The sequence below is a fragment of the Palaemon carinicauda genome, chromosome 4 (genome assembly GCF_036898095.1).
Source record: "Palaemon carinicauda isolate YSFRI2023 chromosome 4, ASM3689809v2, whole genome shotgun sequence".
NCBI lineage: Eukaryota > Metazoa > Arthropoda > Malacostraca > Decapoda > Palaemonidae > Palaemon > Palaemon carinicauda.
This window is the reverse complement of record NC_090728.1, coordinates 54,211,653-54,283,741: the sequence shown is the minus strand read 5'-3', so window position 1 is coordinate 54,283,741 and position 72,089 is coordinate 54,211,653. Positions and strand designations below refer to the sequence as shown.

The 72,089-nt window shown below is 39.9% G+C and overlaps 1 protein-coding gene across 1 annotated transcript; it reads left to right on the top strand.

Moving 5' to 3' along the window:
• The first annotated feature begins 16,052 nt into the window (after nucleotides 1-16,052).
• Nucleotides 16,053-40,775, top strand: LOC137639957 (cyclin-dependent kinase 9-like). Its single transcript, XM_068372277.1, has 10 exons — nucleotides 16,053-16,237; nucleotides 20,728-20,809; nucleotides 22,488-22,578; nucleotides 25,982-26,017; nucleotides 26,622-26,740; nucleotides 27,288-27,451; nucleotides 36,371-36,509; nucleotides 36,955-37,125; nucleotides 39,487-39,624; nucleotides 40,059-40,775. Exons 1-10 carry the CDS (start codon nucleotides 16,134-16,136, stop codon nucleotides 40,167-40,169), a joined length of 1,155 nt encoding a protein of 384 aa, XP_068228378.1. The 5' UTR covers nucleotides 16,053-16,133; the 3' UTR covers nucleotides 40,170-40,775.
• Nucleotides 40,776-72,089: the final 31,314 nt, after the last annotated feature.

Below are 72,089 nucleotides of genomic sequence, written 5' to 3'. Positions count from 1 at the left end.
ATTATTCCTTATTTCTCAGATTGTTTATTTATTTCATTATTTCCTCTCCTCACTGGGCTACTTTTCCCTGTTGGAGATCTTGGGGTTATAGCATCTTGCTTTTCCAACTAGGGTTGTAGCTTAACTAATAATAATAATAATGATAATAATAATATATTCTCACAGATATGCAGCCGTTGAAAGAAAATGTAAAGACATTCATCCCAACGAACATACACATCGTAAGAGCATATATGTGTAGAGTGAATATGAGTTTTAAAGTTGGTATACCCGATATTATTATTATTACTTGCTAAGCTACAGCCCTAGTTGAAAGAGCAGGAGGGTGTAAGCCCAGGGGCTCCAATAGGGAAAATAGCCCAGTGAGGAAAGGAAACAAGGAAAATTTAAATTTTTAAGAAGAGTAACATCAAAATAAATATCTCCTATATAAACTATAAAGAACTTCAACAAAACAAGAAGAGAAACAATACAGAACAGCATGCCCGAGTGTACCCTCAAGCAAGAGAACTCTAACCCAAGACAGTGGAACACCATGGTACTGAGGCTATGACACTACCCAAGACTAGAGAACAATGGTTTGATTTTGGAGTTTCCTTCTCCGAGAAGAGCTGCTGACCATAGTTAAAGAGTCTCTTTTACCCTTAACAAGATTAAAGTGACCGCTGAACAATTACAGTGCAGTAACCCCTTGGGAGAAGAAGAATTGTTTGGTAATCTCAAGTGTTGTCAGGTGTATGAGGACAAGGCGAGAATAAATAAAGAATAAGCCAGACTATTCGCTGTATGTGTGTATGCAAAGGGAAAATGAACCGTAACCAGAGAGAAGGATTCAATGTAGTACTGTCTGGCCAGTCAAAAGACCCTTTAACTCTCTAGCGGTAGTATCTCAACGGGTGGCTGGTGCCCTGGCCAACCTATTACCTCGACATTTATCATCATTCCTCGTTTATTTTCGCAATAACCATTCCACCCTCTCGTTTCATTTCTTCATTTACGACTCAAAAAAACGAAGATAAACCCAAAATAATTATGTTCAATTGTGATAATTTCAAAGAGATAGACTATGGAAATAACTTCATCTCGTCTTCGAGATTGGTCTATAACATTTGATGAATTATCCCCGAATGCAGATTGCAAAGCAACACTTGAAATTACATTATTGTAAGCGCATTTTGTGTAAAGGTCCATCTTTCAACCAATAATGTAAGCTATATAAAGTCTTGGAAAAAACATTTGAGAATCTTACTAGACTCATCATCATTTTCAATTTGTTTAGGAATAAATTTGAAATATGACAAATTAACCAACAAGTTCCAGTTTATTTATATCAAGGACCTCAAAGCAAAGTTTATAATATTGGTTAACCTATTTAATAATAATAATAATAATAATAATAATAATAATAATAATAATAATACTTAATTATTCACCATGAGGTGGGCTGCATTATTTTGACATCATTCAATTCCTATCGTAAATCACGTTAAAGAGTAAGGAATGATAATCTAGGCTACTATCCACATGACGTTCTCTGACACCTTTTTGCACCGTATCACCTGAATTTACCCAACTCACCAAGTGATAGCAGCAAATTAGCACACGTCTATGTTCGCCCCGTTGCATCCAAAGATCAGTTAAATCTTTATAAACGGTAAAGGGGTGTACTTTGGAGTTAAACGTTTTGTCGAGTTCCTGTTTTTAAGCGAGTTTCTGACGATTCTGACCAACTCAATTAGGTATTTACAATTTTGTATATTGGAGTCCCCTTTGCTACAGTAACAATTAATAACCACAACAGAAAACAGCAAGCTTTGTATGAACTGGAAAACTAGTGAAATAAAGCAATGCATGCTAACCTACCCTACCTAACCTAACCGGAAGGATGCAGGCCGTTCTTATTCCAACACCTTGAATAAACTGATAATTTCTGGAAAAAAAAAAAAAGAGACTGTCCAGTACCTTCCCTCAATGGTCAACAATATGAATATCAACACAATATGACAATATAATCAATCTTAGATAGCTCTATGAATTATATTTTCAGTAGGTGTGTGTGTGTGTGAGTGTGTGTTAAGATTGTCTTACATAAAGTAAGGCAATCTTGAATAAACTGATAATTTCTGAAAGAAAAAAAAATGTCCAGTAGGCTACCTTCCTCTCAACGGTCAACATTATAAATATCAACACAAAATGACAATATAATCAATCTTAGATAACTCTAGGAATAATATTTTCATTAGCTGACTTGAATTTACTAAGCCCATTGTATAGACTGTAATATCCCCGGCTCTACACATTTACGGAACAAGCTGCTATCTCTGAAGCATAATGTCTAGGATCGTAAACTGTTTACGAAATGGGTTTCGTGAAGCATGTTGTTCGACTAAATGCATATAAGTATTGTCCTTGAATAAAAAAGTGTCTTTTTACCAGATACTATTTAAATAAGCATGACTACATGAGCATCACTTGGTGCTATCATTGACTCCGCTGTATATATATATATATATATATATATATATATATATATATATATATATATATATATATATATATATATATATATATATATATATAAAATTAAAACGATGTATTAGACACGGTACATTTTCAAAGATATTTTTGCATCTTTCTGTTAAAGTTTCAAAAAAAAAAAAAAAATAAAACGACGACGTATTTGACACGGTACATTTTCAAAGATATTTTTGCATCTTTCTGTTAACGTTTCAAAAAAAAAAAAAAAAAAAAAAAAAAAAAACATTAAAACGACGTATTTGACACCGCACATTTTCAAAGATATTTTTGCATCTTTCTGTTAAAGTTTAAAAAAAAAAAAAAGTAAAGTTTGGCACCTTTAAGCAGTAAGGATGACCTACCAAATTCGTTTGAAACCAACAATCATGTAGATTTGATTCATATAATAAAATCATGATTAACCATTGCTATTTATATCTTAAAATTTAACATTTGTATTATACCTTTCAATACTGCTATAAAAAAAAACTGTCAGTATTAGTATAGGCAAACCCCACAACATAGACTAGGCCTACACTGCATGCCAAATTTACTTAAATCTAACAATTCTCTTATGGACATGAAAATATAATGTTCTAATATATAAACCTATGGATGAAGTAACATTAAATTAGGTCAGTACATTTTTCCCGTAATATTATCAAACTACGCGGATTTAATGTATGGTTATATATATAGATATATATATATATATATATATATATATATATATATATATATATATATATACACATATATATATATACACACATATATATATATATATATATATATATATATATATATATATATAAACCAAATGTGTAATGTAGTTTCAAAACAGCTACGTATCATCAGTGCTGTTATTTTGTTTGACGAAAAGTTAGGCCTAGAATAAAAATCTGCCATCTGCTCTCCTAGGATGTCGAGCACCGGCCGGCAGACAACTCATTCTGAATTTCAACTAAACGTTGTCCTAAAAACGTTCATACTCAGCAAGAAAAACATTTCCCAGTAAACCGTGGAAAAACAATCATAATGGAAATATTCATCACTGACCTTTAATGTAGGACGGTTTTTGGAAGGAAATTTGCACTGGCAAGGAAATCTACTTGATGAGGTCAGAGGACGGGCTGGGTTGTACCTCGGAGGATTTGGAGAACACTTGTCAACACAACGGCTTTGAGGCGACTGGCAGCAGTTGGCAGCCAGTACAGCGAGATCTGGTCCAGCTCGTCTTCTCCAGGAGGAAGGATGGCGCCTGGCACTGCATAACCTGGCTTGACATAATCGTTTTCTCTCTTATTTAGATGTTGAAATATATCGTTGTTACTTCTTAGCTTTTTGTTAATCCTTAGCTTCGTGTTTCTTCCGAATAAAACACTCCTCGTAACATATAAATTAGGGGATCATGCGTTGGAAACAAGATGTAACGTTAATTGGCAACACTGTTTCCAGTTTGGTATAACCGTTTCCCCTCCTATTCAAATGTTACAAATATCGTTGTTATTTCCCAGCTCTTATTGGAATTCTTAACTTCGTGTTTCTTTGGAATAAAACACTCCTCGTACCATATAAATTGGGGGATCATGCGTTGGAAACAAGATGTAACGTTACTTGGCAACACTGTTTCCAGTTTGGTATGATCGTTTCCCCTCCTATTAAAATGTTACAAATATCGTTGTTATTTCCTAGCTTTTTTTTGGAATTCTTAGCTTCGTGTTTCTACGGAGTAAAACACTCATTTTATATTAAAATGGGGGATCATAAGTTGGAAACAAGGTGTTACGTTGTATGGCAACACTGTTTCCAGCCCGTCATCCGCATCGGTCGGATTTTATTCAGTCTGGTTCCAACCCACGCCCACTTTACGCTACTCCAGTCCCTTTACCACCAGCCACGCCCACTTGCGGTGCCGGCTGTTATGTCATGCATAGAGAGATAGCCAAATATTAAAGAGCTATTTCATGTCAAAGACGTGCCGGATATTCTATCGTTGTTCGCACATGAAACTGATTATGAATACATGTAAACTAAATTCCTTATTTTAAAATGCATTTTCCCTGGAATTCGTTAATATTTGCGTCTATAAAATTCAAACAGCTTACACAGTATAACAGCGGCATTACTAACTTAAAATGTATTTACATTTATTGGTATCTCTGTGAAAAGAGGCAGTAAAACTCGAAAGGTATAGTGTAGCACATCTAGGCCTATGTATTGAAAAAAAAAATATGAGCTTTCGTCCTAAAGTTTATAGAGACGAAGAACTATTTATCTTAAAGCTCCAAACCATATGTTCAGTAGCCTACTACTAAACACGTTCCATTATGCATTAATATAATCTACATGAAACATGACAAAATAGTTTTCTAGTAAGGAAAACTAGTAGGCCTACACATTTCTACAATATGTAGTATATTATTTAATATAAAGTAAAAAAATAAAAAAAATAAAACGAGAGGGATAAATATTCTTATAAAAAAATCTTGTATATAGTTGAGTCACTTGACACAAACTATTAAGAATAAATTGAGGAATATGTTGCATAGCATACACAGCGGACTGACTAAACCATCGCTACTGCAGACAGCATCGCCTATAATATTGCTACAGAGTTCAATGATGCCTGGGTAACTTCAGCATGAGTTCCTCCATCTGCTTTGTTTATAATGTTATCATATGTTTATAATATATCTTGAAAAGCCTGATCTGGTAACCTAACATGCGGGCTATCTCGACGCTAGTCACCTTATTGATCTTTTGATTTAGGCCTTTTGGCAGCCCGGTTTATGGCCATATGAACCAAAAAGGGGAATAATCACAATTTCTTTATTTTACTTGTATATGAGAAATGCGTTTGGTTATTTTAACAAATGTTCGACCAAGAGTATCCTCCACATTTGAAAGTTTCAACATAACCCTTAAAATTCCCTTCCAGAGGAGTTTCCATGTTCGAGGACTTCCTGCCAAGGGGACACCATGACTAGAAGGTATTTTTATTACACCCTGGCGTTACGTTATCTTTCACTACCACGCAATAAACGATTTTATGTCCCGGTCATACACATGAGTAAAAAGCAATTACGGGAGGGGAGAGGGATCTTGCCGGATGGTAATTATATCGTGTAAACATTACTCACCACGTGGTTGAGAGGAACTCCTTGCTATACGTTGTAACCGGAAGGGGGATTCTCTCTCTCTCTCTCTCTCTCTCTCTCTCTCTCTCTCTCTCTCTCTCTCTCTCTCTCTCTCTCTCTCTCTCTCTCTCTGAAAAGTTTCAATATTCCTTTTCCTTCCTTCAATTTTTCATGGTTCTATAAGCCTACAATTTCATAAATATTTTATATATTGCATAGGCGTAGACATGAGTGCAATGACGATAAGGAAAATCATTTAACTTTCATTTTTTTTTTTTTAAAATACATTGACTTTATCTTCCTACACACACACACACACACACACTTTATTTTTGTGTACTCCAAACATTTTAATGACTAGCATTTGCATAAAGAATTGCTAATACATTAATTTGTTATTGGATTTCATTGTAGGATATTTATTGCAACCATATTTATAATGCAACAGTTAATTTTATTTTTATGATTTTCATAAATTAATGGCTTCCATATACTGTATCAAAATATATAGTGACCCTTATGTGCTCTCTTCCTCAAGTTCCTCTCTCCCTTTCTCTGCCTAGATCAGATGATGTTTCCTTCCTAGAATCGCTCATCATAAGTCTACGGACATACGTTGTCCCATTTTATTTGATCCTGATCGTGACTACATTGCCCTAGGCCTAGGGCCTAGATCCTATAGCAATAATCCTTTCTTGTTTGCGCATATGTATTATGTATGATGTAGCATATATTTGACCACTAATTTCTGTAGGATACATTTTACACTAAAACACTTTTATTCTGCCATCTATTCTTACTGGAAGCTCATTCTTTACAATTAGTGTACGTGCCCCGTCAAAAATGACAGCTAAACATATAGACAGACATGCACACACACACGCACGCACACACACACACACACACACACAGATTCAACCCTTCCCCCTTTCCTAACTACAACCCCTCTCACCGGAGTATGACTACATCCACTCACCCTACCCGAGAGATGGGGAGAGAACGAGTAGTTATACATCTGGCAATGCCACTTAGCATGGCTGGAAGTAATATATATATATATATATATATATATATATATATATATATATATATATATATATATATATATATATATATATATATATATATATATATATATATATATACTTACTCTTTATTATATTGGGGAGTTTTTTCCGTAATATAAATCATTTAATGGGTAAATAAACAAATAACATGCATCAGAAATGGGTAAGCTAACCAAATAACTTAAAACCAGGTTCACAGACAGTTGCTTATCGGTGAACTGAATGATAATGATTTTTACTGATTAAATACAAAATACATTAATTCAATCATGTATAGATTGATATAAAAAAGATATTCATAAAATAAGAGATGAACAATTATGATGAAAAACTTTTACATTTTTACATGTCATTTCGGTAAAGAAAAAAAAATCTACAGTTAATCATATATGGTGAAGTAAGAGATGATGAATGGAGAAGTATTGATTTAAAAGCTCAAGATAGAGACAACTGGCGAAAGCTAACCGAGATCCTTTGCGTCAATGGGTGTAGGAGGAAATTATGAATTATTATTATTATTATTAAATGCTAAGCCACAACCCTAGTTGGAAAAGCAGGATGCTATAAGCCCAGGGGCCCCGACAGGGAAAATAGCCCAGTGAGGAAAGGAAACAAGGAAAAATAAAATATTTATAGAACAGTAACAACCTTAAAATTAATATTTCCTATATAAACAATAAAAACTTTAACAAAGCAAGAGGAAAAGAAACCAGATAAAACAGTGTGCCCGAGTGTATTTGAATTAGAAATTCACTATAAATTGATAATGAAAACATCATAAATTCACTATAATTTGATAATGACAAACCTCATTGTAAAACAGTCGCCTCCGTTAGACTTATCTTAACATGAAGTGGACTTTTTATTCAAAAGAATAAATTTTTTTGAAAAGGGAAGAATCGAATTACGAACTAGAGCTGCTTAAGTTAAATCCTGCATCATGGCATCGCTGTCCCTATTTCTAGCGACGCCACAAGAAAATCAATTGCTAAACCTGTCAAAAATTAGACCAACGCAACGTGATGCACTGGTGTTTCGATCAACATAACAACGTCAACAGAACCATCAGATGTTATATCACGCATCAAATTGGGGTTATAATAAGATAATGGTTCCTAAATCGTGTAACACATATTAATAATGCATGATGGAGCAAAATGGTTAGTAGGTCTAAGTCCATGGCGGCATGCGGGTGAGATATTAGAAAGTCACTGTCGAGGTGAAAAGTCAATGAACGAAGGTGCGTGACGTGTCTCAGTGTCAGTTATATTTCTGTCGTCATTTTCGTCACTTGAAGGTCCATTGACATGATATAAATGGTCACTTGAAGGTCCAGTGACATGATATAACTGGTCACTTGGAGGTCCAGTGACATGATATAACTGGTCACTTGGAGGTCCAGTGACATGATATAACTGGTCACTTGAAGGTCCAGTGACATGATATAACTGGTCACTTGGAGGTCCAGTGACATGATATAACTGGTCACTTGGAGGTCCAGTGACATGATATAACTGGTCACTTGGAGGTCCAGTGACATGATATAACTGGTCACTTGGAGGTCCAGTGACATGATATAACTGGTCACTTGGAGGTCCAGTGACATGATATAACTGGTCACTTGAAGGTCCAGTGACATGATATAACTGGTCACTTGGAGGTCCAGTGACATGATATAACTGGTCACTTGGAGGTCCAGTGACATGATATAACTGGTCACTTGAAGGTCCAGTGACATGATATAACTGGTCACTTGGAGGTCCAGTGACATGATATAACTGGTCACTTGAAGGTCCAGTGACATGATATAACTGGTCACTTGAAGGTCCAGTGACATGATATAACTGGTCACTTGAAGGTCCAGTGACATGATATAACTGGTCACTTGGAGGTCCAGTGACATGATATAACTGGTCACTTGAAGGTCCAGTGACATGATATAACTGGTCACTTGGAGGTCCAGTGACATGATATAACTGGTCATTTGAAGGTCCAGTGACATGATATAACTGGTCACTTGGAGGTCCAGTGACATGATATAAATGGTTACGGCGTTTTCGTGATTTGTCAGAGAACTGGGACGTTAAAGCCATTTGAAAAAAAGGCTTTATAATTAATCTTGGCATAGATGGGGAGAGAGAGAGAGAGAGAGAGAGAGAGAGAGAGAGAGAGAGAGAGAGAGAGAGAGAGAGAGAGAGAGGTTTCCCTTTATTCTAAATGTGGCAAATAGATACAAATATATTTAGATGGTAATAAAAGTAAAGAATTTTCATTTATTATAAAAATAGTCTACCCATGCACACACAAAAATTGCATAGCATTTTCTGTAACTAAAAACATGTGGCAAAGCAGAGTAATACCAAATTATGACATTAGCTGTTTTATGAAAATAGATAAAATAACCTTAGATGTTTTTTTCCCAACACAAGTTTCCTCACATTTAAGTACAGAAATATTGCCTGATCAGATAAGTTTTTGAGTAGCGTGTGAAATATCTAACATGAGGTATGCAGATGACATAGTGCTTTTAGCAGAAACTAAGGAGGAACTTCAGAGAGTGTTGAGAATGGTGGAGGAGCAGTGCAGTAGGTATGAATTAGTGATAAATAGAGAGAAAACCAAAGGTATGAAAATTGGACGCCAGAGAGAGGCCTTAGAAATACAGCTATCAGAGGGAGAAGTGGAACAAGTGAATGAGTTTAAATATTTGGGAGTGTTTTTCACTGCAGATGGAAAGATGGAAAGAGCAATTCAAGACCGAATCTCAAGTGGCCAGAAAGCATTTGGAAGGCTAAGAAGAATCTGGAAAGATAGAAATATATCCATTAGGTTGAAAATTAGGCTATTAAGAGCAATAGTAATCCCCACAGTGATATACGGTGCTGAATGCTGGATACTGAAGAAGAGAGAAGAGAAAAAGTTATTAGCCTTTGAAATGAAATGTCTGAGAAGAATCTGTGGTGTAAGATGGGAGGACAGAATTACGAACGAGAGAGTGAGAGAAATGGCTGGTGTTGAGGACACAATTCTGATTAGAGTGGAAGACATTCAGAGGAGATGGTTTGGGCATGTACAGAGGATGGAACAGGACAGATGGCCAAAGATAGTGCTTCATGGTCAAGTGGCCGGAAATAGACCAAGAGGACGACCAAGAGATACATGGGTGAAAACCTTCAAGAAAGCAAATAGAGGCGAGACATTTCAGCAGCTGGCACAGATGGCATTGGATAGGAGTCTCTGGAGAGAATGGCGATATCAGATGCAGGACCCAACCCGGAGAATTCCGGACGGGATTTAGTGAGTGAGTGAGTGAGTGAGGTTTGGGTGAATATTTCACTTGTACCGCACGTGTTTCATACACTGATATTAGAAAAAAAACCGTTTAAGCTTGTATTGCATGTTTTATATTGTTGTATTTTTTGTGCCATGTTGCCCTCAACTGTTTGTATATAAGCTCGTTACTACTATTATTATTATCATTATTATTATTATTATTACCTGCTAAGCTACAATCTTAGTTGGAAAAGCAGGATGCTATAAGCCCAAGGGCCCCATCAGGGAAAATAGCCCAGTGAGGAAAGGAGACAAGGAAAAATTAAATATTTTAAGAACAGTAAAAATATTAAAATAAATATTTTCTATATAAACTATAATAAATAACAAAATAAAAATGAAGAGAAATAAGATAGAATAGTGTGCCCGAGTGTACCCTCAAGTAAGAGAACTCTAACCCAAGACAGTGGAAGACTATGGTACAGAGGCTATGGCACTATTGTTGAATAAAGTCATTTACATTGAAAAATAATAGCATTATAGTGTATGAGCGTGTATGTAACATTGCCTGAACAAAACAACCCGTTGAGATACTACCGCTAGAGAGTTATGGGGTCATTTGACTAGCCAGACAGTACTACCTTGGATCCTTCTCTATGGTTACGGTTCACTTTCCCTTTGCCTACATATACACCGAATAGTCTGGCCTATTCTTTACAGATTCTCCTCTCTCCTCATACACCTGACAACACTGAAATTACCAAACAATTCTTCTTCACTCAAGAGGTTAACTACTGCACCGTAATTGTCCAGTGGCTATTATCCTCTTGGTAAGGGTAGAATTGAATTGAATTGAATATGGGATTTAGGCATTAAGCCAAGCACTGGGTTGGTAAGGGTAGAAGAGACTCTTTAGCTATGGTAAGCAACTCTTCTAGAAGGACGCTCCAAAATCAAACCAGTGTTCTCTGGTCTTGGGTAGTGCCATGGCCTCTGTACTATGGTCTTTCACTTTCTTGAGTTAGAGTTCTCTTGTTTGAGAGTACACTCGGGCATACTATTCTATCTAATTTCTCTTCCTCATGTTTTGTTAAAGTTTTTATAGTTTACATAGGAGATATTTATTTTAATATTATTCTTAAAATATTCATTTTTTCCTTGTTTCCTTTCCTTACTGGTCTATTTTCCCTGTTGGAGCCCATGGGCTTATAGCATTCTGCTTTTCCAACTAGGGTTGTTGCTTAGCAATTAATAATAATAATAATAATAATAATAATAATAATAATGATAAACAGTTTTATTGGACGAATGAGATGGGCTTATAGCATTCTGCTTTTCCAACTAAGGTTGTTGCTTAGCAATTAATAATAATAATAATAATAATAATGATAATGATAATAATAATAATAATAATAATAAACAGTTTTATTGGACGAATGAGATGGGCTTATAGCATTCTGCTTTTCCAACTAAGGTTGTTGCTTAGCAATTAATAATAATAATAATAATAATAATAATAATAATAATGATAATAATAATAATAATAATAATAATAATAATAAACAGTTTTATTGGACGAATGAGATGGGCTTATAACATTCTGCTTTTCCAACTGGGGCTGTAGCTTAGCATATAATAATAATAATAATAATAATAATAATAATAATAATAATAATAATAAACAGTTTTATTGGACGAATGAGATGGGCTTATAACATTCTGCTTTTCCAACTAGGGCTGTAGCTTAGCATATAATAATAATAATAATAATAATAATAATAAACAGTTTTATTGGACGAATGAGATGGGCTTATAGCATTCTGCTTTTCCAACTAGGGTTGGTGCTTAGCAATTAATAACAACAACAACAACAACAACAACAACAATAATAATAATAATAATAAACAGTTTTATTGGACGAATGAGATGGGCTTATAGCATTCTGCTTTTCAAACTAGAGTTGTTGCTTAGCAATTAATAATAATAATAATAATAATAATAATAATAATAATGATAATAATAACAATAATAATGATAATAATAATAATAATAATGAAGGAGAGACGACATAGAAACGGGTGCTAAGATCTAACTCATGCGATACTGCAGTATGGATCTTGAGCCAGCGGTAGCACATTCTGTGTCAGATTGTGATATGTCTGGCATATCCAAGCGAAGCGAAGCCATTGGGCGAAAACTATTTTTAAACAAATTGTAATATAATTTTTCCGCAAGCTGTTTAAATATTTTATACTTCCTTTCTTTACAGTCGAGTAATAATTCAATATTACTGTATTGAATAAATCTGGATTATTTTCATGGCATAATTTCTTCTTGACAACTGCAAGGTTACGTGAACTTTTCTGAACTAAAACACTGCACTCATACAAACTTCTTAATTTATTATTAGTGAAGGCTTATTAAATTCTCTATGAATTACAATGAAACTCGAATTTATTGTTTAGTTAAATTCCTTTTCCGTCCTTTTCATCTTAAGTAAAGCGAATTAATACTTTCAAAATTATTGAATTAGGATAATATCGTCAAACTAATTTTGTAAATAAAAATTATTGATAAATCAGCTCTGATACCTAAAATAACTCTCTCTCTCTCTCTCTCTCTCTCTCTCTCTCTCTCTCTCTCTCTCTCTCTCTCTCTCTCTCTCTCTCTCTCTCTCTCTCGTAGTTTGTACATCGCTTTTGCTATGAGAAACAAAACACAATCACCTAATAATTGACATATTTTCGTCATTATCATCCTAAAAAATAAGGTCAAGAAATTCCCACAAGAAAATTCAAACAATATATATGTTCTACAGACGAAAGTTCATTTGCTGAATTATTGTACATTTATATCAACGTCATGTATAAACACTTTATGATTTTCATAACTTTATTAGAGGAATCAAAGTTGTCTAAAGGGCGATAATTAAAAGTCCGAAAGTAATGCAGCTTTGGACTGACTGTAGGATGCTAAGGACCTGCAGTGTCATTTACGGTATTATTATTATTACTTGCTAAGCTACAACCCTAATTGGAAAAGCAGGATGCTATAAGCCCAGGGGCTCCAACAGGGAAAAATAGCCCAGTGAGGAAAGGAAACAAAGAAAAATAAATTATTTTAAGAGGAGCAACAAGATTGAAATAAATATTCAAGTAGAAGTTGTTCACAGCAATTTGTATGCGCCTGATTTGGCAGGACATTTCGAGACCGAGAAACGAATTTTGAGCAAACCTAGTCAATATATTCGTTAGGTAACTTTCTCGAGATCATTATTGGCGAGAGAAATTGGTTCAGGTTGAAAAAAAATTATGGAAACCATTTCAATTCTGTTAATTTCTCACGCAAAAAAAAAAAAATAAATAAAGAAGTTTAGATAAATAATATTTCAGTCAATTTATACCTTTTAATTTACAATTTATGCTCACCCGTTCTTGACACATAATGCTAACATGCACAAAAACGCTCTCACACACGCACACTTTGTACGAATCCTAATTTTAGATAAATTTTCAAAAAATAAAACAGAGACAAAGAATGAAGATAGAAGGAAGGAGAATAACATGACAAACAGACTAATATCCCGTATATGGTGTAGGCCTAGGTGGAAGAGCGACTATTTTATTTGAGAAATTATCTCAAGTTATTTTGGTTTTATTTCCATTTGTAGATATTTTTTTATGGATGGAGTAACATAAAAAAAAGTCTATTATATATTTTGGACGTCCGTTTCTGATTACTTGACGAGTTATTGCACATATATTAAACTCTATTCTAGCTTTAATAGGCACCAGTGTAATTCAATTAGTATGAATAATTATTTCTCGGAGTGGGACACCTTTGTTTATTATGTTTTGTAATTTATGTTGCACTTGGGGTACATTGCAATAGATGGAGTTACAGTAATCAATCATAGTAATAACAGTTAATCACAGAATATTCATCCAGATAGCCAGCGTTTCTTACTACATTATATTATTTACTTGAACATCGAGACATTTACAGTAAAGTGACACTCCTACATCATGAAGTTACTAGACATCGGGACCAGGTTGTTATTAATACCTATATGGTTGTCACTCAGTTTCCTGAGTTGTTTTTCTTTCCAACCACCATAAACTGTTTTATTTTCGTTTAATTTTAGTTGTTTAACTGTCATCCAAAGTTTAAAGTTTCAACGTTATCATCAATGGCATTTACGAAGCAAAATTGCGTATCATCAGCAAATAGTTTAAATTGAACTTCATTTCTCTGATGTACCTTTGATAGACCGATAGTAGGCCTATAGATACAGAATAAGATTGGGCTTAGAACATTTCCCCGGGGCACCCCTCTGGTTATTGGTTCATATGATGACTGAGTTTCCAATTCGTACACTTGTCAACCAAGTAATTTTTTGATACTCTAAAGCTTGTTCTTCAATACCAATAGCCCGTAAAGTATTAAGTAGCAGTTCACGCACAACTGTATCAAAAGCAGTACTAAGATCGAGTAATATCATGATACCTCATTTGTTCTTATTCATCATTTCAAATGATCAATTACAACTGGCCATATATTGTAGCTGTCTCCGTAAAGTATAAAGTATCTGGCAAAGCTCCTATTTCATCTAAGTGGCCAATTAGCTGTTCAAGAATTACATATTCTAGCACTTTTGAAATAAATCATAGATTTAAAATATGTCTGTATGAACTTCAATTCCTGATACTCTAGAATAGGCCTACTTCTCAGAACCGATGTAACTGTAGCCACTTTCTCAGAACTAGGAAGTTTACGTCCATCAATACTAAAAAAGTTTTTTTTTTTTTTTAACGCAAATTACTTCGGCTATTGGCATTGGATCAATGGCGCAAATGTATGTTTTTATGCAAATTACTTTGGCTATTAACATAAGATCAATGGCACAATGTATGTTTTTATAATATACTTTCTTACACACATGAACGTGATTATGAACATCAATGTTTGAAACATTGTTTTGTTTGCGATTAATTTAGATGTCACTGACGCAATCCCACAGTTTCTTATCAAATTGAGATTTCCTTCCAATGTCTCTGTATTGGATAATAATAATGGACTGAATTTATTTAATGAAAACTCGTGAATGTCACAGAAAGACAGGAAATGAATCAGATGGGAAAGTTGTTCGAAATTGGGAAGAATTTATTAAAGTTCACCTAATTGATATTCTACTTTATCCTGCAGTACAATATATACTATCACGTGCTCATTTTATACTGACCGCTAATCCTCATATGTTTTAATTGAATTATGTAGAAATTTTTTTTTTTCTTATATCGAATATGTGGCCTTTCTATTTCACCATATACCTGCAACAATCGAGTAAATAAGTTAATCAAGCTCTATTTATTTTCTCTTCACATCGAATTAATTAAAATTGTCATTTTTTTAATATGATGAAGTTAAAGTACTTGCAAATAAGGCTTGCAAAGGAAATAAAATTGAAAATTATTCAACCGCGTAATTTACAAAGGATTGAGAAATCTCCTCATTGCGCTTATGTTGAGTCATATGTTACTATCTTAAAACTGGCGGTGACTTCGTTTATAGGAAAAATTCGTGAAAATATAATTTTGACCATCAATATAATTAACTAGATAATAGTAAATAATTGCTACATTTATAAAATACAATAGATGTGTTCTAACTATTAAATATATTATTACTATTAAAAAAAATAAAATGTTGAAGTCCAAGTCGTACATACGAACGCAGTGTTCGTATGAACGATTTTGACTTTAATATTTTATTTTTATATATACAATTATATAGGCATTATTAAACCTTTATTTTAAAAAAAATAGAATAGCAGTATTCTAATTGTTAAATATATTATTGATATAAAAAACATAAAATGTTAAAGTCAAAGTCGTACATACGAACGCATCATAGACCCAGCTGTTTAAATATAATTATATAGACAATAGAAAATATTTTTTCACATTTATAAATTACAAAAGCAGTATTTTAATTGTTAAATATATCATTGTTATTGAAAAAAATATAATATCGAAGTCAAAGTCGTTCATACAAACGCATCGTAGACCCAGCTGTTTACATGTGTGTGTTGAGCCTGTGAAGTAGAACAGAAAAAAAAAGAGAAATTCGGAAGAACATGAACAGGACTCCACAAACTCACCATGAAGAACTCGATTTTCGTTTCTGCGATGATGTCATCAAATACGAAAAACTCGCTAAAATTGGCCAAGGAACATTTGGGTAATATTGACGTAAACTTTGACCTCTGAAAACGACATCTTTTTCCATGAAGTGACCTTTTTGCCTATGACTCATGTGTTGAAAGTGTTTCTGATAAAGGATATATTAACACTGACTCGGTTTTACTTGCTTTTATGCCTTTTTATAATGAAAAAATAAACAGTTTTGGTATAAAATTGGTTTTAGAACATTGCATAGGCCAAGCTGGTAGCGTAGGGTTGTAATTAAGAGTATAGGCGTAGGGTTGTAATTAAGAGTATAAGTGTAGGGTTGTAATCAAGAGTATAAGGGTAGGGCTGTAATTAAAGAGTATAAGCTTAGGGCTGTAATTAAGAGTATAAGCTTAGGGTTGCAATTAAGAGTATAAGCTTAGGGCTGTAATTAAGAGTATAAGCATAGGGCTGTAATTAAGAATATAAGCATAGGGCTGTAATTAAGAATATAAGCGTAGGGTTGTAATTGAGAGTATAAGCTTTAGGGTGGTAAGTAAGAGTATAAGCGTAGGGTTGTAATTGAGAGTATAAGCTTTAGGGCTGTAATTAAGAGTATAAACGTAGGTTGTATTTAAGAGTATAAGCGAGGCTTGTAATTAAGAGTATACGAAGTCTTAGATAACACAGAGTATATGCAATCATAATCGCTCCCTCGGCTAACTAATCCGTTATTCCAGATTGGACAATAAAATTTAGGAATCTGGAGTAAAATAGCACAAAACACTGTCTTTTTACTACCAAAAGCATCAGAAACCTCCAAAACACCCATAATTACATCATGTTGCGTTTTTTTTTTTAAGCCGGAAAAACTACTGTTTTAGCAATTTTTTTTTACGCCGAAAAAGCTATTGTTTTAGCGTTTTTTTTTAAGCCTTAAAAACTATTGTTTTTGCATTTTTTAAGCCAAAAAATCTATTGTTTTACCGGGTTTTTTTAAGCCGAAAATACTATTGTTTTACTGTAAAAATTTACCCAAAATTATTGCATTATATTCAGCAATGCTCCAAGATTTAGATGGAGTGTTTGTATGATAGCGGCCACCTGTATATATGAGGATAGTCAACTAAGAATACGGCAGTGTAAGGGTAGTCGCAAGTGGGCATTATCCCCCTCCCCGTTAGGTAAGGACACTGCTTGTAGGTTAGGTTAGTTGGTGAGAAGATTTTGGTTAGTTGGTGTATATCTTCAATGCACGTGGGAAGAACTGGCCGCTGATATACAAAGGCTCCATTTTGATAATTCAGGTTGTATGCTGAAGCCTTTCCTACGTTGACGAAACAAAATATTGCGTCCTAATATTTTAGCGTTTTGGAGAAGTCTGCATTACCATTTTATTCTAATTTAGTACCAATTTATATATATGTATATATACAAATATATATTATGTAAACAGTACAGTGTATATATATATATATATATATATATATATATATATATATATATATATATATATATATAATTATATATATTCATTTATATTGTATGGGTACGTGTGTAGATCGTCGGGTTACGAGGTCTGCTGCTCGAATAGAAAACAAGACTCTTTCCTATCGTCGGCACCCATATTTTATTGTATACATGACTATAATGGTTAATGAACTAATGCTAATTATTCACTTACTGGTCCTCTCTCCATCGTGGCATGCTACGCTCAATGAAACTTTATTTTATGCTCCTCTGTTCTAACAAGTGTTGCATGTTGCGCTATGCACGTTAACTGAGCGGGCAATTATTTAGCCACAGTAAAAATCTGTGACCCAACGTTTTATACACTACCTTCTGTATGTATATGAATCATATTTTTTCTCTACCTACCTTGCTTATTATGACCATTATTTTTTGGTGCAAACCCATCATTTTCCTTGTAGGGCTTTTGTACCTTCTAGTAATGGCGCAGTGGAATATGGAAAGTGTACTATTGGCGGTAATTCTATACAATAGCTCTGCCACTAATAATTTTGATATTTTTTTTTCTGATGAATCAGTGCTTTATCTAAAGCTGACCTTTTTGGGAACAGTATTTTTACCCTATTTGTTAACCTTTCCAATCTTGGGGGACCCCCAGTGGGAAAACCGGGGTTTTTGGTTGGGGGATGAATTAAAGAATTAGTTTTAACATATGCATAACGGCACATGTAGAATTAGCAATAAACAAGGCCACAAACTTAACTTAACAAACAACCTAACCTAACCTAGTAGCCATATCCATACCGGGGGGGGGGGGGGGGGGAGGGGGGGCTTTGTCCGTCCCTGCGACCCCTCCTTACGCAGCCATATTAAATATAAGACAGCCTAAAACCCTTTGTGTACTTACAGTACTTAAATTGGAGGGTAAAGGTGAGCTGCACCTTTCCGACTCAATACCCAATGCACAATAACCTCACAAATGAATGAGAACGAATCATTTATAGTTTTGTGAGAAATTCTTAATTAATTTTCAACAAATTTATAACTAAATATAACACCAATATAAATATACAAGTAACAAATTACCTTCTATATCTAAATGAGACTTTTTCAAACCAAGTTCCCTTAAAAATGGATAGGTAAAAACTACCCCTTTTTGCACTTTCTAAATGTTTTTCATTACAAGATGCCTTCTGTCACACCAAAATGCTTTTTTGTTAATATCAAGTTGGCACTTAGAACCACAGGTGGGGCAAATAGTGTCACTTTCACCTTTAATAACACCATAATCTTAGCTGTACTTTATTCTTTCGATGTTACCACAAAAATGCAAAACAAAATCTTTATAATTTAAATAACAATTGAGACATGAACTTGGGAGAAAATCCACATAAATTGATATCAAAGAAGATGGGAAATGAGAAACACCACCAGAAGTTGAAGGTTCGCACGCCTCCATGGCTCTCAAAAGAGTGAAATATTAGCGGTGGAAATTGTGTGAGAAGTGTCGAAAAGTGTTCAGTTTCCTAGTAAAACTGTCACCCGATTTGGTATTCAAGTCACGTGATTCTAATTTTGTTAAAATACTAGTCCCAAGTAAAATATTGATAATCATTATTGGTTAAAAACTATGACGTCTTGCTACGTAAAATACTGTCGATGATGTAATAATGACACAATCTATGTTTTTAACGTAAAAACAGGGCTCACTCTGAAGAGGAATTTAAGAGTTATGAAGTCGAGGGACTTAGTCAGGTGTGTCAAATTTAATTTTGATTTTTAAACCAATTCTAGACCTAGCGCTGCTTAGATTTATATATCAAACAAAACCTTTGACTTCCCCCTTTTCAGTTTAAGTACTTAAATTTGATAACTTTCTGGCGATAACTATGGCATAGAATTACCCTACTGGAGAATTACCGAGGGTAATTTCTGGGGAATTTTAGAAATAGGACCAGCATTTATCCAGAACAATTCTCGGCTACAACCATTTCCACTGCTGAGATTAGTTGTACTCCGGTTGAGAATACTGTATACTGTATACTGAAGGGTGTTCACGATGTTGATAGTATCACATTGCTTTCAGCAAAAATGAGAGACCCACAGGCTGAAGGACATCCTTGGTACAAATCATTTAAGGAGGGTTCTCTGGTTCTTAAGAAAGGATATCTGTTGGGATACCTTCTGATGATCTAGTTCATCCCTAGGGTTAAGGGTCTATTCCGTGTTACGAAGGTACACAAGAGTAAGGTCGCCTATGAGCTTAGGAAATTGACTGATGCTGAATTAGTGAAGGGTCACCTTATTTAGCTAAAAGCCTGTCTTGAGCCTCCAGCCTAAATTAGGAGGCACTTCCTCTTGTATCCAAAGGCTCCTGATCCAGTAACTAAGACTCAGGATAGTTCAGAACTTGTTGATACTTGTCCAACTCTCTGATATCTTGGATAGTTCTGACTCCAGTAGTGGTAGTAATTCATTTTGTGTGACTACTGCTGTTGCATCATATATTTTGTCCCGAGATCGTAACAAGTCCCCACAACAAAGGAAAAGTTGCACGCCTACGAGAAGTCTTACTCAGCCTAAATCCATCTTTAAGTCAGATAGGTCTTTTGAAAGATAATAGAGGGAACTGACGGATTAGTTATATCCACCTGAAGAAGATGGCGAGACCCTTGTATTAAAGCCAGAAATAGTTCGGGGTCGTATGGTCCTACAGCTCATCTACTCCACATGTCTTGACCATGAGCTGAGTGACTCAGCCTCTCAGAAGTATGAGCCCACCACCCAGCTATGAAATTGCTTGGTAACTGTACATGGTTGCCAGTTATGCAATTTTTTTCTTTCTGGTCATATAAAAAGACTATAGGAGTAAACTCATAGAGATTATTCAGGTTTGTATAGGTAGGAAAAATAAGTTATTAAAATTTGTAGTTCATAGGTGTTAAATGGTTTCGGGGTAAATCAAAGAAATTTATACAGTATAGCATGTGTTGCTGTCCTTGTTTTTTTTTTCTTTTTGCAGAAACTATGTTAGGTTATTCAGTGTTTGGTTTCAAGGTTTCTAATACGATATTTTTTTCTTGTTTACAGAGAAGTGTTTAAAGCAAGAGACAAGAGAACAGGGAGAGTTGTGGCACTTAAGAAAATTCTCATGGAGAACGAGAAGGAAGGGGTGAGTATGAATTGAGTAATATAGTACAGTATTCCTAAGTTTATACAACTAAGTTGTTTCATATAAAAGCAAGTTAAGTTTTTTCTTACACGAATACAAACCATCATCCTTTAATAGAATGAATTCGAGCTGGAACAGCCATTTAGATTTTTAACAAGGTAGTTATTGTTAGCTGACGCGTGGAGGGTAGGCCCCGCCCACTTACTAGGTAGAGTAACTTTCACTTTGACTCCGGGGGTGCAGTTCAGACGTACTGCTCCGCTGCCTCTCATCTGGCGGTTTTATTCTTTCGCTTTTTCTCTGATTGAATAAATAAACTGGCAGATCATCATGTTTGAGGGGTACTAATGAAAGAAACCAAAGATATGCTGTGTTTCCGGATAACTAATTGAGATAGTTTTCTGTGCTTTCTGCCATTATCCAACATATTTATTCTTGATGGGTGGCATGTCTGTTGCTGTTCTATCCCTCGTATTTGTGGCCTTGCAACGACGACACAATGTGAATGTCGGCGCACATAACTCTTGGTCTCATACCTAATGTAGAGCTCTTAACCAAGCGTCGGTACTTCACCCGAAAAAAAATACGTTCAAGCATAGCTGTGTGATTTGTGACTCTCCATGTGTATGTGAGGACGGTGCATACCAAGAGGAGTGCTACACTGAGTAGTAATACCAAGATCATACCTAGCACTGTGCGGTATGTTTACTTTCCTGTTAGAAGCACTTGTTCTGATAAGAGATCGAGCACTCATGCATCGTCCTGACAGATCCCGAGAGACGACACTATGACCACTATGGAAGACAACAGTCTGGAATAGGGGTCGTGGTGAATGAGCTCCTCCCTCATTTTAGCATTGCCCCACCCCTCTTTTCATGCATCCATGAAGAGCATCAATTCAGGAAAGGGCGCAGGAAGATCTACTCTTCTGAGAAGGTTTGAATCTAAGATCCACCAACTCACGTCTTTGTCAACGTATATGGTACATTTAATGGAAATGCAAATTAATTGTGAGAATTTTATCTCATTATTTCCTTATATTTTTCTTGATATTCATATTACTTCTCTCTTGGAGCCTGGCTTATATCGCCAATTGCCCCAAAACTAATGGTGTCATTTTACTGTACCTGCTTTTGTTTTCTCGTCAACTTAATTATATAGTTTGAAGGTTAATGTTAAGGCCTATGGGATTTGTGTGTATCAACTGTCCTTTGCTGAGAAGTGTCTTATTCCACATATTACTATTCAAGGGCAAGATTTCTGGAAATGAACATGATTTTAAACTACAATCTGAATTCTTTCTATACTTAACCTTCAAGTAGAATACTGGACTGCAGAATTTCTCCCTCTACCCACTTCGGTTAATTTGAGGCCTTAAGTTGGGTTTCAGGACTTCATTATTCTGAATCATAGTTTTGTATAGTAGTTGGTTTACACTGGGAAATCACTTTCCTTCACTCGTGTCTTGGTACATGGCAGTGTAATGATCCCATGAAGGTTTGGTGGGAGGAATGCCAGTGAGAATCAAACATTTTATAACTTTTTGTAATTTTATACAGAGTTCATCACATAGGCACTTAAAGATTAATATCTTTTTGCTTTGTAAAGGCAAGTATTGAAATTAAAAAATTTAGTTTAAAATTCCTGTTTCTCCTAATTCTGAATTTTTTTTTTTCAGTTTCCCATCACAGCGCTGCGAGAGATAAGAATCCTTAAATTGTTGAAACATGACAATGTTGTGAGTCTACTGGAAATAAGTCGAACTAAAGGTAAGCTGGTTATTATAGGTGAATTTTATGAATCTCGGAAGTATTTGGGCATCAGTAGTTTTCAGTATTTTATATATGTAAAGATTATTAAAAGGACAAAAGGCACATCAAGACGAAAGGTGGCCCTTGAAACTGTGGACATGTAATTTGTTATTTCTAGAATATTCTGAAATAATGAAAGAAAAGATTAGACTTGCAAAGCAAGCCAAGAAAAGACATTACTTGTGATTACCAATTAGCAAAGGTAGAGAACCAATTTGTTTGTGTGGAGAGATTGAGGGAAGCTCATCATGAAAGGGTGTTGATCCCTTAACTATGGATGGAGCTAGTATCGGGTTTTTATAGTTTATTTATAACATATTTGTTTTTTATGTTGTTAATAGTTTATATATGACATGTCTGTTTTGACGTTGTTACTTATTTTAGAATGATTTATTGTTAATTTGTTCTCTTCATTTATTTATTTCCTTATTTCCTTTCCTCACTGGGCTAATTTTTCCCTGTTGGAGCCCCTGGACTTATAGCATCTTGGTTTTCCAACTAGGGTTGTAGCTTGGATAGTAATAATAATTGTTAGCATTTGTGATAAAGGGAGGAGAATTTTAATCAGTTCCACTTTACTTTTAACCCAATACTGAAGAGAGAAGGGCACAACTCACTTGTGGAAGAACAAGGCTTTTTATATTAGCTAGGTCTCTTCTGCATCCTACCTAGTATTCCTGTAGATTAGCCTCTTGTATGTGGATATTCGGCCCTTGTCCAGATGGCCCCACACAGTAGTTAACTGAATCTGTCAGTTATTTTCGTCTGGCAATTTTGTTGTCATTGCTTTAAGAAATATAAAAATAATTCTTTAAATAAAGTTTTCAATCAAACCTCAGGACTTGCTTTCCACAGTTACACAGATAATGTGAATACACCACCACTGTGGGATATTCAGTATTGATCTTATGACTAAATGCCAATCTGGAATTTCCTAATTCATATTCCGTGTTATGCTCCATACTGTACATCACAAGGGAGGAGTAGTAATAGGACTTAAGAACATATGTCTAGGAACATTTATACTGTGAATGAGGTCTCAATATGGTTTATTAGGAAGAGAATGATTTAGAAAAAATTGATTTTCATAAGTGCTTTTCTTTTTTTATACCCTTTTTTATTATTATTAATCTCCCCTGGTGTTCATATTGCTTTTGTCACCGCAAGCTTGGAATGTCGACGTTACTCCTTAATATCAAGAAATTTCCAGTTTTCTATCCTTCCAATATACAGTACAAATGCATCTAGTAAAGCAATGGGTCTTACCAGCGTCTAACAACCATAACTTTCTATGCATGTCGTATCGCATCTTATGTCTTTGTTGACATGGGACTACAACAGCGTGTGCTCTGCAGCTCCAGATGTCTTGTCTGTTTTTATACTTTAAAATTGGTGTTCTTTTAAGATGTTTTATCCGGATTTGTTAGCAGTCGCTGCATTGTGCATAATAAATGTTATGGGTGATCATAATCTGCATTCTTTTTCCTTATGCTAGGAGGATAATTTTTCAATTTAGAGAATGTTGTGAGGACTATGGGCATCACTTCTTTTCGGGGAAGTATTTCACCCTCATCAAGTAGAATTTCAAGGAGTAAAAGAAGCTTACTTTTAGTTGAGAGGAAACACTGATAAGGCTAGTTCACTTGTTTTTATTAGAGTTGCTGATGATAATGCCATTTCAGCCTTTTGACTTTGCTACAACCTAAGTTACTTTTGATAGATGTCCGACTATTAAGAGTTTAATTGAAACCTGCCCTGTTTCAAACTCTAGTCTAATTCCTCTAGTGGTAGTAGCGCTTCTAGTGCCCCATTCAGTAAGGATTCTGATGGTACACAGCACCTACCAAATTCGAGATCTTATAGAGCCTCAAAGTCTTTATTTGCCTCAAACCCTTCTGCTGCAAAACCAATGCATTCTTGCATTTCTAGCAATTTTAGACACCGAGAATGGTGAGTCAGAAGACAGAGATGGTAGTCTGGATTCTTATATCCCTCCTCTCACTAAATATAGGTGCCATTAAGTAACTACTTCCCTTATTTGCCAAGATGGTTGTCTGGGTATCATATTAGTCCTCTTGATGAAATAAGCGGCCTTTAACTCTTTTTATTAAGATTGGCGTTATATATTGTATGATTCCCTTAGGCCAGAATGTTTTCCTTTTGCATCCGTTAAAAGATTCACTTAACATGTTTGATTACGTCATGTTTGAATGGCTGCGCATGTCGTTCACTTGCAAGCTGGATGATTCTATTGATAAGAGAGGTAATGTGCCTATTTCTTTTTGTGGTATTAGAATTAAAATATGACCTGTTCAAGAATGCTATGTCATTCAGTATTACTATTTGGTCACAACTCTCAATAAGAATTGAATCCCAAATCTAATGAGAAATTTTAAAATCAGAGTTCATAATATAAAAAGTACAACGCAACTACGGGTATACAGTACCTAAAAAATTTTTGAAAAATCTTTTATTTGGAAAGGGTTTTAGCAATACCACAATGGCCTCCAAAATCTATATTCGCTAAACATTATCTTAATTAAGGAGTCTTGGTCTACTGTGACTATATTGTTGAGATTTAAAACTTATTGTGGCTGGTGAGATGTTGTTTGATAAAATGGTGAAATTAAGTGGTTAGTTTGTTAAAAATTCCAATTGGGCTTGCGGTATAGTAACCTTTCAAAATTGATTTATTTTTGTAAAAGTGTGTGTAGCATGTTAAGTAAGTTTTGTTTATATAAATGAGTAATTTGGTGATAAAGTAATTTTTAAAAGGCTATCTGGAGTACAGAATACCCAAAAGCATAGACTGATGTAGTTTATGATGATATTTAATAGAGAAACTAACTGCCTTATCTGTTATATTTACTGCCTACCCACCATCTTCTAAAATGTGGGAGGCAGCAATATGAACATCATGATAAAATTTCTTATTTCTTAACTCGCTTGATATTCATATACATGCCCACCATCCTCTGATGAGTGGCGTCATGGGGATAGGGAAGCATTTCGACCTCAAGACTTATGAAGCGATATGACATGTGTAGCATGATGTTCTTAAGACTCTTTTAAGCCTCTACTTTGCTAATATGGAAGAAAAGAAAATGAGAAATTTTAATATTTCATCGTATGATGTTGACATTCCAAGCAAAGAAAACGGGAAATTTCTTCATTCTTGTGAGAAATGTCTAGATTCGTAGCTTACAGAGACGAAAGCTATGTGAACTTCTTGTGGGTATAGATACAGGAATTTGTATTAAAATTGTTTTTTTTTTTAAAGGATTATCTACTGTGCTGATAATCAATTCTAGATTTTTTCATTTGCCCCCTGATAATTTAATGATAATTATCTTATTTGTAGGTCCTCCACCCCCAGGGTTGCAGAAGCCAGCTAAAGGTAATTATGATATGGGTTGTAATAACTATAATACATGAGTCAAAGTAAACAGCATATTTCCTCGTCGATCTTTTGTCCATAATGAAAAAGGGTAAAATGTAATATGTCATATTCTATTTAATGTAATTTTTAACAATTGTAATTGTGTACTCTCGTACAAACGTTGAAATACAAGGAAATCTGCTGTTGTTATTGGAATCGGTGATTCATAACAAAACAGTAGTTTTTAATATGGTTTATAGTGTGTTACTTTTCTATTTTGCTTTTTTAACTTACTGAACTAGAAGTTGGGCCAAAGAGATGGGGAAAAAGAAGTTAGTTTATTATAATTTGGTCTTAAAAAGGAAGTAACATAATTCATGAGATACATGATAAAATCATTTTTGGGGCGAGCGTGATAATTTGAGTGTCGCACAATCTGCTAGATTGCAAGAGTAAGTGCATAAACATTCTTTTATCCTATTGACTGTTTCAAGCAATTATGAAAGTTCAGGTATTGCTGATAATTAGTATTTAATTAATTTACAATTATTTCTTAATGGCGTGGAAGTGATAAATACCATTTTGTGAATTCTCATATACATATGTTATTTTATATTTTCAGCAACTCCTCATATGTCAAGCCTCTCGACATTTTTCCTCGTCTTTGAATTTTGTGAACACGATCTGGCTGGTTTATTATCCAATGTGAACGTGAAGTTCAACTTAGGAGAGATTAAAAAGGTGAGGAATATGTTCAAGTTTTTCTTGATATAATTAGAGATGTTATATTCCTCCTTAACCTATAAATGCTAGGTAAAACCTCTTGCATTTTTTCTATAGTTATCATCTGGCATTACCCCTAATTTTTAAAGGCTCATATGTTGTTTTCTGTATCTTAAGTTTCTGGTAAGTTTCGCAAAACTCATCCCTTTACCCCCATGGACGTACTGGTACGTCCTTGCAAAAAAACTGCTACAGTATTTACATTTTTTTTTTTTTTTTTGCATTTTTTTGATAACTTTATGAGAAACTTCAGACATTTACCAAAAGAATGAGACCAACCTGACCTCTTTATGACGAAAATTAAGGCTGTTAGAGCAATTTAAAAAATATATATTGCAAAATGTGCTTAAAAAAAAAAAACGCCTGGGGGTTAAGGGTTTGGAAGTTCCAAATAGCCAGGGGGTAAAAGGGTTAAGTATGGAAATTATTCTGTACATAAACGATTGTCTTTTATCAGACGATATTTTTGAATGGTTTTTCAGACTTCTGAATTTTTCCTCTGCAGGTGATGCAACAGTTGTTGAATGGTTTGTATTACATTCACTCCAACAAAATCCTTCACCGAGACTTGAAGGCTTCCAATGTCCTCATTACAAAAACTGGTATCCTAAAGTTAGCTGATTTTGGTTTGGCTAGAGCATTCAGCACAAGCAGACAAGGACCTAATAGGTAGGTACAACAAAGAACATTAATAGAACTGAAATTTGAAGAGTGGTAATACTGTACACAATCAAATCTTAGTATTTTGCATGTCCTTGAATGTTTATTTATTGATGAAAGTTGACATAACTTTTGGTATCCCAGTAGTGAATATTGATGAACAGTTACAGTAATTCATTACTATTTCCATGAACTTCCCCTGATGTTCTTATTGCTTCTCTGTGGTAGCTTGGTTTTATTGATGTTGGCCCCAAAGCTAGAGAGATTCAAATTTGCTTTCCTTTCAACAGACTTCTTCCTCTAGTAAAGCAATGAGGCAATTTAGCAGTTAATTGTAATGAAGCAGTGGCTTGGAAAAGCCATGCTGCATTTCTTTATAGCCTCTGCTTCAATGTTGGCTTGTTGACAGGCCCCTAAATATGTTATTTTTATTAGTAAAATAAATTTTTGAATATACTTACCCGATAATCATGTAGCTGTCAACTCCGTTGCCCGACAGAATTCTATGGAGGGATACGCCAGCTATCACAATACTAGAAGGGGGTGTACTTACCAGCGCCACCTGTGGCCAGGTACTATAGTACTTCTTGTTGACACCTCCTCAATTTTTCCTCGGTCCACTGGTTCTCTATGGGGAGGAAGGGAGGGTCGATTAAATCATGATTATCGGGTAAGTATATTCAAAAATTTATTTTACTAATAAAAATAACATTTTTCAATATTAAACTTACCCGATAATCATGTAGCTGATTCACACCCAGGGGGGTGGGTGAAAACCAGTGTACAAGATTAAAGGATAGCTAAGTATCCCATATTTCATATAACAGTTATCTCAAATAACAATGAAATAATAAGTACCTGGTAAGGAAGTCGAATTGAACCGTTACTCTGCCTCTTTTTTAAGTTCGTCTTCCTTACTGAGCGCAGCGTTCCTCTTGGAGGCTGAATCAACCCAAAGGTGCTAAAGTATATAGGGTTGCAACCCCTACTAAAGGACCTCTACAAAACCTCTAACCCAGGCGCTTCTCAAGAATGAATAGACCACCCGCCAAATCAAAAGGATGCGGAAGGCTTCTTAGCCTACCGTAACAACCATAAAAACAATAAAAGCATTCAAGAGAAAGGTTAAAAAAGGTTATGGGATTAAGGGAATGTAGTGGCTGAGCCCTCACCTACTACTGCACTCGCTGCTACGAATGGTCCCAGGGTGTAGCAGTTCTCGTAAAGAGACTGGACATCTTTAAGATAAAATGATGCAAACACTGACTTGCTCCTCCAATAGGTTGCATCCATTATGCTCTGCAGAGAACGGTTTTTATTAAAGGCCATCGAAGTAGCTACGGCTCTTACTTCGTGGGTCCTTACCTTCAGCAATGCAAGGTCTTCCTCCTTTAAGTGAGAATGGGCTTCTCTAATCAGAAGCCTTATATAATACGAAACCCCGTTCTTGGACATGGGCCTCGAAGGTTTCTTGATGGCACACCATAAGGCTTCTGACTGTCCTCGAATAGGTTTAGACCTCTTAAGATAAAACTTGAGAGCTCTGACAGGGCAAAGAACTCTCTCTAGTTCGTTACCTACCATGTTGGAGAGGCTAGGTATTTCAAACGATCTAGGCCAAGGACGTGAAGGAAGTTCGTTCTTTGCTAGGAATCCGAGCTGAAAAGAACATGTTGCAGATTCGGTCGTGAAACCAATGTTCTTGCTGAAGGCATGAACCTCACTGACTCTCTTAGCTGTTGCAAGGCAGACGAGAAAAAGAGTCTTGAGGGTAAGGTCCTTGAAGGAAGCTGACTGGAGAGGTTCGAACCTAGGTGACATAAGGAACCTTAAGACTACGTCTAGGTTCCAGCCTGGAGTGGATAGACGACGCTCTTTAGACGTCTCAAAAGACTTAAGAATGTCTTGAAGGTCCTTGTTGGAAGAAAGGTCCAAACCTCTGTGGCGGAGAACTGAAGCCAACATACTCCTATACCCTTTAATCGTAGGGGCTGAAAGGGATCTCTCATTCCTAAGATGTAGAAGGAAGTCAGCTATTTGGGTCACAGAGGTATTGGTAGAGGATATTGAATTGGCTCTACACCAGCTCCGGAAGACTTCCCACTTAGATTGGTAGACTCTACGAGTGGAAACCCTTCTTGCTCTGGCAATCGCACTGGCTGCCTCCTTCGAAAAGCCTCTAGCTCTAGCGAATCTTTCGACAGTCTGAAGGCAGTCAGCCGAAGAGCGTGGAGGTTTGGGTGCAACCTGTCTACGTGAGGTTGACGTAGAAGGTCCACTCTTAGAGGTAGAGTCCTGGGGATGTCGACTAGCCATTGAAGTACCTCTGTGAACCATTCTCTTGCAGGCCAAAGGGGAGCAACCAGCGTCAGCCGTGTCCCTTCGTGCGAGATGAATTTCTGCAGAACTTTGTTTATTATCTTGAACGGTGGGAATGCGTAAAGGTCGAGATGGGACCAGTTCAGTAGAAAAGCATCCACATGAACTGCTGCAGGGTCTGGAACAGGGGAACAGTACAGCGGAAGTCTCTTGGTTATGGAGGTGGCAAACAGATCTATGGTAGGTTGACCCCACAAGGTCCAAAGTCTGTTGCACACACTCTTGTGGAGGGTCCATTCCGTGGGAATGACCTGATTCCTTCTGCTTAGGCGATCTGCTGAGACGTTCATATTGCCCTGAATGAACCTCGTGACCAGAGTGAGGTTTAGACCTCTTGACCAAATGAGGAGGTCCCTTGCGATCTCGTATAGGCTCCTCGAATGGGTCCCTCCTTGCCTGGAGATGTAAGCCAAGGCTGTGGTGTTGTCTGAGTTCACCTCCACCACTTTGCCTAGCAGGAGGGACTTGAAGTTCAGCAGGGCTAAATGAACTGCTAGTAGCTCCTTGCAGTTGATGTGGAGTAATCCCTGTTCCTCGTTCCACGTTCCCGAGCATTCCCGTCCGTTCAAGGTCGCACCCCAGCCCGAGTCCGATGCATCTGAGAAGAGATGAAGATTGGGGGTCTGAATAGCCAACGATAGGCCCTCCCTGAGAAGGAGATTGTTCTTCCACCACAGGAGAGTGGTCTTCATCTCTTGGGTGATTGTGATAGAGACTGCTTCGAGAGTCGAACCCTTGTCCCAATGAGCTGCAAGATGGAATTGAAGAGGGCGGAGGTGGAGTCTCCCTAGCTCGACGAACAGGGCCAGTGATGAAAGGGTCCCTGTGAGACTCATCCACTGTCTCACCGAGCAACTGCTCCTCTTCAGCATGCTCATGATGCACTCTAGGGCTTGGCTTATCCTGGGGGCCGATGGAAAAGCCCGAAAATCCTGACTCCGAATCTCCATTCCCAGGTACACAATGGATTGGGAGGGAATGAGCTGAGACTTTTCTATGTTGACTAACAGACCCAGTTCTCTGATTAAGTCCAAAGTCCAGTTGAGATTCTCCAGACAGCGACGACTCGTGGAGGCTCTCAACAGCCAGTCGTCTAAGTAGAGGGAGGCTCTGATGTCCGATAAGTGTAGGAATTTTGCTATATTCCTCATCAGATGAGTGAACACCATAGGAGCTGTGCTTAGGCCAAAACACAGGGCTTGGAATTGGTAGACAACCTTTCCAAAAACGAATCTCAGGAAAGGTTGGGAGTCTGGATGAATAGGAACGTGAAAGTAGGCATCTTTCAAGTCCAACGAGACCATCCAGTCCTCCTGTCTGACCGCTGCTAGGACCGACTTCGTCGTCTCCATCGTGAACGTCTGCTTGGTGACATACGCGTTGAGCGCGCTGACGTCCAGCACCGGTCTCCAACCTCCTGTCTTCTTGGCCACAAGAAAGAGACGGTTGTAGAAGCCCGGGGATTGATGGTCCCGGACTATAACCACTGCCTTCTTCTGCACAAGTAGCGACACCTCCTGGTGCAATGCTAGCCTCTTGTCCTCTTCTTTGTAGTTGGGAGAGAGGTTGATGGGAGATGTGGTCAGAGGTGGTTTGAGGCAGAATGGAATCCTGTAACCGTCCCTCAGCCAACTGACAGACTGGGCGTCTGCATCTCTCTTCTCCCAGGCTTGCCAGAAGATCTTGAGTCTGGCTCCTACTGCTGTCTGGAGATGCGGAGAGTCAGTTTTTTCCTTTAGATGTCTTGGAGCCTTTCCTAGACTTGCTCCTGGAAGAGTCTGGACGGGAGCTTCCTCGGCTGGGGGCTCTACCACGAAAGGGCGGTATGAACCTCGTAGCAGGGGTATCAGCCACTGGGGAGCGATAAGTCCTGGGGACTGAGGTAGCAACCTTAGACTTACGAGCCGATGAGGCTACAAGATCGTGTGTGTCCTTTTGTATCAGGGCAGCAGACAAGTCCTTAACCAGCTCTTCAGGGAAGAGGAACTTCGAGAGCGGAGCAAAAAGGAGTTGTGACCTTTGACAAGGTGTAATGCTGGAGGAAAGGAAGGTACACAGCTGTTCCCTTTTCTTCAGAACCCCTGATACAAACATCGACGCAAGCTCACCAGATCCATCTCTAATGGCCTTATCCATGCAGGACATTAATAGCATGGCAGAATCCTTGTCCGCAGGAGAGGTCTTCTTGCTGAGGGCTCCCAGGCACCAGTCTAGAAAGTTGAACATCTCAAATGCTCTAAATACGCCCTTCAGTAAGTGATCAAGGTCTGAGAAGGTCCAGCAAACCTTAGAGCGCCTCATTGCAGTTCTCCGAGGCGAATCTACCAGACTTGAGAAGTCAGCCTGGGCAGAGGCAGGTACTCCCAAGCCTGGTGCTTCTCCTGTGGCATACCAAACGCTCGCTTTCGAAGTGAGCTTAGTCGGAGGAAACATGAAAGAAGTTTTGCCAAGGTGTTGCTTAGTCTGCAGCCACTCCCCTAAGATCCTTAACGCTCTCTTAGAGGACCTTGCTAGGACTAGCTTAGTATAGGTGGACTTAGCTTGCTGAATGCCCAGCGAAAACTCAGATGGCGGAGAGCGGGGAATAGCAGAGACAAAGTGGTCTGGGTAAACCTCCCTAAGCAGAGCCAAGACCTTACGAAAGTCAATAGACTGTGGAGAAGGCTTGGATTCATCCACGTCTGACGAGGGATCCAGGTGTGCCTCCTCATCATCAGAAGCCTCATCACCAGAGTGTAGCGAAGAGATCGGACAAGAATGCTGAACAGCAGAGTCAGAACGAGTAGGAACAATATTAGTGGTTTCCTCTTCAAGTATCTGTTGAGGGAAAACCTGAGGCTCAGACTGCAAAGGCTGAACAAAAGACGAAGCAGAAGGAAGGCGCATGGGTGGAGGAGGCTGACTCCTAGCATGAGTGGTTGAACCCAAGGGTTGCGCTTGCTGAGCGGTTGGCGGAAGCGGAGTAGCAAGTTCCTGTTCCTGTGGTGTGAGCGGAGCGCGATGAGGTAGAGGTTGCGCAGAACAAGGTAAATGTCTCGCAAGCTGAGGCTCCTGAGGCGCAAGGCTAAGGAGTTGTGGTGCTAGCCTTGTGGAGGGTTGAGCTCGCTGCAGCGAGAGCTGAGGAGACTGACTCATGGACGGGAGAGGTTGTTGTACCTCAACCGAGTGTTGCATCACTGGTGGAGCAGCAAGTGGAGGCGGAGGAAGAGAGGTATAATCTTCCTGATCCCATTGTAAAGGTTGCCTTAAGGAAGGCGGAGGCTGAACACCACTGGGAACAGCAAACTCAGAACGTGGCTCAACATCGTACGCCTGGCAGGTGGTACTGCGATCAGGCGGAGCGAGCGCAGGCGGAGGGAGTGCAGGCGGAGGCGGAGGCGCAACACTCTCAGCCCGACACTCACGCATCAAGTCCGAAAGCTGTGCTTGCATGGACTGTAGTAGAGTCCACTTGGGGTCGGCAGAAACTACAGTAGGCTGAGGTAAAGCCTTAACAGTCGAGCTCTGTTGTGGCAGAACCTTACTCCTCTTGGGCGGAGTGCAGTCGACTGATGACTGCGGCGAGTCAGAGCTGAGCCAATGACTGCAGCCTGGCTGAGCACTCGCGGACTGGACTCTGCGTTTAAGTGGTCTCGAGACCTGAGTCCAACGTTTCTTCCCTGACAGTTGATCAGCGGACGAGAAAAAGATGGGCTCAATCGTCTGCAGGTGGGAGTGACGGTCTTTGGAAGACACGCCCGCAACCACCGAGGATACTTCTGTGCGCCGAACAAGGCCTGCCGAACCCTTATGCCCTTCGACATTGCTTCTCCCCTGGGCTTGGGAGCTTGCAAGAGGTCCCGGACTGGGAGGACGACTGGCTCGCACAGAAGTATCCTCACGCACCACACTGGCACTGACACTAGCACTTGGCACTGCACTGACACTAGCACTCGTCACAGCACTGGCACTAATTCCACCCACTGCACTCTTGACCTTAAGTTCCTTGACTTCGGCCATCAGAGACTTATGATCACTTACCACTGACTCTACTTTATCGCCTAAGGCCTGAATAGCACGCAAAACAACAGACATATCAGGCGGAGGGCAAATAGTAGGTTCGGGGGTAGCCACTACAGGGGTAGGAAAAGGTAGGGGATCATGAGGTGAGGAAAAAAGTGAAGAGTGAGAAGAACTCCTCCTAACTCTACCTCTCTCTAACTTAGTTGAATATTTCAAAAGACGGACAAATTCAAGTTCCGAAAGTCCGGCGCATTCCTCACATCGATTTTCTAACTGACAGGGCCTGTCCCTACAGTCAGAACAAGCGGTGTGAGGATCTACCGAGGCCTTCGGAATACGCCTATTGCAAGACCTACATCGTCTATGGGAGGGGGCTTGCGAAATGTCAGACATCTTGAATCCAAAGAGTTAGCCAAAGGGGGTTCCAAAATCAAGCAAAAGATCGTTAACCGTTAATCAGGACTATATAAAAGCTATCTAGCTAATATAAGAAGGTTTCCAGTAAAGCGACAGCCGAAATCTGAGAGAATACTTCACCAATTAGCTGTGAAAATACTCGAAGATCATAAGCGTATCCCAGAACGTCTTGCCGGAAGCACGACAGAGGAAAAATTGAGGAGGTGTCAACAAGAAGTACTATAGTACCTGGCCACAGGTGGCGCTGGTAAGTACACCCCCTTCTAGTATTGTGATAGCTGGCGTATCCCTCCATAGAATTCTGTCGGGCAACGGAGTTGACAGCTACATGATTATCGGGTAAGTTTAATATTGAAAATGAGATTGTTCAGGTTTAGAATTTTAGTGCTTTTAGAGATGTCTTTTCCTGGAATTGTTAATAAATATTGCATAGATTATTATTTAATGGAATTATTTCTGGGCAATCATAATCTACATTATCTTTGTGTCTCATCGAGGATAGTATTGTGATTTAGATAACCATTGTAAGGAGTGCAAAGGCATCACTTCCTCTTATAGAAAAGTATGTTTCTATGTTAACAGAATAAGTTAAAAGCTTAAAAGTCATGATGACATGCAGCACTGAACTCTCATACAACACTTAATGAGTATAGGTTTGATATTGATGGGCTTCATAAGCTCTTGAATTATTTAGCTTTTCTTGTGAAATCTATGAAGCACAGTGAGTCTTTGATTAAAGGCAGTAATTCTGAGCTAGTGGCCTATTTTGAACTTTAACTTGGCTTCTGACGTGATGTCTAGAGGTTCTAGTGCTCCATTCAGCTAGGGTTCTGATGGTGCACAGTGTGTTACAGATTTGAGACTATCTCATAGAGCCTAGAGTTCTTTATTTATTTGAGACCATTTTGCTGTGAAACCCTCGCCTTCCTGCAATCATAGCAGCTCTTTCTGACAATTAGATTGTGAGGCAAAAACCCAAGTTGGTAACCTGATCCTAGTATCCCTCCACTCGCTGAAGTAATTGCTCTAAAGCAGCCTTGGGAGAAATTTGAGAAGGGTCACTTGCTAAGGTAGACATGGTGGGGGAAATGAAAAGTACACTTAAAGAGATGAAAATAGCCTCTAAACTCTGGCAAAGTACATAGATGGAAAACCAAAAAGGCAGGTGGGAGGAGTAAAACAAAGGTGCTGTAAGTTGTGCGATATCATATCTGTAATGGTTATTGAAGAAGAGATGTTTGGAGAATGGTGGGAAGATGTAGAGATTGTGTCCAGACCCTGGTAAAACAATGAAAAATCAAAGACAGATGGTTTGAGCATTTGATGAAATGGAATGAGCAACAGTTAGGTAGAGAAACTTTGATGTCAATGTGATAATAGCTGGAACATAGCAGTATGAACCCTGGAAAAAGGATAAAGGCCTGAGATCTGATAGAGAATTCAGGCTGAATGCAAGATGTGAGTGGATAGAGAACTAATTTTCCATCTGAACCCTATAAGAAGGAAAAGCATTTGTAAAAATTTTTAAGATTTTTTGACTTTCAAACTAATTTAAAATATCAGACCAAAAAAAAAAATCTTTAGGCATGTGATAAATGAACATTATTTTGGATGGGGCTGTAACAATTGCAAATTTTCTTTTCAATTTGTAGTAAATTCATGGCTAATAGTAATATGGTTAATAAGGATTTTATTTAATAAGAGAAAAGATGTTTTACATGATAATTACATTCTTGTTATTTTAGGCATACAGCTAATCAAATTTTGAACTTCGGTGAATTTTTTTTATTATATTTTAATCTGCATTTTTAAATTAATAAAACTGGATTCTGCATAACTAAAGGGTCAGTGACTTTATCTATGATTCACTTGATATGTATTGTACATTACCGTAATTTTTGGCTTGTTTATTTGCATAAGGTGCTATATTAAATGTGCCAGTTTGAGTCATTTTAATAAAGGGGTTGCAGTTTATTTTGTGTTGGAATTTGTTATTTAAACAGTTAAATGTCTATTATTTGTACTGTATCCGTTCATGCATATGATTTATAAACGCTTGAAGCTACTTACTGTTTATGGTACAGTCTGCATTTAACCTTTTGGAAATTACCTCTTTAATAATTTACACAGGTATACAAATCGAGTCGTAACACTGTGGTATAGACCCCCCGAACTATTATTAGGAGAAAGAAATTATGGTCCCCCTGTTGACATGTGGGGTGCTGGATGTATCATGGCAGAAATGTGGACTCGAACTCCAATATTACAGGTAATGTAAAAACTTTTTTTTTTTTTCTTGTGTTAATAATTTTTTGTTAATGAAAGATTGGTGTAAAATGTTTTTGAAATTGAATGATAGTAGGATCTTATAGGAAATCATTAAATGCCTTTAATCTTATATATAATAGGTAATTTAGAAGACTGAGTTAGATTTCCTTAATGTTTTGTTAGATTAAGTGAAGTGGTTTTTTATATGTCATTTTGATAATGTAGGGCATGTACTTGCTCTATGTTAAGCAAAGTTAACAATATCTAAAACTGTAATACAGACATTGTCATATCATTCAGTATAGCCATACACATAATGGTAACCCTTCTTTTGTTACTTAAGATATTTTATTAAATAAACAGATATTATTACGCACTATAGATTTAATAAAGTACCATTTGAAGTACTTAAGAGTTGATTTTATGAATGATTGTCTTCTTTTCAGGGTAGTACAGAACAACATCAGCTAGCTCTTATCACCAAACTTTGTGGGTCTATAACACCAGAAGTCTGGCCAACCGTAGAAAATTTGGATCTTTATACCAAAATGGAACTGGCCCGTGGACAAAAACGTAGGGTCATCGAAAGGCTTCATCACTATGTTCGAGATAGTCAGGTACTGTGGCTTATTAATTTGTGTTGAAAATTGAAATTAGAAATTTGGGAGATTTTCCTGAGAAATCACTTGGATAAAAATTTGTTTTAATACATTTAGGAGTTGTCTTGTTTCAGTGGTTTATGTAGGCCTTTAGAGAATATCTTATCAGTTATCTCTCTAAAGGAAGACTGAATACTGTATTTAATTAGAATGAATCATCATGTGAATACTTATATCTCATGGAAACCTTGAACTACCGTATGTTACCATGTAAAGGGTGAAATTTTAAGACCAGTTTTTTATGAAAAAATCAGGTTTCGCCCATTACACGAAATACTTTTGGAATTATGAAAATATTTATTTTCTTGACCTCTGTCATCGAGATTATAGTTATTATTATTATTATTACTTGCTAAGCTACAACCCTAATTGGAAAAGCAGGTTGCTATAAGCCCAGGGGTCCCAAAAAGGGAAAATAGCTAAGTGAGGAAAGGAAACTTGGAAAATAAAATATTTTAAGAACAGTAACTACATTAAAATAAATATCTCCTACATAAACTATAAAAACTTTTAACAAAACAAAGAGAAGAGAAATTAGATAGAATAGTGTGCCCGAGTGTACCCTCAAGCAAGAGAACTCTTCATTGCTTTCGTTTGCACTACTATTACTGTCATCGTCCTAAGTTCTGTCTGAATTGGTTAAAATTCTTTTACTGTTTACTTAGAAATCCAAGATAAATTAAATAATGATGATTTTATATTATGGTTTCGCTAAACACGCCACCTAAACCTGAAACATTGCTTTGTTTACGTTCCATTGCCGATCATAACGAAAAAACGGAACGCATTTTCACATCTGTGTATAGATTAGCTGCAGTAACAGCTATCTTACCAAGTATTAATTATGTAATAATGTTATTATTAATGTTGACTTTCTTTATCCTTAGGAAAAAAAAAAAAGAAATAACGATTTTGTCTGTTTTTCCTAAAAACGCCGCCTAAAACAAAACTTTTTGTTTACATTTCATTGCCGATCATGACGAACATGCAAGTGATAACTAATGATACTAAGAGCTTTTAGTAAAGATGTTGTTATAAATGAAGATTATAATACTGTATGTGTAGTAAATTATGTATGATAAAAGTGTAGTAACATTAGGCTGGCCTTTAAATTGCTGTTCACCCATTGCATGGAGTATATGATAAAAATGCCTTTTTTAAAGGAAATTTTGGAGTTCGTCCTTTACACAGTAATATACGGTATCTTACATGGTAATATACGGTATCTTGTATGTAATTGTATATTATGTTACCGTTTGTATAAGAAATGAGAAGTGATATCTCATTTATCAGCACTTCGGCCATACATGACAGCACTTTTTTCCAATCATGTCTATTCCTATTAGTTGTATTATATAAAAACCTTCAAAAAAAGTTGAAAGGTTACTCATGGCCTGCATATACAAAGGGCCAGGTCATTGTCTGATGCAAAATGTCCTAGAGAGTAAACATTTACAAATATGATCAGCATCCAAGCCCCACCCCTCTCCACCTAAATCAAGACCTGTGAGACCTTAGCTTCTATCTCAACTGGTAAACTTAAGACAACTTTCACTAAGGAAAACTAATATTAGAGCTGTGATTGCAGATCTAACTCTGGAATAACAGATTAAGAGTTGATGTTTTCACTAAATTACCATGCACTCTTAATCCAGGTGTTGTTGACGTGTCTTTTGAAACCTTTATGTTCCAGCCTATGTTTCTGGATGTGGCTGCTTCTTTGGATTACCATTTTCCAAGGAAGGCTCCTTTTGGAAGTTCTTTCTTGCAGCCCTTTGGATTAGGGTGTTGCTAGGACCTCAGGTTACCAGCTTCCAAGGGAATTCCAGAGGGACCTTTTTCTCCCATTCCTGCAGAATTAACTGTGGCTAGACCTTATGGTTTTCAACTTTCGAGGAGAGCTCCGATGGGGGCTGTTCTTTCCAGTGTTAAAGATTCGGCTGTTGTTGGGCCTTTGAGTTCCCAGCTTTCAATTATTATTTCTTTTCATTTCAGGTATTAAAGGCTTGATAGTGATGGGGAAGTGGCAGTGGGGCTTCCATCACAGTTAACCACTGATCTGATTTGAACAAATCCAAACATCACTTTGACAAATTGGTTCAGTTAAAATAGGGACAACTGTACTTAGGAGATTAATTGACTTAGTGAATTTAATTACAAATATAACTTTAATAATGTAGGTAATAGACTCTTTAAGAGCAGATTTGTTGAGGAAGTAATTTAGGATGGAGCCCTACATCTTTTCATTAGTTGCCAAATATTTTATTAAAGCACTGGCAGTTGCGTAATTATAGAATGTTTTCTTTAATTTTTTTTCAGGCTTTGGATCTTTTAGATAAACTTCTGACTTTGGACCCAAGTAAAAGGATAGACTCTTCCTCAGCTTTAGATCATGATTTCTTTTGGACCGACCCCATGCCTGGAGATCTTTCCAAAATGCTGTCACAGCACACTCAGGTATGTTTTTAATATAAAACCAACTCCGGCTCTATTCTAGTTATTAACCCTTTTACCCCCAATGGACGTACTGGTACGTTTCACAAAACTCATCCCTTTACCCCCATGGACGTACTGGTACGTCCTTGCAAAAAACTGCTAATTATATTTTTTTGCATATTTATGATAACTTTTTGAGAAATTTCAGGCATTTTCCAAAAGAATGAGACCAACCTGACCTCTCTATGACGAAAATTAAGGCTGTTAGAGCAATTTAAAAAAAAACATATTGCAAAATGTGCTTGAAAAAGAAAATGCCTGGATGTTAAGGGTTGGAAAGTTCCAAATAGCTCCAGGGTAAAAGGGTTAACATTGGGAGTTTATTCTAATGTAGACAGTTACCTATTTACAAATTTCCGTTGTACCTAATTAGATTATTTTTTTGTACTTTGCAGAGTATGTTCGAGTACCTAGCTCCAGCAAGACGACCTGGTGCTTCAAACCGGCCAATGCTTCAACCTCGCCAACCAGATAATGTATCAACCTATCAGGAACGTGTATACTAAGAGGGGGTTGATACAGAAGTGGTGGTTATTACACATGTCATTGTATACTATCATTGTCATTTTTCATAAGGCAAGTTTTCACAAAATATTTAGATTTTTGAATATTCATTGCCTGGCCAATTTATTTTTACTTTGGTAATTTTTGAAATATGGCTTGATTAATGGAATATCCATTATGTGAAAGTTAAAGAAATATTGCTTGATTAATGGAATATCCGTTAAGGAAACATTGAAGAGTTGATAAAAGTATCTGGCAATTATTTGATTGTTTTTGTGAGGTAGTTATATTTTATTAACTGCAGTATATGCACATTTTAAATTTTTGTTTTCCAAGTTGTGATTTATTTGTTCGTAGTTACCAAAACACAAAGGAAGAAAAATTGCATACTGAATGTGAGGAGTCTTGAGCACTGCTGTATATAGCTGTAAAAATAGGAATTGATTACGGTAATTATAAGCTAAGGTCAAAGTGAGCTTATATGATTTAAGGAAAGTCGAGTTAGCTATTCAAGAAATATTACATGAATTTTGTTAAAAATTTTGTAAGTTTGAATACATCAAATATGTATTAAGTTTCTATTATATTGGCTATTTTTTTATTCATAATTCTTTTTTTATTCAGTCCTTTCTTTTTTAACATTACATATTTGTGCCAATGTTAGTTATTGTAAAGTGCTTGAACTGTTGCAGAGTAACAGTTCGTTAGTTTCGAAATGACGGCTTTTTGACCAACCTCTGGGTTTAATTAGCGTTTGCTTATTCGAACGTTTTTCTTTCCTAGGCTTGGCATTTTGTGATGGCAGACAGGCAGTTTTTTATCAGTGAATTTGGACTCTTATTTATTTTTATGCTCATTAATCCCCCTTAGGCATTTATAATACGTAAGAGGCCATTTAGTACTTTGTTAACTCCTGTATCTGAAATTTAAACGGGTACGGAATTATTTTTTAATTAATGATAAGTCTCGATGGTATTTACAGTACTTGTGAAGTAATTATATATTTTTTTATTAACTGCTAAATATCAGTTTAGTATTTGGGGAGGAATATATTTTTTTTCTATTTGAAATATAGGAAGTTAGAAATGTTGTTAATGGAAAAGGTGATTTTTTTTTTTTTCTTTTTCTCAAATTATTGAATTTTGGTTAACAGAGTTTGGAAATGGCCATAAACTAGTACACAGTTTTATATTCAGGAATTTTAACCACACTATTGCATTAAAGAGCTCTAGTCTTGCTTTGGTCACAATTTAAATGAATTGAAAACTTTCAGTAATTAACAAAAATTATAATTAAATAAATTTAAAAAGTTAAAGGATATTAAAAGTGTGAAGTTTGATTTATAATTGATAGGCATAGTCTAATCTAGTTAACAATTTTCTTCGTTTAATTACTGTATTGAAATTATTTATGATGTGCTAAAGTGATATTTAGTCTCTTTTATAAACCATACTTCTTAGTAGTGGATATTTGGGTAGTTGTTGAGATATTAGAACTCAATATATTGTTTTACTTGAAATTTTTCTTGATGTGGAAGTATACAAGCCTTATCTGTTACCTCATTATTTGCATAGTAATATTCTATGAATGATAGGCTGCATAATTTTCGAATTTATGTTGCGCTGTTTTATACAACAGTTGCAATTGTTTTTATAAGAGTAGGACTTGGTTAGTTGCTTTTGAAGAAAGAAATTCTTTTTTTTTAAGCTCTTTCATTGGAAATAAGGAATTTTCTTAGTTCTATCTAGTTCCCTACAGAGTATGACAAGTTGTTTTGTAAAACAATACATTGCCAGAGGACATTTCAATGTCCAACAGGTGCTAGAAGCAAATATCTTATAGGTAATTTTGTTGCCTTGTTAACCGCTTAGGAAGAGGTTACCTTATCTTTAACATTTTTAAGAGTAATCTAGCCCAGTGTTAATTGTGATAAGTAACATAATGTTTAGTGAGTATCAAGAATATTATAGGTCTTGAAAGTAAACAAAGGTAAAGGTGGCAGGTCTCCAATTACAAGTGCATCTTTATGCTGATTGCTATTGATTCCCTTTAACTGGACAGTGGATAATGTAGCCATTGCATACAATTAACATTATAGAATAGGTGTAAAGCTAATATATTATTAAGCTGCAACATGCATGATCTAAAGTATTGTCATATTAAATAACAGGGAAGCAGATTTCTCTGGGATATTTTTATTTTATAAGATAGTTGAATATTTCAAGATTAGGTAATATGCGTAGGTCCTATATGGTTTAAGATGCATAAAATTAACAAACAGAAGAACTACATAAAAAAAAAAAATCCTATTGTCAAAAAAGGTATGCTAACTTTCGTTTTGATAATTAACACCTGCAATACTGTATATTGAATGTTTATATTCACATAAAATATGAAAAGATTACAATATAAATAGAAAGGTCTCTAATTTAAGAGCATGCCCATCTGTTCATCTGCCGTTTCAATAGCAGAGACCATTATTTGAGTTAATGGCTATGCCAGTTAGTAAGACAGCAACGTCAGGTGCTCATTGAGATGAGAATGGTATTTTTGGGGGGACGGATCAAAGAACAAATACCAACCTCTTGGCTCCCCAAGCGAGTCTCCAAAGGTTGTTACAATTTTCACTGTGTATCGTGCACCCAGCTACATCCCAGAGACTGGAACACAGCCCATCAAATATTTCCCAAAGCTTGCAGGCCCATCAGCATGTAGGTGTCAAGGAGAAAAAGAAGTAAAGGCAATAAAGACTAGTGGAAATAAAGGGAAAAGATAGTACAATTATTGAGCAGGTTCCGTTCACCCACACAGCAACTCGCAGACATCCCTTCCCCCCTTACACACAGGCCAGGTCAAGCCCAAACCCTCACTCCATACTGCCTAAGTATTGTGAAGACTACAAAGCCTACTTCAGAAAAAAAAGTAGCATGGGCATCAGCTCTAAAGGTTACTATCCAGTTCCGAGATGTGATAATGCTCATGGAATAACCGGTATGCAACTGAGGTCTCTACTGTAGCTTTGAGTTTGATAGCATCTCTAACAAAGCATTTAGTACCAGAGATCTTCCTTGGGAGGGTTGCAATAACTAATGCATCCGATATACACAATTCTATAATGGATTGTCAGTGCAATCGGGTTACAAAACTTTCAAGTTTCTATTCTTAGATAATGAAGCTCCTAGATTCAACTGTTAAGTCAGGAGCCTCATTTAATAAATTTAATAGGAACACAAGCAGCTTACTTTTAGGTTAGCAGTTTGACAAGGTCCCCCTGCAAATGTTAATTGTCATAAAAAGTCCTTTCCTTCTCCATAGTAAGCTTGTCACCAAATATGGCCAGCAGATTTACATCCTCACGTAAGCTCCCTCAATAAATTACTTCTCTGATGAAGTCAAAATTAATGCATGGCATCACTTTATTCATGTTGCAATTTCCAAAGTTAACCAATCCAGGTGGTGTTGATGATGAACTGGTTCAAATATTTGGGGGGAAAAAAATGCGGTTAGCTGATTTTTGTAATACTGTACAGCACAACATATAATGGGTTGTAGAGTTGATATTGAGAAAAAAATGAGAAGCTGCAGCATGAAAAATGCGGTTCCTGGAGGACCGTTGAATAAGATTATCTTATAACACAGCCCAAGTTAACTAGGCATTTATAAAGTCTATAAAGTCTCCTTTTTTCGGCTGACATGAGAATTTGTAGAAATGTTGACTGAAGAGGTGTAATTACAAAACACCAAGTTCTAAGGTTGGAGTTAAATTAGAGATATTTTTATAAATTATTTTGGAGATTGGTAGTATATAGAGGTAGTAAAATGGGCATAGGTTGTTTTGATACTTACTGAGAAGAGAAACTCACTCAAAATAGTACATATTGAAGTAGCAGAATGAGAAAAAATTGTAATACAAAGAATATAAGAGATAGGACTTAGACGCAACTTGAAATCCAACGGAGATTTCTAAAGAAAGTTACAAATTGAAACGACGGAGATCACTTAAATCTAACTCAATAAGATAAAAGTTAACGGTGGTGGATTTTATGTAGTTATTCAGAATCATTATTAACTGTGCTTGGGCATTGCATGCCAAATAGGAGTAAGGTACATTGGTTGACTATTTAATTTATTTTTCTAGTGCCTCGCTAAATACTGGCTACACCACTTGCTGATCTGTTTTAGAAGCACCTCAAATTAAAACTAACAATATCTACATTGTACTATATTTTGTAGACTAATCATCTTATAGTGATTGTAGACTTCTAGTACTTTTACAAATAAATAAATATCAAAATTTAAAACAACCTTTAGCCTCACAATAGATACTGTAGGTATGTATTACTAAAGGGTCTTTTCAGCAGCACCCCATAGCCTTCTACTTGGCATTATTATCACTTCCTTTCTTCTATCTTGCTGTCCAACCTTTTCTTTTTACCTGCAACCTTCGGGTTTTAACTTGTGCTGAATGTTCTCCCAAACCATAGCACTTTGCCTCAAGACCCTATTCCCATCTTTCCCACAGTTATCCATACATTAAGGGGTTGGTTGCCTTCAAGCATGGTTTATAAATTGATAGTCCAACAGCAAGACAGCAGTTTCCACAGTTACTGGCAGTAGGCCTAGCCTTTTACTAAAAAGAAAGCCTGCAAGGCAATAGCTATCCTTTTAGTCGGTTTCCAAGACATGCAGGATATACAGTGGTAGTATTCTTACACCCCTACCACAGGGCACGTCCTATTCCATGCATCCATCCAAACCTACCAAAGAATTTAATTCATATGGCCCAGTGCTGGGTTCCAGGCTGCTATTCAGTATCAAGCTGTCACCATTAGATACCCTGTATTTACATTACAAAGAAAAAGTTGAAGAGCTGGGCAGCAAGATGGAAGAAAAGAAGTAATACTGGTCAGTAGAAGGCTTAAAAGCAAGTGCAACAAGGGTCTGAAGGGATGCTGCAAAGACACTCGAGTAATGCCCACAGTAACTGACTGTATTAACCTCATTAAGGGAATACAAACCATAGGAATGCTGTTAGGATATAGTATATGTACTGTTTTACATATAATATATTTTCAGTTTTGGATATATTACATTCAGTATGAATTATCAGCAAAGAGTGTTTTATGCTGGCTCTTCCCTTTACATGAAGTTTGTTCATTCTACTCTTAACTACGGTGCCCTATATTCTTACATTCCCATCAGGTCTAGGTCTTCACCCGACCTCCTATACAATTAGTACAGTATGCACTTTAAAATCACTTCTGAATAAATACCAGTTTATGAAAATGGTGAGTATATTTAAAGGGGAAAAAATGTCGCATTCATGGATTAATTATTATTATTATTATAACATCACTAGCTAAGCTACAATCCTAGTTGGAAAAGCAGGAAGCTATAAGCCTAAGGGCTTCAATGGGGAGAATTTCCCCAATGAGGAAATGAAATAAAACTATACAAGAAGTATGCTTCATGGCCCTGAGGTTTTCTGATTCTCAAGGTGTACTGCCACCCTTCCTTGGATACCTTTTTTGAATATCCTGATCCTTGGAGGTGCTATTCAAGTGGAAAAATTCTAAAGGATTTCGTCAAGTAGCCACCAAGCACGAACATCCCATGGTTCCTGTTCCAATGAAACCAGGAAGGAAATCGCTGGCTTCTGACCAGTGACGGTTCCAACAACCCCGGAGCAATTGCTGATGTTGGAGCACACGTATGCAAGTTCTCCCTTGAGGAGAGCAGTCGCATGGAACTTCTTAGTCATGTAGGATCAGCTCTGCTTCTCCCTACATTTGCTGATACATAGTTCCAAGTGTTATCAGCATACTTAGGTCTTTTCTGCTTGGACATGAGACTGGGATTACCGACTGAATATTCCCAGATTGTAGCACATGGAAACCCAACTATCTGTCTTATAGCACTAATGGAAAGTATTTCATTTTAATTATTCACTATTAGTTATACATACATATACCAAAGCACTTCCCCCAATTTTGGGGGGTAGCCGACATCAAACAAATGAAAAAAAAAAGGGTACCTTTCCTCTCTACGTTCCTCCCAGCCTGACAAGGGACTCAACCGAGTTCGGCTGGTACTACTGGGGTGCCACAGCCCACCCTCCCCCATTATCCACCACAGAGGAAGCCTTATAACGCTTAATCCCCTACTGTTGGTACCTCCGCAGTCATCCAAGGTGACTGGAGGAAGTAGCAAGGCCTACCGGAACTGTGTCACAATCGCTCGCCATTCATTCCTATTTCTAGCAAGCTATTGGTTATGTGATACATCTATATTGTAATATTTTTATTATTATTTATACAGCATTTACATTCTATCAAACTTTTTGGGGCAATATTGATTAAATATTTTAAAAGTTTCAAATTATCTGCGAAGAATATATTGGTGCTAAATTAACATTTGGAAAGCTAGAATTTTAGATGAAAAATAACAGATTGAACTACAAATTCAGTTGGCCCTTGATCTACGCAGTATGTGATGCCTTTTATACAGATCTAAATAGACTGTACCACCCTATACATGGTACTAGGTATGCAGTTAATTCTAACAGTAATGTCTTCTCCATCATAAGGCTCAATACTACAGAGGATTCTTGCAGTTTTCTTCCAGCTGTGACCAGATTGTGGAATGAGCTCTCTAATCAGGCAGTTGAATCAGTTGGTAATGAAGTTCAAACTTGCAGTGAATGTTTTTATATTGAACAGGCTGACACAAATCTTTTCATACTTTATGTATGACATAAAACTATTGTTACGGTTCTTAAAACATATTCTGTATTATTCATTACTTCTCATGTAGTTCATTTTATTTCCTTTATCACTGGGGGCTATTTTTCCCTGTTGGAGCCTTTTATTTCCTTTATCACTGGGACTATTTTTCCCTGTTGGAGCCCTTGGGCTTATGGCATCCTGCTTTTCCAACTATGGTTGTAGCTTAATTAGTAATGATGATAATGTAACCCACTATATTGCCCTGCAAATGCATGTGATTGTAAATTACTGTTGTTAATCTCAGAAACTTGAAAGAGCTTTAACCTTAGGATGTGTTTTTGTGTAAGGTTAAAAGTGAGCTAGCTAATGTTAAAATAAACCTCGTAACATAGTAAGAAACTAAAGGAAACACGAGACTTCAAGAGAAAATACATGCTGCAAAGAATATTTAGCACAGGGCAAAGATACGCACACAGGGAAAGAAAGGACACAGGAAAACACAAGGGAACACAGGGAACACGAGGAGACACGGTAAACACGAGGTCAGGGTCAGAGCGGGAGCGTGGTTGGGACAAGTGAACGTTACAACCGACCAGCGAGAACTGGGGACCTAAGGTCAAGATAGCGCTCGGGTCGGTGGCTGGGCATTGTGGGGGGTTGGGATTTGAATCATTTTGGTCGGAGTGGAGTGGTTTTACCAGTCCTCCTAAGAAAGTAGTTCAAGGTAAGTATCGTTAGGAAAAATAGAAATTACTTAAAATTTCTGATTTTGTACCATCCACATTGTGCCTTGCATGGCACGGTTGGTTTTCCTGTTGCCCCTCTCTTCCAGGGGCTTTGCTTGCGTACTCTTGAGTAGGTATATGGTGGCCTTTGTGAATGTGAACAGCCTCAAAAGATAATGTTTTCTTGTGGCACTGCTTATGATGTCTATAATATGTAACCAATAATATATTAAAGTTAAATGTTTGGCACTTTTTCAGCTTTGGCTATGGTTATCTGTACAAGTTAATGGAAATAGTAACTATGTAAGAGGGTTTTACATGACACGGTTCTTTCTTCAATACTTTGAGTACTGATTTAGTCGATCTTACACTGGTCCAAACAGTTATTTTTTTTTTGTGTGGGAAGTGTTCTTTCCCTAAGTTGATACAATACAGCCTGTTATAATTTGTATTTTATTATTTATAAACTGGTAGAAAAATTCAACAACTATAAGTCTGCATTTAGAATAATGAAAAATCTTTCCATGATGTTCATGTCTGCATTTAGATTTCTTTAAAAAAAAAAAAAATCTTGCTTATATCATCTTAAAAATGGAATTATGCCTCAATTTTGCCTCAATTTTACTGGGAATAAAGTGTTTAAAATATTATTAAAGAATGTTGAGGAAAATTTTAGTCATGGGGAAAAATATAATATAAGGAAAACTAAACCATCAAATTTGCTTCATAAAGAATAATTTACCCTACCCAAGTAAGTAAAAACTTTCGTTATTGTTCACATTAATTTCGTGAGGATAGAAGGCAAAGAAATCATTGCAGAAATTCCTTTAAATGATGCAAGGGTATTGCATTAATGCAAGTAACCTATTATAATTGAAAAATTAAATGGCATAGTTTCTTGGTTTTCTAGATATTATAATGAAATTAAAAAAATTATAGAAAAAAAAAGATATAGATTCAATAAAATAATTATAAAGAATAAGGATATACTGTAGATTCAATAAAAAGTGAAAAATTTCACATGTACTGTACTGCAATACCACAAAAATTATTGCTATTCAAGTTCCTCCTTGTGGAAAGTAATACTTTCGTCAACCTAATATTTCCCTAGCAGACTATAGCTTGTAATACTGAATTTTGCCAACTATCACACCAGTGGGATATTAATTTCAGAATGATGGTATTGTTAAGGATATAGGAAGTTCTTGAATTGTTTAAGGGTTCAAGCAATTTAAGTATGAAGTCTTAGTTTCTACCTTAGAAATTTCATGGGAAAAGAAAAGGAAGTTGTGACTTCACATCCTAAAATTATTTTGCTTCTGATATATTGAAAAAAAAAAATAAGATTAATTCTGTCTACAGTTCAATTCTAATAAGCTTTCACTATTGAATTTGACAATGATTATTTCATAATGGAAACCATTTGTTCTATGATACCCTTGGACTGGCTTTGCCACTTTGTTTCATTTGAAATTTTTTCATTATACAGTAGTATTAACCTCAAAATGATTTATTAGTAAATCTGTAATGCTAATTAATACTTGATCAATCATAATGATTTGTAATAGTATAATTTTTGAGCATATCCTGCATTCAAAGAATTTTTCAGTAATATTAAATTCTTGAAGTATAACTAATCATTCTCCCACAATTCAAGTGACATCTACCTCAAACTAAGAATAGAATTAGAAAAATGTTTTCTCCCCTTGGCTGTAAATATTACAATGTTTTTAAATTCCTAAATTATGAAAGAAATAAGAAAAATTTCCAATGATATCCTTTCATTAGGTATGAATTTTACTATGCCACAAATTCCATTGCTAACTACTGTATTGCTACCGCTATACAGAGGACTATCAATGATTGTATTCAGCATTTATGAAATGGAGAAATATTGCCATACTGGTAAAAAAAAAAGAAAGATTGCCAGACTAATGGTAAACTGAATGTCCTATTACTAGATAAGAGACTTGAGCTGGTTCACAAGGCCTTTACTATAGTAGACATCAGCAATGACAAGGAAAGTAGAAGAAAATTTGATAAAGTACGACCATAGAAAGTCAAAAGATTCATGGCTGGAGTAGGGTGGGAAGATGGTATTACTAATAGATGTTTAGTTCACCAGCTAGAAAAAGTCAGGAACTTGAAATATTAAAATCGTTAAAATGCGATAAGGAAGGACAATTATTCCGAATACTGTACAGTAGTATACTGTGTACGGAAGTGGCAGGAGAAAGACCCAGTAAATCATGGTCAAAGGAGATTGGCAATGACCTAATCCTGATGGAAGTTTAGAAAGATAACAAGTATTGTGAATGATAGAATAGAACGGACAAACCTCATTTTACATGTAAACTTGCGATTTATGGACAAACCTCAAAGTAAACTCGTGATTTACAACCTGAAAACTTGATTGCTTCAAACTGGGTTACCTAGGAATACCTTATTACAGAACAAACCCTATGGTGATTACTGTATGATAAGGGACAAAAACGAAAGATATGTAACCAACTTTTAGACATACTCTCTGAAACTGCAATCGTATGCACTAGACATCCTTCTATCTTCATGTCAGAAAATTGGGCTGTCAACTATCCATGTTTATTCAAGAGCTAGCTACAAAATATCTCAGAATTATAGGTTCTTATTTTTTAAGCATGCTTTAATATATATATTCTTTGCAATGTGCTTTGTGGAGTTTGTACTTGGTGTAATCTGTGCATATTAAAAACACTATTGCATGGTTATAGGCAAAAAGCATAGTTACATGAATTTAAAATAAATTCAGTGGTTTACTCATGTAATTTGAATGATCTCATTTAATCTCCCTACTTTGCTGAAATATATCAATTTGCCGCTCTAATACAAGTATTCAGAATTTTGTTTAAAACGAAAAAGTTGTCGACTTTGAAAGAAGGCAACGCTCTGTCGTATATGAAATTTTAGGATACTGTATTCCCATATATCATAAGTAAGTTAACTAAAAGTATTCTTATTTATAGTGTAAATTTATTTACCCAATTATAAGTCGCACATCAGTGACTATTTTCCGATCACTACTGTATTACAATTACATTATAATGTATGTACTGTACTTCGATATTGCTCAATATGTCCACTTGAATTGATACCATTCACCTTTGACTGACGTGTTATAGAGGATTTCTTAGAGACGTTGAAGCATATTTTCAGTGTTTTAACAAATGTGATTACTAATTACCTAGTACATTAATATAGGTACCAATGTCATGTTTTCACACTTAGGGTTCATAAAATTAAAAAAAAAAACATTGTATCTGCTGTAGTGTTCTTGTACATTAGTGTTCTGTTTACGCTAAATGGAAATACATTTGCTCTCTCGGTATCTGTATACCTGGCCTTAAGTGTGTTGAATTCCAGGCATCATATTAGTATATGTACTTTTATATTCATCATAAACATACAACTGTGATATTAAGAGCATGAAAATCTTTGTATACAGTGTAGCCCGTGATGGGTTGTAGTAAATTTGGCATTTTATATATTTGTTTAATTCTGCCCTTTTACAAGTTCATCAAATCATGATGAGAATTAGGAGAATTAAATTTGAAAATAAGGTTAAGAAAAAGTTTTACAGAAGCAATATTCCCTAAATTAAATTTCAGGTTAAAATAAGGTTAAGAAAAAGTTTTACAGAAGCAATATTCCCTAAATTAAATTTCAGGTTAAAATAAGGTTAAGAAAAAGATTTACAGAAGCAATATTCCCTAAATTAAATTTCAGGTTAAGAAAAAGGTTCACAGAAGCAATATTCCCTAAATTAAATTTCAGGTTGCCATATTAAAAGAACGTACAAGATGTGGTATCCTGTTCAAAGGATTTGGATACCCTAACAGTTTCAAGAACGTAAGTTGGAATAAGTCCTAGAAGTGGTAAACTCAATATAAGGATAACCTTTATCCCATCAGGAGGATAGTAGTGTATCCAAGAGATGAGCTGCAAATGCCTAGAATGATTGTAGGGATTGCTGAAGTCCCCACCTGGATGTGCTCGGAGACCCTTCTAAGAAGTAGTTAGTAACAGAGGGCGGTGTTTCATTATCGGCAAAAGACTACGAGGAGCTAGTACACAGTACAGCAGAGTTCAGAGGCTATGAGATGCTTCACAGATTCAGTAGTGTAATTTTCAGGAGGATCAATGACTGGGCCTCTCACATTCTCACAGACATGACCTCAGAGTTCTCACAGACCTTATGAAAATGTCCTTACAAAAAGGAGAGCAATTTCATTCATTATAGACCACCTCTCATTTGACTAACCAGAAGCATAACCTGATTTTTACTCCTGCAGTGGGTCCTCTTTTGGACCATGACAAACTGGGTAGAGATAGGTCAGGTTTCTTCCTAAAACCAGTTATCTAATAGAAAGACCATAGGAGTGGAAACCTCAGTCTATCAACTAATCCGTAGTCTTACACCTCTGGAGTTATGGCCGCAACAGGCAGATCCCCAACAACAGTAGGTACAGACTTTCTCCAAAGGTTTGTTCAGCTCTTTTCAACCTAGGCCAGGCAAGAGATAAGGTTATATACGTCCGGACTCGATTGTGTTGGCAAGTCGACAGGAAGTAGGTTCAGCAAGTGAAATTTTAGGAGGCTAATCTCTGGCAAGAGGCAGGTTCCCTGAATCTTGGGATAACTAGTCCCATCTGCAAATGGGTCCTAGGATTTTGCGAAAGGGTTATCATACCAACCATCGATCTTCCTCTCTTAGCTGTCACCTCAACCAGTTGATCTACATCCATACAAGAAGTTCCAGTAAGTCTCAAGATAAATGGAAAAAAGGTCAGACTGCTTTTCGATCTTGGGAATTTATCACTGCCTATTCTTGGTACAGAGATGTTTCGGAGGCTGAAAACCAAAGTTGGATATTTCAAGGTAGAAAAAGTTCCTGTTGAAAACAAACTTCTCTGTGGAAATGCCTTCCACCTAGTAGCAGCACAGAGGTAAGACTGGTTTTGGCAGACATATCGAATGCTTATTTAAATGTTCCTCTCCATATAGATTTGAGGAGGTACTTTTGTTTGTGGAGGCAAGGTATTCCAGGTGAAGTGTCCGTTTCAGTTTAAGCACAGCTCCAGTAGCAAAGTGGCTACATCTATCAGGAACATGGGTTCTGTCTTACTTAAAGAATTGGCCAATACTGGGGTCAATGATAGAAGAGGTATTGAAAAAAAAAATTTCTTCTGTGCTTACTCATTAACTAAGGTATTCTCATCAATTGAGAAAAGTCAGTCCTGTCCCCAGCCCAATTGACCCTTTATTCAGGGATGATGAGAGCTAAAAAGAATCCAGTCTTTCTTGTTGGGATTGTTGAAAAAGTTAAAGAAGGATACAGAGTTATAGGTTCACAAGTGGGTGTGTTTTCTGGAACCATAGACACCTTAGTAAGGTTCATCCCACACGCAGATTTTGAGACCTCTCCAGTTTCCTTTAACCCATCAATGGAACATGCATCTAGAACCAAATCTGGTGGTAGTTCATCCTATTTTGGGTACAAGCTGGAGTGATGACATGGTGAGGAGACTGGCAGGGGCTAACAACGCAAGGCAGTCTGCAGGATGAGTACGAAACATATCAATATTCTGCTATGCAATTGTGGAGGATTACCTGTCAGGTCAATGGAATGGAAAGGAATAAAATGCACATTAATAGACTCAAAATGTTGGAAGTCTGAAGACTGTAAAGGCTACATCTGTAGCCTTCATCAGGCAGCAAGGCAGGCCCCATTTAGACCCTATTTCTGTTGGCTAAGGGTCTGTTGTGTTAGATGAAAAAACAAGACATGAATGTACCAACCAGATTTGTCCCTGGAAAGAAAACTATCTAGCTGATTAGCTGAGTTAGGCCAGGTGTCTGCACCTCTGAAAGGCATATACAGTGAACCCTCGCTACTTCGCGGTTCGACCATCGCGGATTCACCACTTCGCGGATTTTTTCCATAACCCATATATATAACGGATTTTGAGCGAAGCGAAAAATCTATTTTTGGGTGAGATAGCCATGTCGTCCTGATGGAAGTTCCTATAGGGTAGCTTCCTAGGGTATATTACAACTACGGCGATATTCCCAGAGAATTTACCTTAAGGTACCAGAATTCTAACTCCTGGAGCGAGTATCCCTCGTGAAAGGGATATCGCGACATATCAGAGGACGTATTCTAGACACGTCACATGGCAATCTACGACCTGAACAGAGATTCGTCTCGTAGGAGGGAGATTGACGAGATACGAATTCGGGAAAGAAAAAGGGGAGCCGCTCCCAAGGCTTCCCTATCCCCCGATTCGTATGCGTGCCTGGCGCCAATCCTGGCGCCATCTGTATTCCTTGTAGCGTACACGAGGTGCTACAGATACTGTATGTAGGGAGGGGTCCTACAGCCCTTTCTTAGAAAGGCAAGGGCGGGTCCATCAGGACGACATGGCTATCTCACCCAAAAATAGATTTTTCGCTTCGCTCAAAATCCGTTTTTTGGGCTCAAGCCATGTCGTCCTGATGGAAGTGTACCAGAGCATTACTGTATCTGTGGATTCTCAGAACGTGCCGTACTCCCCGGAGGTAATTTTTTTTTTTTTTCCCGGTCGACTAGACCTAGAGACCTAAGATGTTACCGTTATACATCTTTTCAACTAACTATAAACTATGTTAGAGCTTCCTGCCCCCTACAGGGAAGAGTCCTACTAGACTCTGGAAAAGTCTCGAAGAGTACATATATCTATGTACGAATACCAGGCAAGCTAATATAGTGGTCTCGCCCTATATTAAGTAAAGCATAGTTTGTAAAGGACCACTGCGTCAATATGAAATATCGACCAGTTTTCCGCACAATACTTGTATTGGCCAAAGGTTTTATATCCGCATAGGAGGAAAACCAATGCAACATAGCTTGCATAAAGGAACAATTCTATTAGAATTATCCCAGATAAGGTACATAGAATGAATGCTCAATTATACCAGTAAATTGACACAGGTGAAGGAGACGCAAGGTTCTCAAGAACCAGATTATTGACAAGCAATAAATAGACAGGTTAACCACAATTATATATATATATATATATATATATATATATATATATATATATATATATATATATATATATATATATATATATAAGAAGAGGATAACCCAAAACTTTAAGCATAAGTATGATAGTAAACAGGGCTTGTTTGTCTGAAAGAAAAACATTAGATGCCACTTTTAAGATACGGAGGTATCAAAGTCATAAAAGCCTGTATTACAAATCAATGACATTAGCGTTAGAAACGCTCGGCACACATGTCTGCACTTATGCTAGGTTCACCTTCGGAAATGGAACAGTCTGGATGGGCAACACAGTGCCCTCACTTAGTTTGTAGTACAGTATGTAACTACACACTCACCCTGGAATTAATCGTCCCAATTAAGACCACTGTTCCTCGCAGAGTTAAACAGTAGGGTTAACACCGCGACCCACTGCTACCACAGATCTCTTTTAGTTCCTCTACTTGCTTCGCATAGTGGCGAAAGAACACTCTGGAAGACTTCCAGCCAGTGTATGAACGGAGATGTTCAAAATCCATGCAATTAAAGAAATTTAAGAATGAGGCAACTTTCCTCGGATCGTGACCTGCGGGTGTATTGTCAGGATCCGCTCTGCGAATAAAATATGTGATTTTTGCTCTGAGTTGATTCAGAGATAAATTTGAGCCTGATGTTTCTCCCCTGAATAGTTGACCACCCTTGAAGTCTGAAGTTCTATGAAGATAGACCTTTAGGCATTCTACTGGACATAGAGATGCATCTTCTTTCAGAGGGCAGATTCTCCAGGGACCCCACCTGTTGGTGGGTAACTCATTCTTGGCGAGAAACGTAGGATCCGGAAACAGGTTCAGTTCTTCCCCATCCAGGAACTGAACACGACCTGCCTCTCTCGAGAGGCTACAATTTCACTAACCCTGGCTCCGGACGCGAGTGCAAATTAGGAAAATAACTTTTTGTGTCAAATCCTTTAACGCACATTCTTCATTGCTCAACAGAGAAGCGAAATGAAGAACTTGTCTAAAGACCATGAAATGGGCTTTGGAGGTGCTGAAGGTCTGAGCCTAGCACAGGCTTTCGGGACTTTATTAAAGATCTCGTTACCTAGGTCGACCTGGAAGGCATATAGAATGGGTCTTGTCAAAGCAGACTTACACGCTGAAATCGTGTTCGCTGCCAACCCTTGACCATGGAGGTGGGGAAAAAAGATAAGCAGAAGTCTGTCAAGATCTCCTGCGGAATCTTCGCCTTGACAAAAGGCCACCCATTTTCTCCAAGATGACTCATATTGCCTTCTAGTAGATTTGCATTTATATTCCTCAATGAAGTCTATACTGGCTTTCGAAATCCCGAAACGCTTTCTCACCGCTAGGGAGAGAAAATCATGAACTGCAGGGTCCGGGTTTTCTGTAATGAAGCGCAGACAGTTGACTTCTGGACTCGCTGGGTCAGAACTGGATCTGGTAGTGGTACAAACTTCAGCTACAGTTCCAATGCCAGGAGGAACCACACGCTGTTCGGCCACTTGTGGGCCACTATTGCCGCTACCCTTTGAAGGATCTCAGTTTGTTGAGGACCCTCAACAGAAGGTTGTGAGGAGGGAACAGATAAATCTTGGACCATCTGTTCCAGTCGAGGGACATCGCGTCCACTGCTTCCGCTAAGGGGTCCTCGTACGGGGCACGTACAGGGGCAACTTCTTGTTGTCTTTCGTCGCAAAGAGGTCTATCTGCAGTTCTGGGACTGATTCAGAATGAAGGAGAATGATCCTGCGTCTAAGGACCATTCCGACTCTATCGGTGTGAACCTGGATAGAGCGTCCGCTGTCACATTGCGGACTCCTTGAAGGTGAACTGCCGACAGGTACCACTTCTTCTTTTCCGCCAATCGGAAGACGGCCAACATCACCTGGTTGAGAGGTGGTGACCTCGATCCTTGTCGATTCAAGTATCTTACAACTACCTCGCTGTCTATTACCACTTTATGTGGAACGAATGACGCGGGGAGACTTTCTTTAAGGTAAGGAGCACTGCCCTAGCTTCTAGAAAGTTTTATGAGAAAGGTCTTGAATAGCCTGGACCAAGTCCCCTGGACTTTTTTCCGATGAGAGTGACCTCCCCATCCCTCCTTTGAGGCGTCTGAGTGAATCGTCACCGACGGGGGAGGTGGCTGAAGAAGAACCTGACTTCTTTAGATGTCTGGCTTGGGACCAAGGCCTGAGAAGAGTACTTAGCCGAAGCGGCTGGTCTTCTCAGATCTCTTCACGCGTTTGATGCATAACTTCTCCAAACTCCGATTGCATCCTTTAGCTGTGCTCTTAGCACTGGGTCTGTCACCGAAGCAAACTGGAGAGAGCGCAGTACTCTCTCCTGCTCGTGTCTTGATATCCTTTCGGAATCTTGAAGTCTCTTGACAGAACCCGCTATCTCCTTCCTTTTCTTCGCTGGGGTGGAGAAACGGTGTGACAAAAGGTCCCAGTGGATCTTAGCCACTGGAACTTTTGAGATGGAGAAAGTCGAGACTTTTTCTGTTGATCTTGAAGCCTAGGTACTCTAGGAACTGGATCACTGACTGGAAGCTTGCAAGCATTCTGTCTCGGATGCTGCCCACACCAACCAGTCGTCCAGGTAGGCTACTACCTGAATTCCCTTTAGGCGAAATTGTTTGAGAGCTACGCTCGCAAGCTTCGTAAAAATCCTTGGGGCTATGTTTAGCCCGAATGGCATGGCTCCGAAGGCGTATAGTCTTCGCTGTAGCCTGAACCCTAGGTAGGGGGAGAGTCGATGGCTAATTGGAATGTGCCAGTAGGCATCTGACAAGTCTATAGAGACGGAATATGCCCTCTTGGGCAGTAAGGTCCTTATGTGTTGCAGTGTTAGCATTTTGAATTTGCAATTCACTATGAACTTGTTAAGTGGCGACAAGTCCAGAATGACTCTGAGCTTTTCCGAGTCTTTCTTGGGAACACAAAACAGCCTCCCTTAGAAATTGATGGGCTTCACCCTTTTTCTCCAACCGTTCTTGAACGTACTCCTCCATAACGGGGGTGGAGTGTTGGAAAAACCGAAGGTACGGGGGTGGAGTGCTGTACCAGCTCCCGCCCAATCCATTCTTGAGTAGGCTGTGGGCCCAGGGATCGAAGGTCCACCGATCCCGAAATTTCAGAAGTCTCCCTCCTACCGGTATCACCTCACTTGGACTGCCGTCCTGAGGTCTTGCCTTCCTGACCACGACCACCCCTGAATCCCCTTCCCCTTGAGGGGCGTCTAGACGAGCCTCTGGCTGCTCCTCTAGGCTTTGCTCGGAAGGAAGTAGACTGCCCTTCGAACGCTAGGGTGAATGCCGTGGACTGTGTCGACACGGCCTGGGGTACCCACTGAAAGGTGGTCGGGGTTTGTGCCACGATCTGGGGCACTGGGGGTAATGGCAATTGCAGTTGCTGTTGCTGTCTAAGAGGCTTGGCTGGCCGAGACGGTAGCCTAGTCCTCATAGTCTTCCTCTTTGGTTGAGGACCCTCATCCGGGGAAGACTTTCTTTTGATAGCCAGGTCCCACTTCTGGAGAAGGTTTCTATTCTCCAAGGTGGCTTTATCAAAAACTTCTTTGACCAAGTCGGTAGGGAAAAAGGTCTTTTCCCCAAATGTTGGAGGAGATTAGTTTCTTTAGCTCGTGCCTCACTGTAGCCGAGGTAAACACGAACTCCCTACAAGCTCTCCTTGCCTTGACGAAGCCATAAAGGTCCTTCGTCACTGTGGCCAGATGAGGCTTGGCCACTACCATGAACATTTCATGGACCTTGGGGTCACTTGCCATCGTCTCGAGAGTAGTCTGAAGAGACATTGAGGCAGTCAGTCTTTCTTTTGTATCGAACTCACTTCGCAAAAGAAAGTCAGACAGCTTAGGGAGGTCCTTGCCGAACTGACGTCCGGCAATATCAGCCTCCAACTTTCCCACTTAGAACGTAAGATGGACGTCCTTCCAATCTTTGTGGTCCATAGGCAGGGCCAGCGACAAGGGTTTACACTCCTCTAGGGAGGGGCAAGACTTGCCGGCCTCGATTGCTTTTAGTACAGCCAGAAACCCTTTCTGTAAAAGGGGGAAGGCTCTAGTAGGCGAGGACACAAAGGAAGGGAGCTTCCTATTCAATGCAGCTACCTTTGAGTTAGAGAAGCCCCTCTCTTTCATCGAAGATGAAAGTAGAGCTTGAGCCTTAGCATGGTCATCACTATGACCTCCTTCGGCTCTGCCTCCTCCTTTGAAGCTGGTTCCTTCCTCAGCCGGACATAACAGTCCGGATATGGTGCCTTGCTGGGCCAGAATTCCACCCTCCAGGGGAACTGAGCCCAGCATATCCGAGATGACGATCTTTCCAGTCGTCATCGACATGTGCTCAGCATACCTCCATGGGTTAGCATCCGAGCACAAAGGAAGGTCTTTCACATTGAGCTTTTCTGGGGCCCATGTAATTCTGCAAGGCACTGCATTCGCAGTTCCATTGCAGCCGCCTTCTCCTGATTCTCCTTCTGCATTTGTTGGATCATTCCAACAATAGAAGAGAGGGCCTGTCCCAGCTCTGCTGGGAGACCGGCCGATGTAGAGGGACTTGAACTTCATCCTGGGCTTCTGCAAGGAGGTCTTCCTCCTGACACCCGTCCACATCAGATATCCTGTCATTTAGCTGGATGTCTTGCATCGCGACCGCGACTTCAGCATCCACCTGGATCTGAACTTAGGGGATCTCCTCTTGAGGCTGGGGAATCACTGCATCAGCTGATGCCTTAGGGAAAAGATACGCCCTCATCTTCTCACTTGGAAGATAAGGGCCAGAAGTGTACTTTTGGAAGCCCCTTACCCAGGTACGAAGCTTCTTCCTAGCTATTTAAATGTCTCATTAATCAGGTTAGTGCACACAGTACATACCTGAGGGTCCCAATACCGGAGATCATCCTTGGAGACAGCGTATGCTGCGTGTCTCCTACAAAACTCATGTCCGCAGAGGTTCTTGCTGCTGACATTGCAGAAAGCACTTCCCCACTTCGGAGTGTCCTTCTGTAAAGAGAAGAAATTTCCATGAGTATCAAGTGAACTATGTATCACTGGATATGCATAGTATAGCATAACAATTCAGAAATTAAAGACACACACTTGTGTTTCCCTCACAACCCATTGCTGCAGCCTTCCAGATAATAAAATCAAAATGGTTTATCTCTACTAGAGTAACCAGTGCAAAGTTTCCAGAGGAAACAGGTGGAGCTCACACCTAGGCAATGATTTTAAAATCCGGGATAATAGACAGGGAAGAACTCTGCTTCTTGTCTGAAGGCAACAGCAAAGGGCCGTGCAAGAAAACACAATAGTGTTAGAAGATACAGTGCTGTACCTAAACTTTTACTATAGTTTTCTTCTTACTGTATATGCTATACAGAAGAATACTAGTACAGTATAGGAGGATGTGTGCCGGCCTGCCTTTGCCGGCCGGCACACACCACAATTAGCTTTAAAGTATACTACTTAACAGCTATAGGGCGGCAGCCCTCTGGTTCAAATGCCTGTGCTGGCGGCAGCAGCTGCCGGCCAGCAACAGCCAGTGTTGGCCGGCAATGATTGCCGGCCAGCAACTACACAAGGTAGTACCCAGCTGCCGGCCACACTCTTGGTGACCGGCAGACAAGGACTGACATAAGCCGGCCGGCAAAGGTACAAGACCGATGCCAGCCGGCAGCAAAAGAACCAGAAGACTACACCTGCCCGGCTGCCGGCCTCATAGGCCGGCAGCCGGGACAGGTACAGCACTAGAAGAAAATAGAATGGATGCCGGGATAAGAGTGTACACAACCCCCCAAGCCCGGCAACCGAAAGAGTGCATATAAGGAAGGGGAGAAACTTAATTCAGGCTTCCTTGACCAATGCCGTCCGGCTCTGCCGGCAGGCATGGATGAGGGACCAAGAGAGGTCCGGGCAGCACTCGAAAACATAAGACCCTTGCCGTCCAGCATCTCTGCCGGCCGGCAATGGGCTTAGTCAATTCCACATCCCAACCTATACTAGGTCCAGAAGTAGAATGACATACAGTACAGTAATACCCCTGCCGGCCAGCTCTGCCGGCCGGCAAGGTACAGTACAGTAATGGCTAGGCCATTACGGAGAAAGAGGGGGAAGGGACAAGAGGGTCCTGCCAACCTTGCTTTAGTGACAGATCACCCGCAGCCAAGAACTTTGTCTTAGCCTAAGGGAGATCTAAGGGAAAGGGCCAGCACAGTAGTATAATACCTGCCAGCTTCCAGAGCACCAAAGCAAGGAAGGCGTTGCTACTCCCAAGGGAAGATTTTATCCTCCCCGAGAACAGCAACAGGACTTAGTCTGGTCGATCACACAAGAAGGAATCATAACTACAGAAACCTTCGATAGTGACCTAAGGGAGCTAAGCTCCCTTTGTAAGTGTTAGGTCAGCGAGGGAGACTCTGCCCCAAGCCAGACAACACGGACTCAGACTAAAAACTCTGTTGTTCTGTCCCTCTTTGAACCAGACTCTGCTGGAACAGGAAGGTACAGTAACACCCTAGTATAGTTTTATCGAAAATAAATTCGGAAAAAACCACTTAGGGATAAGCCCAAGGCTTAAACAGAGGGAAAGGGATTGCATACCTTCTCCGAAGAAAAGAAAGCAACCGGGGAGTATAATAAAGTATACTAAGGCTCCATAAGCAATTAGCCTAGGCACCAAGAGAATCGATTACCTGATTCACCGAAACTCTCACGTATACAATCTTGGAAATATTCCACACAGTCTAAAATGTATAAAATATAGCCTAAAGCTTCAATAAAATTTTAATTACACTCGGAAAAACCAAAATCATGCATTAAGTACTAGGACCAAACGACTAGGCTACATGGCCTAGCGTAGGCCAGAATGGCGAATACTTCGCCAAATAATACTAAGCACGAAAGGAAATCCTATGTAAAGCTAAATAGCTAAAATTTATTGAGCAAAACAACCAGGAATGTCACTCTGACTAACTAATTTATACCTAGCGAGTGACAGTGTCCAGGACACCTCTGGTAGGCTACGGCTCTTGTATCAAAGATTAATCCTATTAATCACTCAAAATTTACCAAGAGCCTACATTTATACATAACAGACACTATACTCAACTTATCCGAGGTCAACGAAGACGAAGAAGCCATGAAAAGCTGAATTAATCCAAGATTTGCGAGAAAAACAGGAAAAAACACCGAGTTGTTAAGCTACGCAAAAAGGAATACAGATGGCGCCAGGATTGGCGCCAGGCACGCATACGAATCGGGGGATAGGGAAGCCTTGGGAGCGGCTCCCCTTTTTCTTTCCCGAATTCGTATCTCGTCAATCTCCCTCCTACGAGACGAATCTCTGTTCAGGTCGTAGATTGCCATGTGACGTGTCTAGAATACGTCCTCTGATATGTCGCGATATCCCTTTCACGAGGGATACTCGCTCCAGGAGTTAGAATTCTGGTACCTTAAGGTAAATTCTCTGGGAATATCGCCGTAGTTGTAATATACCCTAGGAAGCTACCCTATAGGAACTTCCATCAGGACGACATGGCTTGAGCCCAAATATATATATATATATATATATATATATATATATATATATATATATATATATATATATATATATGTATATATATATATATATATATATATATATATATATATATATATGTGTATATATATATATATATATATATATATATGTGTATATATATATATATATATATATATATATATGTGTATATATATATATATATATATATATATATATATATATATATATATATATATATATATATATATATATATATATATATATATATATATATATATATCTAAAGTAGGAAGATGTGATGTAGTTCTAAGGGAAAAGTATGGGAAATATGTCTGGGTAATAAGCAAAGCTCTACCTCCAGTTTGTTTCTTCATTATGATCAGAGATAAACGTAAACAAAACATTGGTTGCCATTTTTTATCGTGCTTTTTAGCGTGTTTAGGAAACGCATGATATAAAATCGCCTTTAATATTTGTGCCTGTTTTAGTTTAGGGTACTGTAGTACATGCATTAAGTGTTCTGTACATTAAAGGGTAGTTTGTTAACAGTACTACGTACAAGGGAAGGTTTTAAAAGTCTGAATATACATGTTGAATAAATAGGTAAATATGGTGTCACTACTTCGCGGATTTTCACCTATCGCGGCCGGGTCTGGAACCTATCTACCGCGATAAACGAGGGTTCACTGTAGTCAAGTAGAAATTGACATGGACTCGGACATTTTTTTACTAAACACTTTATTCTGATGCCAATAGTGTAAAAAAAAAATATCCAACCAAAATCAACCTTAGAGAAATGTTTTCTAGGCCAAAATTCTAAATGGTCGTTCTCGTCAGGATAGCAAGGAATTTCCAACACTGGGTATCATAAAACATTCCTTGGCATTTTGATTCTATGCTGAATCAATAGGAAACATTCAACAAAAAGCACTGAAAATTTCAACCATAAAGGATGAAAAACGGCAGAGAAATACAGTATGACAAATTTGGAGATAATTTGTATTTTTCCTAACCATACAAACCTTAGCTATTTACATGGGGTATTACTTTCGGCATAGCTGAAATGACGAGCCATAATGAGGGTTTACTACCCCCTCGCTAGTTAGTGAGGGGGTAGGGGAGGGGTAGCTAGCTACCCCTCCCCCCTCACACACCGGTGAACTGATTCACTTCGCTTAGAGGTATTACTTCACGGGGGACAGGGCTGGCGGCCAAGTATGTGTAAATAGCTAAGGTTTGTATGGTTAGGAAAAATACAAATTATCTCGGAATTTGTCATTTGTTCCGTGACCGAAATACAAACCACGCTAATTACATGGGGTGACTCAACCCTTAGGTAGGGTGGCAAGTCCCAGCCTTACTGGCTTTGGCTTTGCCCGGGGACTCAGGATCCGAGTGTGTAGCACTCGAGATAAGGAGTCCCTGCACCTCGCAAGTTCCTTGCTTCGCAAGGATCGTGCGGCCTACATAAGCTAGTGTGTGAAGGAAAGAAGTGTGACTCGTCCTAGGAAGTTGACCTGAAGTCCTTTGGATGGAAATCTAGGCTAGGACGTTCCCAATACCACCTCGTCAGGGTATGGGGGACGCGACAGTATTATATTAATACTCGGAACACAAGGAAGCATGGTTTACCTGCAGTGGTTTGAGGTCAGCTGTGCAGAGAACCCAGGATGCTGCTTTCCCCAAGAAAGGGGAGGATGAAGAAAAGAGTAAGGGCCAGACATACTTTTTCATTCATGCAGACTAAAACCGAGTAACAATGCCCTCAACCTTCTGCTACTTGTCCATTAAGGAGCCTGAGGTTAGACCAGCTGTTGTGCAGCCACCACAGGGCCGATAGAGAACGTATCGAGCCTCCTGTGGGTCACGTCCTGCAGGTAGTGGGCTGTGAAGGTCGTTTGACGCTTCCAGACCCCAGCTTGTAGAACCTGCATCACTGAGAAATTTCTCTTGAATGCCAGGGACGTAGCGATGCCTCTGACATCGTGTGCTCTCGGGCGACGTGACGGAGGAGGGTCTGGATTCAGGGAATGGTGGATAACCTTGCGAATCCATGCTGAGATGGTGTTCTTAGTGACCCTCCTCTTCGTCCTTCCTGTGCTCACAAACAGGGCTTGCACTCGAGGACGAACTGCAGCTGTTCTCTTCAGATAGAGCTTCAGACTCCTTACTGGGCACAGTAGGAGATGGTCTGGGTCATCTGTTACAGAACGGAGACTCGAAATCCTGAAGGCGTCGAACCGTGGGTCCGGAACTCCAGGATTCTGAGTCTTAGCAACAAACTCAGGGACGAACCCGAACGTTACCTCCCCCCATCCACTTGAATGGGCGACGTCGTACGAGAGACCATGAAGTTCACTGACTCGCTTGGCCGAGGCCAAAGCAAGCAGGAACACAGTCTTCCAAAACAGGTGACGATCAGAAGCCTGGCGTAATGGTTCGAATGGAGGTCTCTTATGAGACCTGAGGACACGAACCACGTTCCATGGAGGGGGTCTCACTTCCGACTGAGGGCAGGTAAGCTCGTAGTTTTGTATGAGTAGGGAAAGTTCCAGCGAGGAGGAAATGTCCATTCCTTTCAGCCTGAAGGCCAGGCTTAAGGCTGAGCGATAGCCTTTCACCGCCGAGACCGAAAGGCGCATTTCTTCCCGCAAATACACAAGAAACTCCGCCATTGCTGGAATAGTGACATCGAGGGGAGAGATTCCCCTTCCATGACACCAACCACAGAAGACTCTCCACTTCGCCTGGTAGACCCCTGCAGATGACTTTCGCAGGTGTCGAGACATCCTCTCCGCAACTTGTTGCGAAAAGCCTCTCTCTGTGAGGAGATGCTGGATAGTCTCCAGGCGTGAAGCCGAAGCGATGCTACGGCTTTGTGGAAGATGTTGCTGTGTGGTTGCTTGAGTAGCTCGTGTCGTGGAGGAAGCTCTCTCGGGAGTTCCGTCAGGAGCTGCAGAAGGTCCGGGAACCACTCTGCACGATGCCATAGCGGAGCTATTAAGGTCATCGACAGGTTGACCGATAGTCTGGTCTTGTTGAGCACCCTTCTCATCAGGCAGAACGGTGGGAAGGCGTAGACGTCGATGTTGTCCCACCGTTGTTGGAAGGTATCTTGCCAGAGTGCCTTGGGGTCCGGGACTGGGGAACAGTACAGCGGAAGCTTGAAGTTCAAGGCTGTCGCGAACAGGTCCACAGTCGGGGAACCCCACAAAGTCAGGACTTTGTTGGCTACTAGAAGATTCAAAGACCACTCGGTACTCACTATCTGCGATGCTCTGCTCAGACTGTCGGCGAGCACATTCCTCTTGCCCGGAATGAAGCGAGCCGATAGTGGAATCGAGTGGACTTCGGTCCATCTCAGTAACTCTACTGCAAGATGGGATAGCTGTTGGGAAAAGGTACCTCTACTGCAAGATGGGATAGCTGTTGTGAAAAGGTACCTCCCTGCTTGTTGATGTAAGCCACCACCGTGGTGTTGTCGCTCATCACCACCACGGAGTGACCCGCCAGGATCCGTTGGAACTGTTGAAGTGCCAGATATACGGCCTTCATTTCTAGCATATTTATGTGAAGGCACTTTTCTGATTCTGACCATGGGCCTGAGATCCTGTGGTTCAGAATGTGGGCCCCCAACCCTTCTTTTGAAGCGTCCAAGAGCAGCATCAAATCCGGGGGGAGGACGAGAAGATCCACTCCCTTTTGAAGGTTTTCGTCCGTCACCCACCACTGAAGGTCCGTCCGTTCCGTAGGGCCCATAGGGACCAGGATGTCCAGGGAATCGTGGCCTGGATTCCAGCGGTGACTTGAAACGCCATTGCAGGGATCTCATTCTGAGGCTAGGGAGGAAAGGTGACTTAGGAGACGTAACCACGATTGGGCTGGAAGCTCTTCTCGTCTGAGGAAAGGATCTGCGACCCTCCTCAGCCTTGCTATCCTGTCGTCTGATGGAAAGGCTTTGTGGACATTGGTGTCCAATATCATGCCTAGATATACCAGTCGTTGAGATGGAAGCAGAGAAGACTTCTCGAGATTTACCATGATCCCTAGATCTTGGCAAAGTCCCAGAAGCTTGTCTTGGTGTCGAAGAAGGGTCGACTCCGAGTCTGCCAGGATCAGCCAGTCGTCCAGATAACAGAGGAAACGGATGCCGATCCTGTGTGCCCACGAAGATATCAGGGTGAACACTCTGGTGAAAACCTGTGGTGCTGTGGAGAGACCGAAACACAGCACCTTGAACTGGTAGATCTTGTTGTCTAGGCTGAATCTCAAGTACTTCCTAAAAGACGGATGGATTGGGATCTGGAAGTACGCGTCCTTCAGATTCAGTGTACACATGAAGTCTTGCGGTCTCACTGCAAGTCTGACCGTGTCTGCTGTCTCCATGCTGAACGGAGTTTGTTTGACAAACTTGTTCAGGGCTGAGAGGTCGATGACGGGTCTCCAGCCTCCAGACGCCTTCTTTACAAGAGAGAGTCGACTGAAGAAGCCTGGGGAGCCGTCGACGACCTCCTGGAGAGCATCCTTCTTGAGCATGGTCTTGACTTCTGCCCGAAGGGCTAACCGATTTACCGATCCCGTGGCATAGGAGCTCAACGACACTGGATTCGCTGTCAGGGGAGGAAGAGATGTCGTGAACGGGACGCGATATCCCTGACTGATCACGGAGATCGTCCAGGAATCAGCCCCGAGTTCCTGCCACCTGAACGCGCAACTTTGTAGGCATCCCCCCACTGGTGGACATGAAGGGGGATTGCCAATCCTAGCGTTTGCGGCCTCGCCCGCTCCCTCTTGGATTCTTGCCTCCCCTGGAGGACTTTCCACCCTTCTTGTCTTTGACAGGAAAGGGCTGCTGTTTGGACACCTTCGTCTTTGCTGCCGGCGCCTTTTTCGTCAACTTGGACTGGCGAGGTTGTTGGGGTGCTGGAGGTTTGTAGGGCTTAGATGTAAGAGCCCTTTGGAGGAGAGAATCGTGGTTCGATTTCCTCCACCTCTCAGCTGCCTGTTCCACATACTTGGACTCAAACAGACTCTTTCCTAGGATGGAAGAGTGTCTGAGCTTGCAGACATCCACGGCTGGGACCTTCGCGTGGAACCTCTCGGTCACCGCATCACGTCGTTTGAAGATCGAGTTTGCCCACAAGTTCAAAACTTGATGGGCCAGAAACTCGATTGTACATGTGCCCAAGAGGAGGAAGGTCTCCAGGGCCTTCCTGGTGCTTTCCTTGGAAAGATCCTCGGAACGCAACAGGATGCCCAGAGACCCTAGCCAGACATCCAGCCACGAAGTGGCCTGCATGGCACACTTTGCGACTTTCTCCTGACTCAGGATCTCCGTTGCCGAGAATGTCACCTGCCGGTTGGAGTCTCTCTCAAGAGAGACTACCCTGGTAAGCTCTTCCACGGAGTGGTGAAGAGGAAGAGCTAAACAAGGCTCCTCCATGATCTCGAAGTACCTCCTCTGTTGGACACGAGGAGGTGGGAGGAGCTTGTTACCAGCAGAGGAACGGCTGGAGGAGGAGAGTTCCGCAAGCTGGCCCTCAACCTGGCCTTAGAGGGTTTTTGAGTGCCGTAGACTTGGTCCAGGACCGTATCCTTGCCTTCACGAGGGGCGGTCTCGGGGTCCTTGAACTTGTTGAGATGCCTCATCAAAGTCAGGACCTGCCAGAAGGCGTGCTCTGAATCATGCTGCTCTCCTCCTGGTGAGTTGGCAGCAAAGTCTCCTGTCCCCAGCTGCTCTACTTTGGGGGACACGTGGACGTTCTCCTGGGGTCTCGCTGGCTCTGGTCGAATCCTTGAAGAAGACTTCGGGACTGTCTTCGAGTCCTTCGGTTCCCTTCTAGGAGGGATGCAGGACTCCAGCAAAGAAGCCTGAGGACTCTTCTCCGCCCCAGTACGCGACGATTCTCCTACTCGAGGTGGGGTCTCTCCCATTGGTGCGGTGGGAGAAGGCCTCACCTCGGTAGATTCTCCTGAGGACGGAAAAGCTTCGTCCACAGGAGCAGGAGAGAATGTCTGAGGGGGCGAAGGAGCCTTCTTGGGGGCCAGATTGACCCTAGGAGAAGTCACCACGAACTCTACGCCTGTCTTCCTCTTCAGTGGGAACGCTGGTTTGAGGATAAATCAGCGAAGGCGGGCTTAACAGCCTGGACGACAGCTCTGATAAGGGACCCAAACCAAGGCTGACGACTGACGAAAGCAGTGTCAGAGACTCCCACAGGAGGGAAGGGGATCGGGCGATCCTTTGGAGTAGACACCACAGGGCCTGCCTGAAAGGAAGAAGAAGAATGGTGCCTAGACCTCTCTGAAGACCTCCTCCTGCGAGCGCGCTGTCCTGCGCTTGCGGGGGGGGGGGGGGGGATCGTTAAGATGATGACCTAGTTGTGGGTGCTCCTGGAGACTCGCTTGGTTGCTCGCGCTGCGAAACCCGTTGAGAATCGAGTTTGGGGTCGCGCTGGCGCTCGCGCGATGGACAAATCCCGGGTTCACGCATGGGCGAACGTTCGCGCGCGAGAGCGCGGGCGCGCGGAGATGAAAGCACGTGGGCGCGCAGGCGAGGGGGCGCGTGAGTGCGCGGGTGAAGTGGCGCGTGGGCGAGGGTGCACATGGGTGCGCAGGCAAGGGCGCGCGCGGCCGTAGGGGCGAGCGTTGGCGCGTTGGCGAGCGATGGCACGCAGGCGAGCGTTGGCGTGTTGGCGCATTGGCGAGCGATGGCGCGTAGGGCGATCGTACTCAGGCGAGATAGCGTGTGGGCGCATAGGAGACCTTTGGCGCCCAGGATCGTGTGCACGCGGGGGTGCTGAAGGATGCTTGCACGCAGGCGACAGATCGCGCGGGCGCAGGAGATCGCTGTCGCGTGGTCTGGAGCAGGCGGCTGGGGCGCAGGGCCAACAGGAGTAGAGGAGCGTACCAGGGGCTGCTCGTGGGCGCGTGCAGGAGACTTTCCGTGAGCGCGTGGGCGTGTAGCGTCTCGTCAAGCTCTGGAAGGGCGCGAAGGCGAGTGCGCACGATGGCGCGCAGGCGAGGGCTGACGCATAGGCAAGCTCCGAGGGCGCGCAGGTGATCGCGGGCGAGAAGGAGAAGGAAGCATCTTCTTGCCTGTGCCCAGATCCGGGGATCGTGGGCGCGCGGGCGAACGAGGGCACGCAGGTGCGCGCTGATGCGCAGGAGAAGATCGCTGGCGCGCAAGAGATCGTGGGCGCGCAGGAGATCGTGGGCGCGTCTGGCACGTGGCAGGAACAGGGCGCGCAGATGTGCGCTGGCGAGTAGGCGAACGCTGGTGCACAGGAGAACGCCGGCACGTAGGCGAGCGCTTACGAGCAGGAGCACGGTGACGAGCAGGAGAGCGCTGACGAGATGACTCTGCCTCTGCTGCAGGAGATCGCTGGCGCGCAGGAAGGTCCTCGGCAACAGCAGGGGAGTGCTTACGCGCTACTGCGCGCGAGCGCGCAGGAGAACGTGGACGAGCAGGTGAAACCTGGCGCTCAAGAGACTTAATCACATTGTGAGACAAGTCCTTCTGCCCCGAAGGGACCGGAGGCCGTTGGAAAACGGGATGCGTGGGCGCCCACGGCGCGTCAGCTTCAGCAACGGAGAAGGCAGGTCCACAGGTCTGGCAGGCGTTGGAGATCGCGAACGATCTGCAGAGAGGTCCAGGGATGCAGCTGCAACGGTCAGCTCACGTCGAGGAGGAACCTCTGCGGGGGACATCGAGGGTGAAGAACCGAAGAGGTGCCTCTTAACCCCCTTGTAGGGAGAAGGAAGGCCTCTACGGCGGAGAGGAGGGCGAGCCTTGTGGCGAAGATGACCTCTAGAAGCAGGCACACCATCGTCAGTCCTCCGAAGAGGAGTCTCTGTCAGTGAACTCCCCCGAGGGGGAGAATCACCCGCAGGAGAGACCGTTGGACTCAGCTCCTCCCTCGAAGGATGTTTGGAGGGGGGAACTGAGCCTTCAGCTACATCAGCAACCAAGGCAGGGGTTTGACCCGACCTGTCGGAAGTCTCTGCCACAACAACGTCGACGATAGACAGGGGATCTACCTCCGCTATCACTGGCGACTGTTTGACAGCAGCTCCTAACTGGATCAAGTCAAACAGGGCTTCCCTGGAGGGCGAACCCTTAAGCCCCAAGGAAGCCCAAAGCTGCAATAAATCCTCATTAGTAACAGAGTGATCAATATCCTCCCCCGGAGGAGGAGGAGGAGCTGCCTCGCTATGGGAGGCAACTCCCTCACCCGAACCCCGAGGTTGGTCAACAAAAGAATGGCCTACGCTACCACTCGCTGGCTTCTTACGAGAGACCGATCGAGTGGGAGCTTCGGAGGAGGTTCGGGCAGCGGAAGAAGTGTCTTTGGAACTTTCCTTCTTCAAGGCAACCCTTGAAAGAGAAAGATCCCGCTTAGACTTCTTCCGTCGCCGGGAAAACCTCTCCCACTGGGAGGTAGACCACTCCCTGCACTCACTACAGACATTTTCTCTATCACACCGTTGACCTCTGCAGTACGGACACAAGGTGTGAGGGTCCGTCTCAACCACCGACATGAACGTCCCACAAGGGCGGTCGGGTAAGCCAGGGCATTTCCGCATGATAGAGGTAGAGGCCAACTTCCGAACACACTGAAAGAAAAAGCAAAAAAAGATTAAGGCTGTCAAAATGCGAGGGTGAGGTAGACACGTCTGACCGTCACCCGAGCCAAAAGTGAAGTGAATCAGTTCACCGGTGTGTGAAGGGGGAGGGGTAGCTAGCTACCCCTCCCCTACCCCGTCACTAACTAGCGAGGGGGTAGTAAACCCTCGTTAAAAATCTAACGGCTCGTCTTTTCAGCTACGCCGAAAGTAATACCCCATGTAAATAGCGTGGTTTGTTTTTCGATTACGGAACAAATGACAAATTCGTAGATAATTTTTATTCTTCATAATGATACAAACCTTTAACTATTTATTAGGGGTATTACTTTTGGTGAAACTGAAAGGACAAGCCATTGAAATTTTAGCGAGGGGTGACTACCCATTCCACTAGTTAGAAGGGGGTAGCTTGCTATTGCTCCCACTCACACACCTGTGATTTAGCTCACTTTGCTTGGAGGTAGGACTTCAAGGGGGATAGGGTTGGTGGGTAAGTTTGTATAAATAGCTAAAGGTTTGTATTGATAGGAAAAATACAAATGATCTACGACTTTGTCATTTGTTCCGTAACTGGAATACAAACCTACGCTATTTATTAGGGGCGACTCACATAGGAGGGTGGACGTCCCTGCCAATCTGGCCTTTTGGCTTTACCAGGGGCTCCTTGTATTGAATATGTTGGTACCAAATATAAGGAGTCCCTACACCTCGCGAAACCCTGCTATCCAAGGTCTGCGGCCTACGTAAGCTGTGTGTTGAGACAAGTACTGCAACTGTCAAGGTGAAAGTTATTCTGAGACTTTGTAAGAAAAACTGTTGGACCAAGACTTTCCCCATACCACCTTACCAGGGTATGGGGATGCACCAGTATTGACACAATACTAGGTACACATAGGAGCATGGTTTACCCGTAGGGGGTGAGGTCAGCTTGTGCAGAGAACCCCGGCTGCTGCTTTTCCCATAAGAGGGGAGGATAAAGAAAAGAAAAAGAGCCAGTCATTCCTTTTCATTAATGCAGACTAAAGTTGGATAACAATGCCCTCAACCTTCTGCTACTTGTCCAATAAGGAGTTTGAGGTATTCAACCAGCTGTTTTGTAGCCACCACAGGACAGATAGAGATTGTATCAAGTTCCTCTGGGTCACATCTGGCAGGAAAAAGGTTGTGAAAGTCACCTGGAGCATTCACACCCTTGCTTGTAGAATCTGC

What these genes read in the sequence shown, in the direction of transcription:
- LOC137639957 (XM_068372277.1), top strand. Translation starts at nt 16,134, where the DNA reads ATGAACAGGACTCCACAAACTCACCATGAAGAACTCGATTTTCGTTTC. An exon ending in AGCAGACAAGGACCTAATAG is followed by an intron (nt 27,452 to 36,370) that starts GTAGGTACAACA and finishes TAATTTACACAG; the next exon opens with GTATACAAATCGAGTCGTAA. An exon ending in CTCGAACTCCAATATTACAG is followed by an intron (nt 36,510 to 36,954) that starts GTAATGTAAAAA and finishes TCTTCTTTTCAG; the next exon opens with GGTAGTACAGAACAACATCA.